This window comes from Carica papaya, chromosome 3, assembly GCF_054855325.1.
Source record: "Carica papaya isolate Zhongbai chromosome 3, ASM5485532v1, whole genome shotgun sequence".
Lineage (NCBI taxonomy): Eukaryota > Viridiplantae > Streptophyta > Magnoliopsida > Brassicales > Caricaceae > Carica > Carica papaya.
This window is the reverse complement of record NC_142311.1, coordinates 10,718,693-10,780,330: the sequence shown is the minus strand read 5'-3', so window position 1 is coordinate 10,780,330 and position 61,638 is coordinate 10,718,693. Positions and strand designations below refer to the sequence as shown.

Genomic DNA, 61,638 nt, shown 5'->3' with positions numbered 1-61,638 from the left:
ACTATACAAGATGGCTATATATACGTATATGTATATATATATATATATATATATATATATTCCATGAACTACAAGTTCTGTCATTTTTAATTAAATGAAGTTGTATATATAATACTAATATTAAGTAGGAAGAATATATTCTTGTGTTGAATATATATATATATATATATAATTAAAAACGTACATGCAAGAAACTTGGCTATCTTTATTAACTTCCATTTTAAAACAAAGTTTATTCAAGAAAATCAACGTGCTCCAATCTTTTTATTGCTCAATAATATTCTTTAGTAAAAAAATTACCCATCAACGCGACTTATTAGCAAATTAATGTGGGAAGTTCCTTTCAATTTCATATATATATATATATATATTATCTGTATGTAATATATAATAATGTAATGTAAGTTGATATTAATGGCGGTAATTCAAAGGAAATGGGGTTGAATGATGATTGCTTTCACTGTTTGCTTTTCCTTTTTGCAAGCTGAAATGCTTAGTGGGAAGATTCTTACTCAGAAAAGTTATGGGCATTATAGGGTTTTGATTTTTATTTTTTAGACGACCAATAATAATAATATAAACGAGGAATATACATATATGATAAACTATAAAATATATATACGTATAAAAATTATTCATCTATACGTGAAAAAAGCATAAAAAAAAAACACACACACACACACACACTATAACTCTTTCTCTTCTCACAATAATGTTGATGAAATTATATATAAATAACAATAGGAGGAGGAAAATATTTGATTGGTTAAATAAGACTCCAATGATTTGAGAGGACAGAGACAAGGAAGGAAGTCAAATTGAAGCTCGCACATCATTCCCCCTTTACAAAAAAAACTTGAATCATTTTACAAAATTTTACATCAAGGGCTCTATTTATTTGGTATTCTACATATACAATACATATGTTTACGCATAACATGTATTATAACTATATATATATATATATATATAGATTGGTCAATTGGGTACCTCTATCATCTCGCTATGTATGTATGTAATGCGTAGATATGTAAAAGACTATTTTTTATTTTTTCATGCCGAGATGTATATGTTAAAAAGTTAGATTTGATGGTTGTTGTTTACATGTACCCGGACATGGAAAAAAATTAGGGGTCATGTCAATAACCCGAATTTCATCTTTTTATTTTTAAAAATATATGAAGATTAATTTATTTATTTTTTGACTGGTGGTGATGTGAGGTTCGTGAATTGTGAAGTGAAGGTAAAGACGGGGCCCCATCACAGAAAACGACAACAACACACCCAAACAAAGTGGGACCCGTCTGATTTTACACTTGTAATTTTATTAAACTATTCTTTTTATATATATATTATATAACTTGCCAGTAATTTTATTTTTCATCACAACCGACGGCTCCGAAACCAACAGTTGGAGTCGAGTTCCGGCTATCCGGCTCGCGGCTCGGCTGCCGTCCCGGTGGGACCCACTGTAAGTAGCCTACGTTAGTTATACTTAGAGAGAGACGGAAGAGGAACGTGATTTGTCAGATCGAGCTGTCGCTGGGACCCACTTCACGACTCCCCATCATTCCCCCAACACCCAAATATTTGCGTTATAAAATTTGTTTTTGTTCTGTTCTTACCGCTGCGTAATTATTAATTTTTTAATGATAATATTATTTATAAAAATTTTTTTTTTTTTTTTAAAAAAAAAAAAGTCTTCCGAAACATATTTACAATTGTTAAAAAAGTCAACTACTTAATTTCTTTTACACACATAATTAAAATAAAATTAGATGTATGCTCAATTTAAGATTAAATGTTATGTAATAAAATTAGAGTTTAGGACTGCTTTTATGACCACCTAATTTAATGATTTAAAATGTTTTAGTGTGTTTTGTGTTTTTTTTTTTCTATAAATAAAATCTTAAACTTATTACGATTAATTGTTTCACGAAAGTTTATTGTAATTAAATTAAAATAGTAACTAATTTTAGAATATTTTGTTATAAACATGATGTTCATAATTGGAGAGTAGATGAGGTGTCTTCTCACCGTGCCATCTGTCTTCCAACAACCTCTAGTTTGGAGGCAACATGGAACCATTTCTATTCATTCCAAACGAATTCAAATTTACTTTTTACCTTCAAAAAAATTAGGCCTTCATTTATATTCCTGCAATCTTTTTCAATTCTAAAGACCGTATTTTTTCATCTATTTTGTCTCGAGTTTACAACGTGCCCTATGAATTAATGGGCTGTGTTTCATTTGATAATTTTATATTTAAATTCACTTCAAGTGTATTAATCAAGGGATGAGGCCTTACCCACAATGAGAATTTGGGATTTCACCCCCATGTTTTTTTCTAAGTTGATATTGGAATTCAAGAATGTTGAAATCGCATGGAATATGAGTGGAAACTTTATGTGTGTGTATGTATATAATATGAGTGGAAACTTTATGAATTGAAGAGGGGGGTTTTTTTTTTTTAGTCTAAAAACAAAATTAATTAAAATATGTAATGGTAAAGAAAAGGAAAATCTTCATTGGGTTATCCAACTTGAGAATGTAATAATTTAGGTCTAAAACTTTGTTCCTTGATATGGCCCATACAAGGAGTCACTTCTTATGTGTACTTTTGGGGATTTCACTATCTCCCATCTCATTATAAAAATTATTAGAAAAAGTGAAATAAAAAAAAAAAAAGCAAATAACTAATTAAATAAAAGATTAATAATAAAAAAAAAAAAACCCAATGAGATAAAAATGAAAGTGGGTTACAACAAAGGAAGATGGCCCTACAAAATTCAATTATTATGAATGAAGAAAAAGACAAATATTTTCTACTTCTTCTTCTTCTTCTTCTCCTCTTAACTTGCTCAACTTTCTTTGACCTTGAAACTTGGATGGTCAAGATGATAAAATCTAATCCAAGGGCCAGAATTTTAAGTGAAGTCTAATACAACCAAACACCTCAATTTTTGTTTTTGCTTTTCTGTTTCTGCTTCTGCTAGGGTAAATCTGGGGGGCCAACCCATCATCCTGTCTCTTTCCTTTTTCACTAGTTGATTGTGGCATAAAATGGCACTTCCCTTGACCCCTTCATCATTACTTGTTTGTTACTGCTTATCACATTTTGTTGTAACGAAGACAACTTTTTTTTTTTTTTTTTTTGCTATACCTAGTTTTATAAATTATGTAATTAAAAAATAAATTATAATATTCTTGAGTAAATTATAATCGCGGTTAATTTTATTTTAACTAAAAGTTAAAATTATAATTTACGTCTTAAACCATGACATAAATAATTGAAAAATTAAAGTACTAATTAAAGCTATTTCAATATACATTTGTTAATTTATTATTGATATACATTTGTTAATTTTTATAATTATTTTTTAATAACATTTTGATTTTTAAATAAATATTTATTATCTTAAATGCGAACCTTTTTATGTTCGTCTGTATATAAATATTATCTAAAAATTAATATTATATATTATAATACACAAATGTTGTTTTAAAACTATTTAGATTTATGATGTATTCTTATTTAATTTATATATTTTAATTATTTGATATGTAAAAATTATTAGTGATTTATATATTTAATCAACAATTTGGTCAATTTTATTTATGTTGTTACGAATTCATATTTTTCACTTAATTATTTAAAATATTTAACTTGGATTGAATATTGAATTAGCACGAGCTTGTAATATTTTTTATTTAAAATTTTAATTTTATTTATAACATATTCACTTTTATTATGTGAAATAAAACCTTAAACTGTAATATTATTAAGTAAAATAGTATTAATATATTGATACTTGTAAAATATAAATACAAAAAAAGTGAAATCAGTTTAATTAATGTAAAAAGTAAAAAGTTAAAATTAAAATTGAAAACATTAACATTAAGACTATGGTCCACTAATGAATGTTTTTTACTGATGGTTAGCTGTATTTTTTTTTTTTTTTATCAAAAATGTTTTGTTATTGCCCATAATTCCACTTCAGCTTGTTAGACAAACCATGATTATTATGGTTCTCAACCAACCAATTTGATTAATGCGAGTTAAACTTTGATTATTGTTAATCATGCTACTCTCTCCATCATTTGCATAGCTATATTCTTACCGAGACTAAAATGTATTTAAAAATTTTGCTTTGACATATAAAACCAACATGCATTATAATTAAAGCTCCAATATACAATAATTATTTTACAATTAAGATGTAGATTAGAAGCAAATCAATTTTAAAAAAGGATTACAACGAAGAGTACATGTATTTTAATGTTTTGGTCACGTGGGTTATCTCTGTCAACTGTGAAATTCAAAGCATTAAAAAAAAAAAAAAAAAAAAAAAAAAAAAGAGAATAAGAATAAAGAATTAATTATTGTGCCAAACTAATGATGGGTTTTGACATTGGTAATTAGTTTAGTGAAGCTTTAATTATTTTATCTTTTATTAATTATTTTATTTTTCATTTTTTCCAATATATGTATATGTATATGTATATATATTTTTTTTAATGTTGGTGGGAAAAGGTATACATACAGCCAGACACCTATTTCCAACATCATCAAAAATCTTCCAAAACATGACGCGTACGTTAACGGAATCTTAACCGTCCTGCGCATGTTAGCCACCACTCCTTGTCCCATGTTCCCTCTATGTTTATGTTTTTGCATTATCATTATTATTATTTAATTGAATAAGTAAGTATTATATATTACCATTATTGTTATACAGAATACATACAGGTATTATTTATTTCTCAACTTAATGTCTTTGTCAATGCGGCTTACTTTTCTCTTTTTCCTATTTATTTTTTTTTATCGGCTTTAATTATAATATGATAATATTTATTTTTAAGTATTAAAGTTGAATTATAGAAAAATTAAATTTATTATTGTTGAAGTTGCCTGGGTATAATTCAAATTATTATTATTATTATTTTTTATTTTTTTAAAATAATAATTTACTTATTGCATAATAAATATACTATCATTTTGAGTTTAGTTTTTTTTTTAAAAATGATAACACAATAAAATAAATTTACTTGAAAATGCAATAAATATAAAATTTTAGTTTACGTAGTAAAAAAAAATAACAGTAAAAATTTCAAATTAATTCAAAGAATGTGTCATGCAAACGGAGTTTCTCAAAATTTAATGTCTATTATATATATATTTTTTATTTTTAATAAAACATTAAAATAATTAAATAGCATTTAAATATATAAAAATAACCTTAACTAATTAATAAATTGATAGAGTATTAATTAGCTAAATTTATTAAGTGTCAAAATATAATTTAATCGTTTTAAATTTTATATGTTAAAAAATAGAAAAAAACTAAATTATAACAAAAAAAAAAACTAAAAATTAAATTTTAAAGATTAATTTAATAATTTATGATACAAAATTTATCATGATTTGACATAAGAAAGAAAATATAATTTTTAAATAATTACAGATTTCTAATTACATTCAAATATTAAGTATCCTATATAATTTACCCACCGTGTTTTAACTCAAATTTACCTTTATTAATTATTATATATCTCTGTTACTTCAGTCTGAATCCGTATATGAGCACAGCAGCAGAGCCGTTTCTTTAAACGCTGAATGGTGCCGTCTCTTTCAACGCTCTCTCTCTCTCTCTCTCTCTCTCTCTCTCCCCCTCAAAAAGCAAAAGAAGAGACCAAAGAAGTGAATATCAGCCAAAGAGAATTAAATGTATTAAAAAACAATTTAAAAAAAAAAAAATTGGTATTCACATCTCACATTTTTTATATTTACATATATTGTGTAGATTTTAGGGGAGGGAGGTGGATTCTGGGTCTTGGGTTTGTTTGCTTTTGCTTAAACGTTCCCCACCCAGATGATGAGATAATCATGCACCCAAGAACCTCAAATTTCAAATGCTGGACACCAAACCGTAGGGGGGGGTGAGAGAGAGAGAGAGAGAGAGAGAGAGAGAGAGAGAGAGACAGAGGGGTTAAAGGGAAAAGAAGTGACAAGCTTTTATTTATTTATTTTTATTTATTTTAAACTTTTTATCCTCAGTCTGATCATTGATTCCAGTTGGGTTATCAGGGAAACCAACTGGGTCTAATCCAAAATTTCTTGTTGATGGGTTTTTCTTTGAAAAAGTTCCATACTTGATGCTTCTTTCGGCTATGCAGACCTGAGGGAGGTAAGAGAGAACCGGATATAGAAAAAGTCCCAATCCTTTTCCTTATCTCATCAACGATTCCCTCACAGTTTAACAGCTGGTTTTGGCTTATCTTCTTGTTTTGCATGATTACTAAACTAGCTGCCGCTTCTTTTCTTCAAAACAGCTATACCGGTGATGGGATTTCTTCATTCCTAAGGGGAAAGCGGAAGGAATCTTGAGATTCAGTCAGAAAGTGGAAAATCAGAGGAGATAGAGATCACAGAGCTCCACCACCTTGTTTTCCCGGCACATGGAATAGAAAGTGAAACTGGGTCTACTTCAGTTTCCCCTTTTTGTATTCTCGGTGGTTCCTGACAAAGCAGGTTGATCTTTGATGAGTTTTATGAAGTGGGTTTGCTGAAGAATTTTCTCTGTGGTGGAGAATTTCCACTTTCAGCAAATTGCCATTCTGCGCTTCTCTCGGGAGCGTAATTTTGATGAGTTGCTCACCTGGAGCTGGGCTCTTCCTCAAATTCTCACGACTCTTTGTGAGGATACACAGGTGGGCTTTGGTTCACATGTCTCTGAATTGCAACTTCTCTGGCTCAAATGGCAGGTTGCCTGCAAATTTCAAAGTAAAGAGAGCCAAGGAATCCGTGCATGGGCCTAATGGTGTCAGAAAATGGAAGAGAAAGCTTCTTCTTCTATGGATTCTAGGTGTTGTTACTATAGGCACTATTTGGGCGCTCTTGATTTTTGGTGGTGATGTTTGGGACAGAAATGAGAAAAATCTAGATTGCTGTGAAGAACAAGCCAGAACGTTACTCCAGCATTACAATGTCAGCAGAAAACAACTTCATGCTTTGGCTTCTTTGTTCTCTGAATCAGATCAGGTACTATGTTTGTGACATATGAACTTGTCTTCCATAAATTTTGGCCTCCTTCTGCTTCTGCTTTATAGCTTCTTGTAGTATCTATTCGTTTTGCAAATAACATTTTGTTTATTTGGTGTCTTTTTATTTTTTACAAGGTTGAATTGAGTAGAAATAGTACCATATAGGAGGAAATTATAACCGACTCTTCTCAATTCTTAATGAAGCTTCATAGCTTAGCAAGATCTTTATGATTGTTATTGCTAATCGTGCTTTCAATAGCTGATCTTCTTTTACAGAACTTTCTACTTTTCCTACATGTATTTCATCAATATTACAACTAATTAAAAAGAAGTTCTAATCAGTGATGCTACTGAATTAGAATTGTTATTTTATTTCTTGATAAAACTTTCCTGGATGAGACTTGACATTATGGCAAAGGAATTGAAAGCTATGCAAGTAGAAAATGTTAAATGTGTACGGGTGGCTGCAAAAAAAATGTGCACTTAAATGCCCAGGAAGGAGGGTCAATGACGCTTGTCCCATGTAAATATTACATTAGTGTAGTTTTGTTGTTTTTACTTCTTGCAAGCCTACTTTTTTGTATTATATATTGGATTATCTTTCTTTCCCTGTGAGAGATTGTCTTGTGCAACTTTCTGAGACTTTCTTCTTCATGATATCACGAGGAGAAAGGAATTCATGGGCATAAAATGAATGACTTGAACTGTTTACATCGTGTCACTGTTCTGCATATACAGATAAGATCTCTCAACTGTAACAAGGAACCTGGACTTGAAATGCCACCAGGTGATGGCATTACCTGTGCTCTGAAGGTGCTTTGTTCAGAGATGCAGGAATTTGAAAAGCGGCATACCTGGGTTGATGAAAAAATAGAACATAATGACCAGTGTTCTGTACAAGAACCTAATGACCAATCTCCTGTACAAGATGAGAATATCTCCAGTAAGTTTGACCAATCAATCCAAGAGGACAATTCTGAATTATTTGGTTCACAATCTGCATTGTCGTCAATGCGACTTAAGTATGAGAATCATGAAAAGGTAAATCGTGTTGCTTAGAATAGTTAAACATGAAATCTTTGTGCTTTTAAGTTTCACGTTTAAAGTTGTCAGAAGTTATGCCTGGGATGTGCACAATTGGGTCAACTAGGGAGGATATAGCATGCTTGTGTATAGGGAGCAGGGGACGAATGCTCCTTGTGGACATGTGGCCTTTAGATTGAGAAGCAAGAAGAATCTTTGACTTATTTTTTGTTGTAGAACTGGCCAATTAAGTATTATAAGGCTCTTCAACCACATATATGCTCAAATTAAACCAATCCCATGTTGCTAGATTTTGGATCTTTTCATGATGGATCTGTATGTGCTTCAGTGTGAAACTATATTGGTATTTGAAGATAATAGTACAGTGAATGCAAGCATTTGCTTACCGTCCATATCATCTTGATTCTGTTTTTGAATTCCATATTCTACTTGCTATATAGTCTTATTCTATAGCCTTGGTGGAATCAAAGAAGTGTTTAGAATTGTATGCTTTATTTCAGTACCCTTGTTTTCCATAATGTACATGCTATCAAGAGCCTTAATATGCTGGCTTGGTGAACCCCCCAAATTAGAGCTTGTTTATAACTACATAGTTCATTTCAATATTCTAGTTGAGTTGTGGACATGTTAAGTATATTGCCGCGTCTGCAATGCATTTAGCCTTATTATGCTGGCTTGGTGAACCCCAAGTAAGAACTTGTTTATAGCTGCGTGGTTCATTTCAATATCCTAGTTTAGTCGTGATCATGTTAAGTATATTGTCAGCATCTGCATCTGTAATGCACTTAGTCATAATAACATCCATTTTTGTTGTGCCTTCATGCCTTCTTATGTATGACTTCAATTTCAACTCTCTGTTGAAGTGTAGAACAACCACGAAAGTACAAAACAAGCATGAAAAAGCAAAAAACTCGTACTCATGAGCCATATTATGAAATATATGTTGATAGGGTGTTTTGGTTTTGGTCAGGATATCTTACACACAAGGACATCAGTTGATCTTTCAAAAGATCCCTGTGAGAATTTTTGTCCTTTCTTGGTGAAAGGATGTTGGTGGCTCCTCATTGGAATGGTAGCAAGCTTTAAGATTTCTGGTTTGTGCTTGAAGTTTCAAAAAGACAGAAAACATAAGATTCCTCAGCTGCAGCCTGTAGCTCAGCAGCAGCTGCTGTTACTGCAGCAGAAGCAGCAAAATCAAGCTCAGAGCCCTCCTCGAGGTGCAGGAAAATGGAGGAGGACGCTTCTAAGAATATTTATCTTGCTAGGAATTATTGGGTCCGTCTGGCTATTTTGGCACCTAAATGAGAAAATTATTTTGAGAAGAGAAGAGACATTGGCCAATATGTGTGATGAGCGGGCTCGGATGTTGCAGGATCAGTTCAATGTGAGCATGAACCATGTTCATGCCTTGGCTATTCTTGTTTCTACCTTTCACCATGGAAAAAACCCATCTGCTATTGATCAGGTATTTTTTTCTGGTTTGCTTGCTTTTGTTAGCCAGATGCTTCTTGATAGGAATCTTTATTGGTGCTTCAGTAGTAAGTACACTATGAGAAACGAATTTTAACTGTATTTCATGTCACTTTACTCTTCTCTGAGGATGGTTTTGACCTTGTACTTAATTTTTCAACAGAAGACATTTGGTGAATATACTGAAAGAACAGCTTTTGAGAGACCACTTACTAGTGGTGTTGCTTATGCTCTGAAAGTTCTTCACTCAGAAAGAGAGCAATTTGAAAGGCAGCATGGATTTACAATAAAGAAAATGGAAACTGAGGACCAGACTCTTGTCCAGGATTGTATGCCAGACAATTTAGATCCTGCACCTGTTCAAGATGAATATGCACCAGTCATCTTTTCCCAAGAAACTGTCTCTCACATTGTCTCTATTGACATGATGTCTGGAAAGGTATTTGTTACTTGGTTTAAGGTGCCTTTTTGTTTCTCTTGTTTAGTTTTCTTTTACTGATTTCTTGAAGAATATAGTTGCAATTTTTAATTTTATACACCTTTGTTCACAAATGAAACTTAACCTAAGCAGTTAGTAATGAGTAAACTTCTTATTTTATCCCATCGATAGACAAAATGTTAGATTATGGATAACGGGACTATAAGTAAGGCTGATGATATTTTCCCTCTCAACTACTTTTCTAATCCAAGTTTCAGTATCATTTTCTACTTTCTATTATATAACCAGTTCTGGTTTTTCCGTTTAACAGATCTAACCTACCTGGTTATTGTCTTGAAAAAAAAAAAGTAGCTGATTTCAAAGAATGAGAGATAATGTGAGCCTGTGATTTATTTGGCATTATCAAGCGGCCATATATGTCTTATGCTGTTTGGACAGGTCTTGTCAGTGTTAAACTATAAGTAAGAAAAGTATACATGTCCAAATGGCTAATCAGATTACGTTAGTTTTTAATTCTCTTGCAGAGTAATGGTGATTGCCAAAACATGTCTACCTGCTGAGTTACCTTTCAAAACATACAATTAATGACACTTCAGAGTGGATCTAATAAATCTCCTTTGTCAAGCATATTGGGCTATTGTTGAATTTCTGCTGTCTTTACTGTTTGGCAGGAAGACCGTGAAAACATCTTGCGAGCAAGGGCAACTGGGAAGGGTGTATTGACATCTCCCTTTAAGCTTTTAAAATCCAATCACTTGGGTGTTGTGCTGACATTTGCTGTTTATAACACTGACCTTCCCCCAGATGCAACCCCAGAACAGCGTATTGAAGCTACTGTGGGGTATTGTCTTTCTTCAGAATGCTCTCTATTTCCTAGACATGGTCCAGGCTGTGCACCTGATACTGGGGGATTGGGGTTGTTTTCTTTTTGTCAAAAAGAGTCCATGCCTTCAACTGTAACTGTAACTAGTTTGGGCTTAAGGCAAAATTAAGTTATATTGGAAACTCTTAAAACAGAAAGGGAATTTTTTTTTTAATGTGTTTTTACACTTATGAAGTAATCTTCATTTTATAATTAGATTGACAACTCTTAGAAAGAGGAATTTTTTATGTGTTTTATATTGTGAAACAATCTTCATTGTAAATTAGACTGACTTCAGTTTTGAGCTTACTTCCATATACAGTTACCTGGGGGCATCTTATGATGTCCCATCGCTTGTGGAGAAGCTTTTGCATCAACTTGCCAGCAAGCAAACGATTGTTGTGAATGTCTATGATACAACTAATGCATCTGTCCCCATTAGCATGTATGGTACAGAGGTTGAGGATACTGGTCTGTTGCACATTAGCAATCTTGATTTTGGGGATCCATTAAGGAAGCATGAGATGCACTGCAGGTCTGTTCTCAAATGGATCCTCCATATTAACGATCATATATGGTGTCAAATTGTTTTTAACCAAATCTACATTATTGCCTTTAAATATAGGTTCAAGCACAAACCATCTGTACCTTGGACTGCAATCAATGCCTCAGTAGGAGTCTTGGTTATTACTTTGCTTCTTGGTCATATCTTCCATGCAGCAATAAGTCGCATTGCAGAAGTGGAGGATGACTGTCAAAAGATGATGGAGCTCAAGGCTCGTGCTGAAGCTGCAGATGTGGCAAAGTCTCAGGTACATTTTCTCATTGAAGTGGTGCATAGTTCTTTGCTTCCTTGCCATTAAAATCATTTCCATTGCTGCAACAAAATCATCTCCTTCCTCATTGAGATGTTTTTAGTTCGACTAGTTTGTTTCTTCCTAGCGATTGTGTGATACCTCAATCACACAAATATGTGATTTTATACTCTATTAAGTTTTCAAGTCACGTACTACCAATAATTTAAATTTGAACTTCTAAAAGCTAATGACTTGAGTTCGAAAATTATCGAACTAGTAATTCGTGGCCCTAGATATTAAAATGATATCAGAATATGTACTAGTTTAGTGACTCTAAGCTGGTGCAATCTTGTACTTTGTGTGACTCTTTGGATTGTGATTTGTGATTGTATTTGTCATTCATGAAGAAATTGTATTGAGAAGTAGAAATTATGATACCTTTATCCCACATTTGATAAATATGTGATTGTTGAATTTCATATAAGGGTTCATATTAGAAGCTAGTAATTACTTGAGCTTGAGTTTTTGAGAGGTAATGATTTTTGGATTAACAAAAGATTGGGTTAGTGCCTCTTGTGCTCGAGATGTTACAAATTTACTCTTTATCTTTTTCTAGTGTTATAATAATAAACATTCTGTCATGTTTTGGTCACTAAGAATTGTCTCTTTTGTAGTTCTTAGCAACAGTTTCCCACGAGATAAGGACTCCAATGAATGGTGTTTTAGGTAATCAGAAAATCTTTCAATTATGCACTTGCTTTTCAGCATTTCTGATGAACTAGTAGTTGACAGAATGTTCCTCATACCCACTTCTAGGCATGTTGCAATTGTTGATGGACACTGATCTTGATGCAAACCAAATGGACTGTGCCAAGACTGCTCATGCTAGTGGAAAAGATCTTATCTCGCTAATAAACGAGGTTCTTGACCAGGCAAAGATAGAATCAGGCAGGCTTGAACTTGAACGAGTGCCTTTTGACATACGAGCTGTTCTTGATAATGTCTTATCACTTTTCTCAAGAAAATCATTTGAAAAGGGAATTGAGGTGCAATACCAAGATATTTTCTATTTTTCCTCGGCTCTTATAATACCAAGATATTTTCTATTTTTCCTAGGCTCTTATTTTAAGTTTGTTATTTTGTTCTTTTTGTTATGGAAACAGATCCTAACATAAATTTTCTTGTTGTGTTCTTTTCGACGAGTAAAGTTGGCCATTTATGTTTCGGATCAAGTTCCTGAAGTTGTTGTTGGTGACCCTGGGCGGTTTCGGCAGATAATTACAAACCTAGTTGGAAATTCAATCAAGGTTGTTCCTTTGTTCTTTTTTTTTTTGTTTCTTTTCCAGTTCCATCTGTATGAGATTTATTATTTTAATACCTATCATTTAACAAAATCTGTGTGCAAGGTTGTTTTTGGTCTTTAAGAAGTGTATATAGGAATATTTTTTAGGGCATCAATGTGTTCATTGAATTTTTCTGGGCCTTCACAGTAGTAACCTCTCTTTCATTTTTCTAAAACTGCAGTTCACACATGACAAAGGGCATATATTTGTATCAGTCCATCTAGCAGACGAAGTCAGGGATCCATGTAACATTAGGGATCAAGTGCTGCGGCAAGGCTTGAATTTAGTTGAGGACACCTCAAACCAAAATACACTAAGTGGGTTTCCTGTGGTAAATAGATGGAAAAGCTGGGAAAATTTTAAAATGTCCAGTGGTCCAGAAACACAGGATTCTGAGAAAATTGAATTGCTTGTGACAGTTGAGGATACAGGGGTTGGTATTCCTCTAGATGCACAAGATCGCATTTTCACTCCTTTTATGCAGGCTGACAGTTCTACTTCTCGAACATATGGTGGAACTGGAATTGGATTGAGCATCAGCAAGCGGCTGGTAGAACTCATGGATGGGGAGATTGGGTTTGTGAGTAAATGTGGCGCTGGCAGTACCTTTTCTTTTACTGGAGCTTTCACAAAAGCAGATCTAAGTTCTATAGATATCAAAGGGCTGGAATATGATCCAGTAGTTTCTGATTTCCGTGGGTTGACGGCTTTGATTATTGATAACAGAAGTATTCGGGCTGCTGTCACAAGATATCATCTCCACAGATTGGGAATTTCTGTAAAAATAGCTTCTAGTATGGCATCCGCATGCTCTCATCTATCCAGTACTTGCAGCACAAGGTACTGTCAGTTCTGCTACCGAGGTTGTAAGCACTGTTGGTCTTTAATATGATATGCTTTACTAAACTATTAGTTTAAGAAAATATAAAGATTTTACACCTTTTTTATTTACTTTGATCCTTTATGTTAACAAAATCCTGCTACTGTTATATATTTAATTTGAAGGATACGCAATCATATTAAAGAAGGTGCAACTTATTTCATGTTGTGTTGTATGAAATTAAATTTTGAATGCATGCATATTGTTTGGGAGGAATATATACTTTTAAGGGCTTCGTAAAGAGTGGGTGAGCCACCTTGGTCCAGTGGCCGAAGGCTCTTCACCTCATGCTGGAGAGTCTGGTTTTGACCTACCGCAGGTATTTCCTGCTATAAAAATTACATGTCCGAAAAAATGCATAAGCATTCTGTGATTAGTTCATGTTTGAATTTTTTGTTTAATAAAGTGTGCTTATCTTGAGCATTTTCTCTCTAGGAATCTTTTTAGCAAGAGTTAGTTGAGCTGGAGCTTTTTCATGTTTTTCATTTGCTTGAGTTTGTACATCTAAGGTTGTTTCTTTACTGTAAAATCTCATCTGTGTGATTCTTGCATCAATTCAGTGGAATAGAAGTAACTAAGCATGTGCTGTTGGACTGAACTTTTTGTTGGCTTTCTTTTTGTTAATACTTAAAGGTGTTCTTTCCACAGTGTATTAGCACATTTGGCCATGGTTCTTATTGATGGAGATGTGTGGAATAAAGAAGATGGCATTGCATTTCATCGTTTGCTCAAAGAACACAAACAAAATGGAAGCCCAGAAACCTCGGGGAGCTTTCCAAAGATTTTTCTCATGGATACCTCTGTAACCTCTGTGGTATGCAATGAGCTCAAATCATCTGGTTTCATAGATAACATTCTGCCAAAACCTCTTCGGTTGAGTGCCTTGATTGCCTGCTTTCAAGAAGCCCTTGGGAGTGGTAAGAAGAGGCAAGTAAGTCCAAAGAAACAAACAAATCTCGGGGGTCTGCTGAGAGAAAGGCGAATTTTAGTGGTAGATGACAATTTAGTAAACCGGAGAGTTGCAGAAGGCGTACTTAAAAAATACGGAGCAATTGTTGCTTGCGTAGAGAGTGGCAGGGCTGCACTAGAAATGCTTAAGCCACCCCATAGCTTTGATGCCTGCTTTATGGATCTCCAGATGCCAGAAATGGATGGGTAATTTCATCTGCCTTTACTCAAAATCTCTTGATAATTTACATTTAGCTGCAGAACTAGCAAAATATCTTTGGCAATAAAAAGGATTAGGAACAAAGTTCTTGTAAAGTCTTTTAATTTTCTGTCTCTTGGTGGCAAATCGATGTCTTTGAAAGGCCTGTTCCTGAACTACATGGACCCAAAAAGAAAAGGTTAGCCAGTTGGGAAGAAACTGCAAACCTAGATTTCGTTCATTTTACAGCCCCTACAGTTTCTGCTCTCTGAATCAAGCCCTTCAGCCTACTTTGTATGCTGACTACTGGGCATAGTGAAAGATCCCATAGTGTTTTTCATTCCATATACTTGGTGGTGGGGAGGATTATCTCAATTTCTTCTTTTTCATGATTTAATGAAAATGGGGTGACTTAGTGGACAACAAATGTTTTAAACCTGATTCTGTTTGATTTGGCTTTATACATACTACATAAATTGTTTCTATCATTATTCTATCCACACAAGTTAAGTAGAGTCAACATATTTTGGCACAGTATTTTTCTTTCTTCTGCCCTGTAGTTTGGGACCAGACCATGTCTTTACTATTCAATTATTAAAATTTCATTTAAGACATTTTGATGTCTCAAAAGCTTTTAGACAATATAGTTCAAAAAAGACATACTGCAAGGCTATTTGCATTTGTCAAGACATTTTTTTCATGTTAAATATACAAAATACTTGAGTAATCAATTTTCGTAAAAAATTAAGCTAATAGGAAATGACCAATTTATTATATATGCATTAACATATTCCATTAAGCACAAGTTCACTAGGCTAAAAGGTGGATCAAGCAGATGCCCGCCATTTCTTGTGCAAAATTAAATTTTTAATAGATATGGAGTACTTAGTTTTGAAAGATTAGAACTCTGGCTCAGAAATGAGGCAGTAAGGATTCTCTTTAGCTAATTATTTATATACTAGCAGAATGGTAGCGTACTGCACTATTTTGATAATATCTATCTGTAATTATACAGATTTGAAGCAACTAGGCAAATTCGGGCTATGGAGAGAGAGGTTAATGAGAAAATTGCATCTGGAGAAGCATCGGCTAATATGTTCAGGAATGTGGCTAAGTGGCACATTCCGATATTAGCTATGACTGCAGATGTGATTCAAGCTACTAATGAGGAGTGCATGAAATGTGGAATGGATGATTATGTGTCGAAACCTTTTGAAGAAGGGCAGCTTTATGCAGCTGTGGCACGATTTTTTGAGTCAGGTTAATGAGCAAGTGAGTGACAATGTGGTTGTAGATTATCTGGCCAACCGGTTGATCTTATGGATTGTTCAGATTGACCCTCAACACTTCAGTTGTCACATTTGTGAGAAGTAGCACTGCTAGAAGGTGACAAATGAAGTAGTTCATGCCTCGTTTGCGTCATGTGGCCATCACTTAGAATGTGGTAAGTCTTCATCCTTCTTCAGAGCCACACGTGATAATAAAGCCTGATAAAAGATGCATTTTAGTGGAATTTTATACATGCCAAAAGGGAAAGACGAAATCTGCAGTATTCATTATTTCTCGATTTTTGGTTTCATACTGAGGAAGTTTTTTTTTCAGGAATGTTAAGCTCGTGACATGACTTCTATGTCCAAGTAAAGCATGAATGGCGGGGGAGAGTAACCAAATGCTGTTGTTGTTCGTTTGGCACCATATAATCACTTGCTCAAGAGAATTAAGGCAGATGGTGGCTTTTTCTGTATATACCTCATTGTTTGATTGTAATTAATAGTCCTCTATTCTTTTTGTTCCTTGATTTTTTTTTCCATGGGCGAGAAAATGATTCTAACACCATGTAATCCATGTTTCTAAGCTCTATCAGTGAAAGGTTCAGCTCCTCATCTTCTCAGGAGTAGCTTAAGAGGAACTGTATTGGCATCAAATATGGATTCTTTATAGCATCAAATCACTTTACCTTCAGGTTAGTCCATCGGAGAGAGAGAATATGAAACAAGAGTGTTGAAAATGGTTGTACAGAAAAGCTTTCCCTGACTTGGAGCTACTATATTCTCTTTCCCTTCGACATTTCTGGGAAAAGATTATGCATTCATCATCTGATTGCTCTGATGTAGAGTAGAACAAAAGTGAGGGTCTGTATGTAAGTTATGCTGCCCCATGGCAACGGTTGTGTGTGGAACCGTTGTCTCCATTGTTTTGATCTTTTCCTTTCTGAATCATTGTAAAGTGAGCCATGAGATCTGATTTTATCATAATGAACTGTGAGTAAAATTCATTTTTGGGTTGAAATTTGGAAACTATTTCCTTCATTCCCATCATAACAGTTTGTACACAAATAAATGCTAGGGAAGTTTTCTGCTTCCAATTAGCTGCGGAAACCCTAATTTGGCAGGAGTAAGCTGAGGCCTGGAGAAAATTAGATGGGTTAATTATGTAGTTTTGCCATTTGCATAATTGGAAAAGTTGCTAAGGTGGCCACCAGAAGCTAAGTTTATAAAAGTGCGTGATGGCAGAAGGGACTGGAATTGGAATATAATTTTTTACGAGATTAATTTTAAAATTTTTACAAATGAATTTTCATTTAAGAGATTCATCCTTAAATGAGAAGCTTTGTTGGTCATACTTACAGAACAAAAGAGTCTCTTTATAGAGTAATGGCATAAAGATGTTACATGCAACCCATTGGCTGTTTTTAGTGACACCCTCCCACGCGTTTACCATTTTATCATGGGGAACGCCCATGATATTCTAATTCTGATTTCTGTTTTTATCTTCTTTTCAACTATCTATATATATATGTATGTATGTATGTATGTATGTTTGTATGTATGTATAAAGCTCGCTCCTCCATTGTATGTGGCCATCAGACTTTTTCAGATAGATAGCTGATTTCTCTCTTTCCTCTTTGAAAAACGTCAGCTGCCATGCTCAGGATAATGCTTGCGCTGCTTATCCTCTCCAGGATCCCTCATGAATCAGGTAATGCCATTTACATATATGTCATTATATGTATAGCCATTTGGCTGTTTCTCTAGTATTATATTTGATTTTTGTAACGCGGGTTTGAGGGAATACCAGATGGGCAGTTTGAGCAATGGTGCATTGCTGATGAGCAGACGCTAGATGATGAGCTGCAAGCTGCTCTGGACTGGGCTTGTGGCAAAGGAGGTGCAGACTGTAGCAAAATTCAGCTGAACCAGCCTTGTTTCTTTCCCAACACTCTCAGGGACCACGCCTCTTATGCCTTCAATAACTACTACCAGAAATTCAAGCACAGAGGAGGGTCTTGTTCCTTCAGAGGAGCTGCAATGATTACAGAGCTTGACCCCAGTAAGGATTCAATTCACTAGTTTAAATTTTCTCTATTGTTTTATCCAAACGCATGTGGAGGTCCTAATCTTACCACCTTTGGACAAAGCTCAAGCAATTAATAATTAATTAATTAATTTTAATCTTTATCGTTGAAGAGGGTGTTAGTGAATCCCATGTGCCATGTGAGGATGTAAAGCCAGAGTCTAAGATAATTATATGATATAATTAAGGAATATGTGGACCTTAATGGCACAAAATTGCTGAGCTAGCAAACACTTGATCCTGCCAAAAGCCATCCCCACTAGGCCACGTGAGTGACAGATTTACTTTCAATTGTATACGCAAATTAGCTTTCTTATAGGTGGAAAGTAACTTAAATTCTCATCATTTTAGACTTTTTAATACTTTAGTATATGGTAGTTAATCCATCAATCCAAACAATAAAATCCCAATCATTTGTTTTAAATTTTATAGTCATTTAACATTATACATCCAAGTGTTATTCTCGAAAAATTATATTATAATTAATATACAAACACTATCTAGTTAATATAATATATTAATATTACTATTAAAAAAAAATTTATACATATTAATAAGTTATTACTTCACAAAATTACTGACTTACGGTGAAATATAAGATTACTTTAAAAGAAAATCATTTCATTCTATTATGTCCTAATGTTTGTTCAAAATCTTTATCTGCAGGCCATGACTCTTGCCACTATGAGTGTCTTCCCTGATTCAGAGGCCAACCATAATGATGAGCATCAGAGGGTTAATGATTTTTTCTTTGACAGTACAAAGGTAAAAAAGATAAAATCCCATATCGAATTTGAGTTATGTTTCCAATTTTGGAGTGTAGTCAGATTCAATATTTTCTTCTTGAATGCAAGTCTAAAGCCTACAAGAACTGAGGCTGAGATCATTTTTCTCTCTGTTCTCGTTAAAAAATTAGCGAAGATAGAACCATAAGCAACTGTGATTAAGCAGGATCGACAATAGTTAATTTCAATTTGACAGACCTCTTATCAAGTAAAAGTTACACAACCAACAATAACAGACCTTTCGGTTATAGCTTTCATTTACGAGCAATCACAGATCATGATACTCTGAGCTCTAGTTATCACAAACAAAAAGGATGAGTATTTGTCGTTCCAAATATCACAAGCAAAGAAACTAACACGATAGTCATCACAATTAGCAATGATATATATTCATTAAAATCAGCAAATGAAATTATTTAGATATCTAGCTTCTAAGTATCTTTTGGGGATAGTTTCATTACGTATACACCACTGATAAAGGTGATTGAATCAGGAAAAGAAAAACATACACTGACCAACTTTACGTAGATAACTAACTGAGATTTGTTTTAAAGGATCATGGCAAGATTCAATGTAACGATCCCGGAAATCCAAAAAGAAATATATAATAATTTAAATGCAGAAGCGAAATAAAAGGTTAAGGTTTACATCCTTTACACAATAACTTAAAAGTACTAAACAAACATTACGGAATGAATTCTCTGAAAGAAACACGAGAAATGAGAAAAGTAAAAGAAAATATAAAGTATCTACCATCTACTCGCAATCTTCTTGCGGATCGGACTTGGGAACCAAGTCCTCTTGACATGAAATTGTTAAATAAGGGGTGAGCTACACTAACCCAGTAAAGACATCACACTATATCACCAGCACAGAAGTAAAGGTTGGTAGAAAATCAAAATAACTAATGGAGCACTAAATTTAGCAAATTCGTTTATCAATCGTAAAATCATTTACAGTTCACTTACCATTGTAGAATTTATGAGAACAACCTATAAAAACAATAACATCATACAGATCATAACTTCATGCACAATTAGTAACATCGAACATATCATAAATTCATATTCATTAACAATAACTAAATCATAACCGTTTCTCGTTTCACCAGCCCACTAGTATCCATGAGGATTCATAGGGGTGTCTCCGCTATACGTGAACCCTTTACCTTAATAATCTTAATTACAGAGCTGTCCCATACCCCATCCGGTATGAGCACCAAGACATTAAACCTCAATACCCTGTCCGGTATGAGGGTAAAGCGGGTCGTCCCCATACCTTGTCCGGTATGAGCGCCAAATGACCAAGTCTCCATACCCCGTCCAGTATGAGATAACATTCATGGTAGGATTCCCTATAAATCCAATATGTCTACCATCTTTCAGGATATCTAGTGAGACTGTCGTCTTATCTGTTTTATTTGATCACACCTCTTTCCTGGTTTTCCTTAGTCCCCATTACCAAATCAAACATAATCACATAAACAAATGAACATGCATCCGCTAATTCAATCATATCTTAAATCCCAAAATCAAATAGTGATTAAGTAAGACAGTAATATATACATTTAAACCATAAAGCAGATAAATCAAATACTATCATACTTTTAGATTGAAAAATAAATCAATAGTAATCAACAAAGAACAATATTCGGTTCACGCTCCATTAGCAATCCGTAATTAATTATACACATCTATTTAATTTGTACAAAATACTGTATTATTATTTATTCAAATTTCAATTCTATGATAACAAATAGGGTGAGAGATCCTTACTTGATTTGACGCAGAAAAGCTAAATGGTTTACTGTGCCTACAGGCGGTCCTTAAGTTCCCAGAATTTTTCTTCGGGAACTGAAACGCGCTTACGGTACCTACAAATGTCTCAAATAAGCTAAAAAATCAGTCCCAGGGCCTACTCAGCCGATTTCAAAAATTCAGCACAACAATCTGCCTCGAGTTGGCTGTTTTCGGCCGAATTCAGCCAAATTTATGTCAGTTCCTGTGAGAAAACACACTTAGGGTCCTCGGTTGGTCGAAAAAACATTAAAAATCGAAACTCACAGCGGCGGAGCTCTCCAGTGCGGCGGCTCCTCCGGCTCATGTTACAGTTGGGCGTTTTTCTTTGGTCAACATATAGAGAAGAAAATAGTGATTAGAACGGTGGAAAAATCACATCGAACGCGAATCGAAAATGGTCTCATTGGAGGCATTTTTTGAAATACCATGCGACAGCGCCGTCGGGCTTTGTTAGCGTTTTTCGACCAATCGGCCTGTCCTTTTGCTCTAATTTGGTTATGAGTGTGTTTAAAATTAAATTCTGAGCAAAGAATGAATTTTTTATCTCGTTTGGCGGTTGAAAATTGCTCCGGTGCAGCGGCGGTTGGCTACTCGACGGCTGGACTGTCTTCTCCGGCAAGGAGTTATGGCGCTTAAAGTTAGGGTTAGGGTGCAGATGAAGTTATTTATACCCATCCGCTTTTGATCTAGACCATCCATCGCTTTTGATTTGAATCGTCCGATAACGATTAAATAAAGGGTGAATCTGGACCATTCATTACGATTCAACCTGAGCCATCCGTGTGTGATTCAATCTGGGTCGTCCGTGCGCGATTCAATTTGGGCTGTCCGTGTGCGATTTCAATCTGGGCCGTCTGTACGCGATTTCAATCTGGGCTGTCCGTGCACGTGAGAACTGACCTCAGCCGTTCGATCGCGTGCATGCAGATTGCTCACGTGGCTCGTCCGTTCTCACGTGCATGCGGATCGCCCACGTGGCTCCCCCCCCACCCGCGTGGCCTCTCCGTCACGCCCTCTGCCACTTGGCGCGTTCTGGTTTGTCGGAGTTACTGACTAGACATCTGACGTTGCGTAATTTTTCTAAATTGTATTTTGATGTCCGATTTCTGATTTTTCTTTCAAAAATACCCTAAGAACCCAAATTTTCACCCATTTTTTCCAAAATTATTTTCAATTTAATCATTAACAAATTTTTACCCATTTTTTCATTAAAATAAAATAAAAATAAAGAAAATTATTGGGTGTTACAACTCTCCCCCCTTAAAAGAAATTTGATTCCTCAAATTTATCTTTCACTCTCAATCGAATCAGTACTAGTCTATAGGCGGCAGTATCAATTCTTTCTAAGACTTCAAATGGTCTAATAAATCGGAGGTTCAGTTTCCCCCTCATGTCGAACCTATTGATTCCCTTGAAAGAAGTGACCTTAAGGAACACCTGGTCGCCTTCCTCAAATTTTAAATCTCTCCTCTGGGTATCCGCATAACTCTTTTGTCTGCTCTGAGCTGTCTGAATGTTCTTCATAATCTTAACTATTTTGGATGTAGTCTCCTCTACCAGCTCTGGGCTGAACAGTTTTCTATCACCCACTTCTTCCCAACAAATCGACGATCTGCATGGGCGCCCATATAACGCCTCATACGTAACCATGCCAATACTCGTTTAGTAATTATTATTATAGGTGAACTCTATCAGGGGTAGATGGTCGTCCCAATGACCCATGGAGTCAAGGATACAAGCTCGGAGTATATTCTCAAGTGTATGGATTGTCCTTTCTTACTGTCCATCAGTCTAAGGGTCGAATGCAGTACTGAGGGACAGCTTCCTTCTCATGACTTGCTGAAAGCTACTTCAAAACCGAGAAGTGAACCTGGGGTCCCTGTTGGACACCACTGTCACTGGAACTCCATGCAATCTGACTATTTTCTAAATATACATTCTTGCTAATTTGTCCAAGGGATCAGTCATCTTGATGGCCAAGAAGTGGGAAGACTTGGTAAGCCGGTCGAAAATTACCCAGATTGCATCATGTCCTGAGCATGCCTTAGGTAATCTTGTCACGAAATCCATGGTGATATGTTCTCACTTCTATTTTGATATCGGTAATGGCTGAAGTAGCCCGCCTGGGCGCTGATGCTCTGTCTTAACCTGTTGACATACAAAACATTTAGAAACAAAGTCAGTTATATCTCTTTTCATTCCGTTCCACCAAAATCGGGATCGCATACTTTGGTACATTTTAGTATTTTCGGGATGCATGGCAAACTTTGAGCTATGGGCCTCTGTCATGATGTCTCTCTTTAACTTACTGTCATATGGAATACACACCCTGTCCTGAAATCGGAGCAATCCATCGGTGGAGACTCGGAATTCTGAGCTAACTCCCTATTCTACATCTTTCTTGAGGGCTACTAGGGCAGGATCGACTAACTGAGTTTTTCTTATTCTCTGGATTAACTCAGGCTGAACGGTCAGATGACCCAAACATGTGACTCTCCTCAAGTCCTGAAGCCGAACCTGTTGTGTGGCATCAATCTACCTGCATTCTGAAACCATCAAATAGGCTAATATACCTGCACTTTTTCTGCTGAGTGCATCGGCTACCATATTGCCCTTACCCGGATGATACAAGATGTCACAATCATAATCCTTAAGAAGTTCTATCCACTTTTTCTGACGCATTTTGAGTGAATATGTGTTTCAAATTCTTGTGATCGGTATAGATCTGAAAGGTCTCTCCATATAAATAATGGCATCAAGCCTTCAAGGCATGTATGATTGCGGCAAGCTCTAAGTCATGAGTGAGATAATTTTTCTCATGACTTTTTAATTGTCTAGACCCATAAGCTATGACATTCCAACGCTGGATTAAAACACAACCCAGGCCTAAGTAGGAGGCATCACTGTAAACTGTATATTCTCTCAATCCACTCGGTAAGGCTAGCACAGGTGCAGTAGTTAGCCACTTCTTTAGTTCTGAAAAACTTTTTTCACAGTTCTCATTCAACTCAAACTTGACATTCTTCTTTGTGAGCCAGGTTAGGGGAGCAGCTAGATTAGAAAATCCTTCAACAAACTTGCGGTAATAGCCCGCCATTCCTAGAAAGCTACAAATATCTTTAATTGATATCAATTTTTCCCAGCCGAGTACTGCTTCAACCTTTTCAGGGTTCACTGATACTCCATCATTTGATATGATGTGTCCCAGAAAGGTGGTCTGCTCAAACCAAAATCTACACTTACTCAACTTTGCATATAACTTCTTTCTTTTGAGAACCTGCAAAACTTGAGCTAGATGGTGAGCATGTTCCTCTCTACTTTTTGAATAAACCAGGATGTCATCGATAAACATGATAACAAATTGATCTAAGAATTGTCTAAAGACCATGTTCATCATATTCATGAAGATGGCTGGGGCACAGGATTAGCCCAAATGGCATGACTAGGAACTCATAGTGTCCGTACCTGCTTCGAAAAGTTGTTTTAGGGATGTCTTCTGTCCTAATTTTTACTTGATGGTAACCTGAACGCAGGTCTATTTTGGAGAAGACCTGCGCACCCTACAACTGATCGAAGAGGTCATCAATCCTGGGAAAGGGATACTTATTTTTTATTGTGACTCTGTTCAATCCTCTGTAATCAATACATAGCGTCAACATTCCATCTCATTTTCTGTCAAAAGTGACTCCGGCACCCCAATAGGACACACTATATCTGATAAAACTACTGTCCTGCAATTCAGTGATTTGTTTCCTCAGTTACTCCATCTCAACGCGGCTTATGTGGTATGCAGCAACCGAAATAAGCTGGGTGTCTGACTGTAGGCCTATGGTGAATTCGACTTCTCTGTCCACTGGCAGTCTGGTTAGTTCATCCGGAAACACATCTGGAAAGTCTCGGACTACTGGAATCTTTTGAATATAATTCTCTTTCTTGAGTTTGCCTAGTTAGAGAAAACAGTAGGGTTAAAGTATTCGACAAATAAGAAAACTTGTTATCAAGAAATAAGTAGTAAATGATTTTATTAATTCGTAAATGACTCCTCATTAGGAGGATTGAATACAACCTTCTTACTAAAACAATCTACGGTGGCGTGATACGCCACTAGCCAATTCATTCCTAAAATTACATCAAAATTCCTCGTGTCTAATTCTATTATGTCCACACTCAATTTTCTATCTGCTATCTCTACGACACAAGCCCTGTAGATAACTTCTTCCAATAGTGTCATACTCCCAGCAATAGACACAAACAACATAAAATCAAGTTTATCAGGTAGTACATTAAAATTTAATGCAAAAATATGTGAAATAAATGAATGCGATGCACCAATGTCAATCAAAACATGAGCAAGATAGTTACAGATAGTGTACATACTCTGTACCACGTCCGAGTTGGCTTCAGCATCCTACTGGGTGAGATTATAAACTTTGCCCTAGATAGGAGGTCTGCCCTGATTCTGGTTCCTTGGGCACTCTCTCGCATAATGTTGGGAACTATCACATATGCAACAGGTGTTGTTGAGGCAGTAGCATAGCCGGTCCCTATGATCCCTGCCGCAATGCTGACAGATCTTAGTACGTCTTGCCACTAGAGCTTGAGGGGGAGCCTAGATCACCGGTCTGGACCTTTTATTCTATTGGACAGACGCAGTAGGTGCTGGCATGTGGGGTGGAGCTGAGGATCTGAGGTTCCTTACTGTCTGAGGGAGGGTGTGGAAGCTCCTCTCCACCAGCTGTGCCTTGGCCACAACGACCGAATAAGTCCTGAGCTCCAGCACGAACAAATGCTGTCTGATCTCTGGGTGGAGGCCTCAATGGAATCTCATAGCTTTCCTGCCCTCATCCAACAACATTTCAGGGGAGTATCGGCCCAACTCCAAAAATTTACTAGCATATTCTGACACAGTCATATTCCCCTGGACCAACTGGACAAACTCTATCTCCTTCAAATATCGGAGATGCTTTGGGAGGTACTCTGCATGAAAGGCTACTAGGAACTGTTCCTAAGTAACTGGAACAGACAGGGTGGTCTGTTTGAGTTCCCACCAGCGGTCTGTTTCTCCCGCTAGCATGTAGGTAGCAAAGGTGACCTTCTGCTCAGAAGTCACTCCTAGGGTCTTGAAGGCCTTCTTTGTCTCTGCTAAACAGTACTCGACATCTTCAAAAGAGGATTCCCCTACAAGAGTAGATGGGTTTAGTCTCTTGTACCTCTCTATGTAGCTTAGGTCAATCGTGGGAGGAACTAGGTCCCATGGAAGAGGGACTGGGTCAGGCTGGGGATAGACTGGGGGGCCCTGTGATGGTACTTGCTGATACGGTGGGGGACACCGGATTGTACTGTGGCGGTGCTGGGCGGTACTGTGGCTGGAGCACCGGATCATACTACGGTGGTGCCGGATGGTACTGTGAAGGAGTAGGGTCATACTGGGGTGGCTCGGGATCCTCTCGCTGCAGTGGTGGCTCAACCTGTGGCAGCGGGGGAGGGTCAGGTAGCTCCCTCCTCTCCTCTCAGCCCTGCTGGGCAGTAATGAGTCTCTTCAGCATCTCAAATATCCTATCAACATCTTCCCTAAGCGAATCATCTCGGGCTACTTGGTTTAATGAGGGTCTTCCTCTCCTCATATCTCTGTGCCTGTATTTCACAAATAAGGGTTGAGTGATAATTTTTTGGTTTGGTGTTTCTCTAAATATTATTGTGTAAGGGACGAGTCCAAGGAACGCGGCTCTGATACCAACTATAACGATCTCGAAAATCCAAAAGGAAATATATAATAATTTAAGTGCAAAAGCAAAATAAAAGGTTAAGGTTTACATCCCTTGCACAATAACTTAAAAGTACTAAACAAATATCACGGAATGAATTCTCTGAAAAAAAACACGAAAAATAAAAAAAGTAAATGAAAATATAAAGTATCTAGCATGTACTCGCAATCTTCTTGCGGATCGGGCTCGGGAACTAGACTTTCTTGATCTGAAATGGTTAAATAAGGGGTGAGCTACACTAGCCCAGTAAGGATATCACACTATATCACCGGCACAGAAGTAAAGGTTGGTAGAAAATCAAAACAACTAATTGAGCACTAAATTTAGCAAATTCGTTTATCAATCGTAAAATCATTTATAGTTCACTTACCATTGTAGAATTTATGAGAACAACCTAAGACAATAATATCATACAGATCATAACTTCATACACAATCAATAACATCGAACATATCATAAATTCATATTCATTAACAATAACTAAATCATAACCGTTTCTCGTTTTACCAGCCCACTAGTATCCATGGGGATCCATAGGGGTGTCTCCGCTATACCTGAACTATTTACCTTAACAATCTTAATTACAGAGCCGTCCCCATACTCGGTCCGGTATGAGTGCCAAGACATTAAACCTCAATACCACATCCGGTATGAGGATGAAGCGGGCCGTCCCCATACCTTGTCCAGTATGAGCGTCAAATGACCAAGTCTCCATACCCCGTCCAATATAAGACAAAATTCACGATAGGGTTCCATATGAACTCGGTCCGTCCACCATCTCCCAGGATATCTAGTAAGGCTGTCGTCTTATTTGTTTTATTTGATCACACCCCTTTCCTGAATCACATAAATAAATGAACATGCATCCGTTAATACAATCATATCTTAAATCCTAAAATCAAACAGTGATCAAGTAAAACAGTAATACATGCATTTAAACCATAGAGCAGATAAACCAGATACTGTCATGTTTTTAAACTGTAAAATAAATCAACAGAAATCAACGAATAACAATGTCCAGTTCAGGCTCCATTAGCAATCCGTAATTAATTATGCACATTTATTTAATTTATATAAAATACCGTATTATTATTTATTCAAACTTCAATTCTATGATAGAAAATAAGGTGAGGGATCATTACTTGATTTGACGCTGAAAAGCTAAATGGTTTACTGCGCCTACGGACGGTCCCTAGGTTCCCTAAATTTTTCTTTGGGAACTGAAATACGCTCACAGTACCTACAAAAATCTCAAATAACCCAAAAAATCAGTCTCAGGGCCTACTCGGCCAATTTCAGAAATCTGGCACGGCAGCTCCGTCGTGCAAGCGGCGGCGGTCCGCCTCGGATTGGCTGTTTTCGGCCGAATTCATCCAAATTTGCATCAGTTCTTGCGAGAAAACACACTTAAGACCATCGGTTAGCCCAAAAAACGTAGAAAATCGAAACTCACCGGCGGCAGAGCTCTCTGGTGCGGCAGCTCCTCCGACTCACGTTGCGGTTGGGTGTTTTGCTCCGATCAACTTGTAGAGAAGGAAACGGTGATCACAACGGTGAAAAAATCACATCGAATGAGAATCGAGAAGAGTCTCATTGGAGGCGCTTTTCAAAATATCCCGCGGCGGTACCGCCGGACTTTACCAACGTTTTTCGAGCAATTGGTCTGTCCTTTTCCTTCGATTTGGTCATGGGTGTTTTTAAAATTGAATTCTGAGCAAAGGGTGAAATTTTTACCTCGTTTGGCGATCGAAAATTGCTCCGGTGCGGCGGTCGATGACGACGGTCGGCTTCCCGATGGCTGGGCTATCTTCTTCGGTGAGGGATTCTAGCGACTAGGGTTAGGGTTTGGGTGTGGATGAGATTATTTATACCCATCCGCTTTTGATTTGAGCCGTCCATCGCTTTTGATCTGTACTGTCCGATCGCGATTAAATAGAAAGTGAATTTGGACCGTTCATCGTAATTCAATCTGAGCTATCCGTACGCGATTCAATCTGGGCCATCCATGCTCATGGGAACAGACCTCAGCCATTCGATCACGTGCACGCGGATCGCCCGCGTTAGCGCCTCTGCTACCTGGCACATCCTGGTTGGTGAGAGCTGCTGATCGGGCATCTGACGTGGCACAATTTTTCTAAATTACATTTCGACCTTCTGATTTCCGATTTTTCTTTCAAAAATATCCCCAAAACTTAAATTTTCACCCATTTTTTCTAAAATTATTTTTAATTTAATTCTTAACAAATCTTTACCACTTTTTTTATTAAATTAGAATAAAATAAATTAAAATAAAAATAAAGAAAATTATTGGGTGTTACATTCAAGACCATAAATTTCTCGTGTGAATGTACAAGTTCAGAAGAATACACAAATTACAGTGCAAGAGGTGCCATTAACCACCTTCAAATCCTCAGAAAAGCAAACTTCCCCATGCAGCCACAAATGCAAAGCCTCCCAGTGGAGCTAAGGTTGAATACTTTCTGTCTTCAAGTAATGCTGCAACATAGCACCTGCAGAATCCAACAATTTCCCGGACTGAATTGTCCTCTCCAGCATAACAAACCCAAAACGAACAAATCTAGAAGATGGCATCGTTAAAAAAGATAATAAAGTACAGTTTCACCATGCGGTTTGATCTAATTGCAGTTCAAAACCTGTAGTTTATTAAAAATAGCATCATAATAACAAGTCCTGTGCAGTAAATTGTCACAGAAAAAAAAAATCATGAAATTTGACTATAACGAGGTTAAATTAGTGGAACTGTAATTTGGTCTTAAAACCTGAAAAGATTGTTTGAAACAGGAAATAGGACAGGTACTTTTACACATTGGAACAAAATAATTTCATCAAAAAAAATCTGCAGTTCATTTAATTTCTATGCTTAGAGTTGCTCTAAACTATGAAAGCCATTTTGAGATGAATTCCATATGGAATGGAGCAAGTGGGTTCTAAAATGAAATTGAGAGTGTGGAGGAAAGAGGCTTATTGCAAGTGTTTTGTGCATTGTATTTCAAAAGAAGTGATTCAATTGAATTTCACAAAATGCTTTAAAATATCGTGATTTATTACAAATTCATTTGCAAACAAATTCCTTGTTCAATTCATTTATAAATGATTAATAGAATGAAATTCCATTGTTCATTTGTTTCAGACAAAGCCTTAGAAGTAGTAAGAAGTACTAAATCTTTTTAGCATAATGCAAATTACCAATGACAAACATCAAAAGCCAAATAAAAACCCACTAACTAAAGGAAGTATTCATGTATACAAAGTATATTCAGTATGCAAATGTGAGAGGGAAAGACACTTACGACCCAGAGAAGGCTATAATCCCAGAAGTCAATAGACCTCCAAACTACACAGAGAGAAACATACCCATTTAAGCATATAACCAACTAAATCGGGTAGTAAGGAGTAATGAGATAATTAAGACGTCGTTTGGATAACTGGACATACCAAAGTGATCAAAAAGAGAAAACTGACAAAGTTAAAAGGATAGAAGTGGAAAATAAAAAGAAAAACTCACAATGTTGGGGCGTTTGGTAACGGGGGCAGCAACTAGAGCTGCAGTGTGCACTAATTGGTACAGAGACGCTATTTGCCACACCTTGATTCCATTATTTGCAAGCAAGAAAACAAAAGCAACAAAATTGAAGTCAGCAAAGAAAGATAGAAAGACGAGGGGTAAATTCTCGTGAAGTAGAAATAGGAAGTGACCTCTTTGTAAATTGGGTTTTGGGGCTTGAAGACATGGAAACCGTATGTACCCAATCCAAGACCAGCTATTCCTGTTTCGAGAATACAAATTTTACAGCCAGCGATTCTCAGATAACCAATCACCATTTTTTGTTGTACAAAAACTTACATACACCCAAACATGCCAAAGAAAGAAAGGTTAATAAGGATCTATTGAACAAGAAAGAGAGATGGTAATACCAGAGATCGCAGCGACCTTGTGCCAGATGTGAGGGTCCATTGACTTTCGCCGTCTTCAGTTCAGTCCTTCTCGGCGTCGGGGGATGACTGGACGAGCTTCAAGTTTTGGTCGTAGCGTGCGAATGGTCGTCGTTTTGTTGTTGTCAAACTGAGCAATCAGAGCTATGGGCCTTTCGACATGGGCTCGGGACTGTGTATTAATCGGTTCATGATTTATGGAGAATCAAATTTAATTTAATTCAACTAATCCAAAAAATCTATGGTGACAAATTTAAACAATATATTGTCTTAATTTCATATGAAATTTTCATAAAATTTTAATTTTTATTATTTTTAATGAAGTTTTTATTTTTGATAATTAAAATAAATATAAATTTATAAACAACTAACTTAAAATTCTAATTTTTACATAATTCATTAGAAACTTTTGTTATGCAAAAGGCGTATCTCTTATTAGAATTTTAAAAATCTTAACTAGTGCGTCAAAGTAGCCTGTAATTTGAGAAAAGCAGCTAGATTACAAATCAATAGAAAAGAAATTTGTGTGGGATATTGGGGAACTTTGTGTATAAATTTTAAGTTATTCATTCTCGTTACAAGTGAATAAAGCACGTCGTCGAAAATGTTTAATTAGTGTAAAAATTATAAAAATTAAACATTAAAATCTTAGTTAAAAATAAAAAAGAAAAGATTTATTATCGCATAATTCATGATATTGAATTTCTTAAAATTGATAAATTTTTATGTTAAGTTTTTTTGTAAATATTACATGAAATATAGAGTAAAGTAGGACAGATACCAAATTATTATTATGTTAGGAAAAAACACAAATAGAGAAATATATATATATTGTTTCTAATTTTAGTCGATGTCTTATTTTATAATAAAAAATAATAATAATAAAAAATGGGTCCACTTGATTTGAAAGAAATTGGACTAAAAAAATTTGGTACAGACTAGACCAAAAACTAGACGGTACCAACTCAAACCTCCTACAGTGTGTGGTCTTGGGTGGGAGAATTAGGAATATTTTGATCCTGATCTGGTTTGGTCTTAGACCGAAGAGACGCCTATTTCCAAACGTGATTCAAGGAGATGGGGGAAGATCTTCCGTACACCAATCCACGTCCACATGGATCTTCTTCTTTAAGTGTATATATATATATATATATACACACACACACAAACACTAGGAGTTCCGCTGGAACCCAGCCCAACCATGAGAAGATGTAGCATCTACCACGCGGCTAATTATTAATAGAATGGAGGAGGGAAGCGTGAGAAAAGAACCAGATGAGATGAGACGCAAAATGAAAAGACTAATCTGGACCAAAATGGATTTCAGATGAAGACAAAACATTCAGATGGAGCAAGTGGAAAATTTTTAGAAAAGTTTCCCCCCAAATCCCCAAACATGGTCGGTGTGAGCACAGTGAAGTTTGCATACAAAAGTCAAGCTTTCATCATACCTCCGCGTTGTCTTCTTCTTGCCCCAACCCCAACATTCTTACCCTACAAACCACCCTTTTCTTCTTTTTCATTTTTAATGTTAACGATTGAAATATTTTCATATCAAATTTTCTGAATTGTTTTAAAGATTGATAAAAAGGGTATAAGTAGGCGATGGCATGCGGGCATTAATTAATAATCTAATGCGGGAACATTAGAACGTAGGTCAAATGTGTTTATAGTTTTTGGGTTTTGGAATTTGGAGACAGCTGAGTCTTCTTCACAACTTTCTTGTTTGTTCTCGTAAAATGGTAAATGTGTGTGTGTGGGTTCATCTTCATCTTCATCTTCATTTTGTTTTGTGTTCTGACATTCATCTCAGATTTTGCTTCCTCTTTTCTATTCTATTCATTATGTCTGCACGAACATCTTCTTTGGTTTCCACAGAAATCTTACGTAAAATTCTATATTATATGAATTGTATTTTTAAAAAATTTGCTATTGTGTGCGAACTTAAAATGCATTCTAAAAAAATTTCCTATAATATAGTGTTAGTCAAAAGAGATTTGAATAGGAAATTAAAAATATATAGGTGAACTCTTAATTATGTTTCTCGGTATAAAATTAATTAAATAATTGTAGAGACTCATTTAATTTTCAACAAATCACAAATTAAATATTTGACCGATGCACGCATTAACTTAATAATAAAATAACAAAAAGCTATAATTATAAAATGCTCTAAACGCACACTGAACATCTTCGGCAACATGATCCATACTTTTTTTTTTTTTTTTTTTTTTTTATATTTTTTTTCGAAATCTTTATCTGATTTGATCTCCATAAAAGAGGATACCCACCAACCCATTTTGCATGAAATCGAGCATACATATAGATTACATGTATATATATATATATATACACACACACACGCGCGCACATATTATTTGAACATGAAAAACATAAATAATAAGTAGGATGTGATTTGTAAGATATATTTTTATTCTAATTGAAGATTATAATTTTAAAATTTGTCACTTTAAGATTCATTTAAACTTAATAAAATTATCTATATTTTACATATATTATTCGTTCACACTAATTAATTTATAATATTTAATTAATTTTTTTTTATTAATATGACTGTAATTATTAAATTTAAATAAATTTTAATAATTTTATTAAATTTTTTTAAAAAAAAAAATAAAATGAATGTTTTACGATAATTAATATTTTTAATTAAAATAATTATAATATATTAAATACTAAATTAATTTAAAAAAAAAAAAAAAGTAGCATGTAAATTTGTTTGATAGTAAGTAATTAGTAACTTTCTCCCCCCTAATCAACAAAATCAAAGTACACCTCAAATTTTAGATACACATGGGGACTCACTTCATCAATTATACTTAACTTTAAAGCGATAACAATTATTGGATGAACACCCAAAGAAGATTAAGAAAACGAACATCATGATTGTTAGTGTTGTGACATGGAACGATGCATATACGATCAACTCCATGCCAAATCATAACCCCACATCCCAAACCCAATTACTAAAACCAATCATTGTAGAGGATTTTACTTTGTGACATGTCACTTTAACTTGAACTTAAAGTTAAATTAACATGAAATTATAATACTCTTTTTGGCTTTTCCAAATCTCTCTATTGCCATCAACTAATAATACCCTTTTCTTTATAAAATTTTTATCTTACATAATAATTAATTAATTTTTAAAAATTGTAATAAAGAATTTTATTTAAATTATATTTGAAAGACAAATAAAAAAGTTTTATGATTAAAAAATTAATCTACTTCTTTACCAAAATGGAACTTTAAAAAGGGGATAGAGGAAGATAAAAGCAACAAAAATCTTAAAAGGAAATAGAAGAAGATAAGGAGATGTGGGCAGCAAGGCACAATCACTTTTACATGCGACAAAACATCAAACAAAGATTCCCATTTTTTTCTTAATTTCTAAATATTTTTTGTTTTGTACATTTGATTCCCACAAAAAACTTATTATTAAACAACCAAAATAAATAAATAATAATTATAAAAGTGGTAATGGTGATGATAGACATAAGATGTGACTAATTTGTAATTTATATATTATCTTGAGTTAAACAAAACTATCGTTCTCATTCATGAACTTGCAAATAAGAATATGCCGTAGCTTTAGCATAATATTTTATATTAGATTATATGTCAATTTACTGATTGAGGTGTGTAAGATCGTGGATTAAAAGCAAACTATGAACTCGTGGGTCACACTCACACGCACACATACAACACGTACCTATTTTGAAGTTAATAATATATAAAATTCAATAACTAATATGGTTATTGTTAATTGTGGAACTGTAATTATTTAATTATATAAAAATTTTGCTGATAACGGAAGGGCCACTAAAATATTAATACACACAGGGAGGAGGAGAAAGTAACGACAAATAAAAAAAATGTAATCTCTCGAGTGGAAGGCAACACGTTACCACGTCATTTACGATTACCTTTTTAGCGTAAGGTTCACTTTTACTTCTTTTATCTTAATGCTTTTACTATTTTACCCCTAGATTCTCCTCTTATTTACCTTAATGCCATCCACACCGTCCGCCCCATAAATCAATCAGGACGGTTTATTTGTCGCTGTCTTAATAAATTTTTTTAAAAAAATTTGTAATTACGAAAATAACCTTCATTGTTTGACCGTTTGACCTGGGTCTTTCTTTGCCAACTTCGTCAAGGCTTGGGTTTTGATGCGTCTCATTCACCCACCACCCACAAATAATTTCCTCAAAATCGAAAAAAATGTCATTAATTTAGAAAAAAGACACAATAATTGGTGTGCCATTGACAAATTTGCTGCCAACTGAGTGGTAAATTACCAAAATTACCCTGTTAAAAAATACAATGGTGCGTCCGTACACGACAGCTTAATCAAGAGAAGGGTATGTTGGTCGTTTCCACCAACAATGTTCTCGTAACTTGATTAATGTTGGCACTGAGTGGTACTACTGTAGTTTCACAGTAACTACTGGGCTTTTTTTTTTACTTCAACCATTTTATAACACATTCCCCCATGTGTGGCTCCTGAACGCACGCTCTCTCTCTCTCTCTCGCCCATACAAGGACTCTGCTCTTTGGACTGAATTTTACCGAACTGCGAGATTTATTGTAGGTGGGTATGTCAAATTTCTTGATTTGGTACCAAAAATGGAATTGTAACCGAAATTCATTTCCTTCTTTTCCTTTACTGGTTTGTTACTCTTTCAAATCCCATGTTTTGCTTTGTAATCTACGGTGTGTGAATTCGTTGCTTTGATTGGCTATAATAAGAAACTTTACTTTGATGTGGATAAATCAATTTTTCTGGAAAAGGGTTGGGCTTGGATTGTGAAGATTTATGACATCTCTGTTTCCTCTTTTGAAATTCTTGGTGTTGTGGGTCATGATCCGGAAATGAAAGGGTTGGTCTTTTTTTTTTTTTAAATGGTTCTCATTGAGAGTGTCGGTGTTTATGTTCTCTCCATATGAGCATGCAGTTGGTATCCGATATTTCAATTTGGGAATTTAGAAAGGATTTAGGATTTTGTTTCTCTGTTAAATTGTTCGGCTTTCACATTTTGGAAGTGGGATCTGTCTGCTTCTTGGAGTGTTGCTGAATACCAAAAGATCGCCAAGTTTATAGGCCAGTCAGTGGTTAAATTTCAAGTCCTGGTGATCGAAGAGAGGAGCATTGATGTGGGTTTTTGATGTAGAGATACCTCTTAATTTAGTAAATCAGTGCTCTTTGGGTGTGTTTTTTGGTTAAGTGAGAATTTTATGTTTTACCGGTAGTAGAATTTTAATAGGCAAAAAAGTCTCCTTCCTAAAAAGGTGATTTATGGTGGTTTTATCTTTTATATAATAGGAGTCTTTTTCTTGGCGAGGCCCCCACGCATGAATGTCTCCTATAAATAAAAAGAACGCTAGAGTTAGAGTTAGTAGGACTGGTCTTGAAAGTTGTTTATACATTTGATTCTGAAAGATTTCATGCTTAAAGGGGATGGTGAGAAGTTAAGAGAATATAAAATCTTTTCTAGGGTTTCCAATCACACATTAGATTTCCGCTCACCCATCTGATTGAAATTTGTGATTAACCATGGCAGCCTTCATTCCTTATTGATATAATATACATCTTGATAGTTGTTTACTTGAGTATTTTTCATAGCTCATTTTGTTTAGGTCTTTGGTATTTTTGATGATGTTTTCAAGATTCAACTCTCAGCCTAAAATGGAAGGAGAATATTACCTGAGGCAGATAAATTTTTGTCGAACGATTCAAAGGCTGTCAATGAAATCTGTATTTCGATTTTTTTTCATATATAATGATATATCCTCCCTTCCAATTATCATGATTATAAGCGATGAAGAATCTTGAGATATTAATTATGTTAATGCAGTTGTTTCCTTCAGTTCGTTTTCTCAACCGAAATGTATAACTGTACTGATCTTTTCACTTTTCCTAACAGATTGTGGAGTGGGATCACCCTGAAAGTTGAGAGAAAGGATCACAAGGATGCTGATCCCAGTATAATATAGATCCTTTGTCAGAAAGAAGGCTTCCTGAGTTGCTGCTACAGAAAGCAAAATGCATCAATAGCCTGGCAGATCTGAGGCAACTAAGTATTTGATAAAGCTGGGCAGACTGGTGAAGCAGATTGTCTTTTGATGCAAGCATCGCAGCACAGAGTTTCAGGCATGTCGAGTGGATCTTACTACCAGCCATTGCAAGAAGCTGAGGCCTATTGCTTTCCTCAATTCCAAACTTTAGATCACCGGCTATGCTACAGTGAGAACAACAGTCAAGGAGTCTATATGTCAGTTAAGAATTCTCATGAACAGTATTGCACCCTGGAATCATCTTCAGCCAATGGCAATTATTCTGTCTATAATTGCTCATCAACTGCTAGTTTTTCACCCAGTGGAAGCCCAACATCACAGCAGGAATCTCAGTCATATCCACCGGACCTGCATCGTTCTCCCGATAATACCTATGGTTCTCCTTTAAGTGGCTCCTGCGTAACTGATGATATGAATGACTTTAGGCACAAGCTGAGAGAACTGGAAACTGTGATGTTTGGACCAGATCCTGACATAATTGGTGGGATTGATAGTGGTCTCCTTAACAGAAACAGTGGAGGGTCACAAGAGATGAACATCTGGACATTAATAACTGAGGCAGTCTCAAGAGGAGACTTAAAACAGGTTCTCATTGCCTGTGCAAAAGCAGTCTCAGATAATGATCTCCTGATGGCACACTGGTTAATGGATCAGTTGCGCCAACTAGTGTCTGTCTCTGGTGAGCCCATCCAACGATTAGCAGCATATATGTTGGAAGGGCTTGTAGCGCGGTTGGCCTCCTCAGGGAGTTCAATTTATAAAGCTCTCAGGTGCAGGGAACCAGCCAGTTCTGAGCTCCTGTCTTACATGCACATTCTTTATGAAGTTTGCCCCTACTTCAAGTTTGGATACATGTCAGCAAATGGAGCAATTGCGGAAGCTATGAAGGATGAGAATAGAGTCCACATCATTGACTTTCAAATTGCTCAGGGGAGTCAGTGGATCACCCTTATCCAAGCTTTCGCCGCCAGACCTGGTGGACCACCCCACATCCGAATAACAGGCATCGATGATTCCACATCAGCATATGCCCGTGGAGGAGGTTTGGGAATTGTTGGAAAGAGGCTATCTAAGCTTGCCAAACAATTTAATGTGCCGTTTGAGTTCCATGGTGCTGAGATGTCTGGTTGCGAGGTTCAACTAAAAGATCTTGGTGTTCGGCCTGGGGAAGCTCTGGCTGTCAATTTTGCATTCATGCTGCACCACATGCCGGATGAGAGTGTGAGCACTGAAAATCATAGGGACCGGCTGCTGAGGCTGGTCAAGAGCCTATTTCCTAAGGTGGTGACCCTTGTTGAGCAGGAATCTAATACGAACACAGCTGCATTCTTTTTAAGGTTTCTTGAGACATTGAACTATTATACAGCCATGTTTGAATCAATTGATGTGACTCTTCCAAGGGAGCATAAGGAGCGGATCAATGTTGAGCAGCACTGCTTAGCAAGAGATGTTGTTAACATTATTGCATGCGAAGGGGCTGAGAGGGTTGAACGACATGAACTCCTTGGTAAGTGGAGGTCCCGGTTCACTATGGCAGGGTTTACTCAATATCCTTTAAGCACACTCGTCAATGCCACCATTAAAAAACTGCTTCAGAGCTACAGCGAGAAGTATAGGCTTGAAGAGCGAGATGGGGCATTGTATCTTGGCTGGATGAACAGAGATTTGGTTGCATCTTGTGCATGGAAATGAAGTGGATGCAAAAATTGGTCCAAGCTGAGGTTGCAACTAATGTAGGCTTCTCTGTTCTTCTGTTACCCACTTTTTTGGGACGTATTCTCAGCTAAGTACTTGTAAATCAAAGTTTGGCCATTTCATTTGAGAACGTTAATCGATTTGGTGATTTACCAGAATGCTTTGGTGCAAAATTTATTTTGATTCAAGTAACTGGGTCAGTTCGTGTTCCCCAAAAGATTTTTGTTATTGACTTCAAACTTCAAAAAAAGGGGCTAAAAGTGAATTTGGACAACGCATAATTTACCTTGTTATGTTTTGGTGCTGCAAATATTAACTTTGGCAAACAGATTCTGCCAAGCTCCAGCAAACACACGCACACAGATTTAGAAAAAACCAATAGCAACCGAGATAAGGACCGGTTATTTTAGGGACTGTGACTTATTTGATGATCCCATTTTCTTCTCTCAAAATTTGTTGAAGAAATTTTTTCAAAAACATTTAAACTTGAAAAAAAAAAAATTCACTAATTTATTGTTTATATTCTAATAGTTTCGCTCTTTAAGTACAAGCTTATCGTTTATACAGTGGTAGTTATTCTACATCAAAAATAGAGTTGAACCAAAAGGTCATAGGAAAATTAATCAGTAATTTTTTAACCCTTTGCTCCATAAGGAACAGGGTTAAGCAGGATCTATAACGAACCAACGAACACTCACCAGATTTCAGATTTAACAAGTAAACGAATAAGGTTTTTATCTAACAGGGATTGGAGGTCTAATCTTTCTTAAATAGAGCTCAATTTACAAGCCTCCCAAAAAGGGTTTATCCTAGTTTTACATGCCTCGCATTATATCTTGTCTCAGACACTGAAATGGCTTGACAACCAATTAGCATTAAGCAAATCACACAGCTACTGGCAAGACATTGAATTCAGAATATTTCTATAAATAACTAACTTAGATAGTTGCCATGTATTGGCTATTTCCAAGGAAACGAGGAAAAATCAATTACGGTCTACTCCTGTACCTTATTACACTCGTATGAGATTTTCACCTGCTACGAGGTTTTCATCCAACCCAATGTCAACTACTCAGAGCAGCTATACACTCTGCGATCATTTGCCTGTACTGATCTACATTACCTGTCACCATCGTTTATTAACCATAAATGACAATGAGCTTAGCTTTGGATAGGCTCGGCATTTGGTGTTTGATGTTGCTCGTCAAATTTTTCGGGATGGGGAGTTATGCGACAACCAGTGCCACTATCTTTTGATTTATTTCCTGATTCAACAGAGGAGCCTGACTCTTTGTTGCTAGGTATTTTATGAACGTCTGAACCTGCTGTATTGTGAGTGACAGTACGAGCTGGAGGCTTATCATGGTCATGGTGTCCCTCGTAAGTGGTTGTAAGTAATTTTGGATCATGAGATGTCCTCTCAACATGCTTCTTAACTCGACATCCAGGACTTGAGCACCTGTAATAACTCCTATATGACACAATATTGGAGCATCAGTCAGCATAAACTTGATTATTTTGCAATAGAGGACGAAAGCATAACTCAATCATGGAACTCTGTAATTACTCATACATGAGAGTGCATGCGTTTGCCTATGGGTGTGTATATGCAGGTCAAGACATCTCAATGATTTTAACAAGAGTAGCTCTTTGCTTAGAGTGCCCTGCCAAACATAATGCAACACTAAGTATGAAAATTGGCATATATACCTTGGATGTGGATTCCCTTTAACTAATTTCTGCCCGTACTTGCGCCAACGGTACCCATCATTGACAATATCAACCTCACTCCGAGTCTGAACAACAATGCGTGGTTCACTGCTTTGCTTTTCCACCGAAATTATTTCCATATTGTAATTATCCTTCTTCCTGTTTTACATTTGCAAGGCATTAAGCAAATATTGGTTCACAGTATCAAAATCTACAAGAAATTCAAATAGGTAATTAAAACTAACCGTCTTTTTAGGCCAGGATCATCACTAGTATCAGGCTCATCTCCCACCCTATTTGATCCTAATAAAACATCTTTCACATCATCTTTTGATGCAACCGCCGGAACTTGAAGATTACCTACCGGCCCCGTCTGATGAGGTGTGTCACCATGCGCATCGGATGATTTCTCTTCAAATAGCAGATCAGGAAATAAATCAAGCAATATATTAAATACTATTATAGATATCATGCTGAAGTTTTTTTCTTACCTTTGGCAACACTTGAAGCTATGTTTTGTCTCTCTTCAATTATGGAGACAACAAAGCCAACAGCTACAGGGGTACTATTAGGTTTTGGATGATCATGTTGACCAAAGTATACAGTATCGGTGATCCGCCCGTCATGTGAACGCTCCAATTGCTTTTTCACGAGGCACTTTGGATGTGTACATTTGTAATAGCTCCTAATAAATTCATTTCCCCTAACAAGTTTCTGTCCATATTTACGCCAATTATACCCATCCTCAGAGCCCTTCTCACGAATGACCGGACTGATTCCTTCCGTATCAGATTGTACAGCGTGAGCTGTCCTATCAGGAGTTTTTGGTTCTTTCTTAGACTTAGAAGGAGGAACATGTCCTTCTGAATGTACTGCCTCTTGGTCAGGTTCTACTGATGCCTTCTCAGGTGTTATAGAGGGAATGTTTCCTTCCTGGTGATTCTCTGACACTGATATACTACCAGAGATCGGTTGCAATTCACGAGTTCCACCAACAGAGCTCACTCCATCTGGCAATTTATCAGAAGTCGCTTCATCTGTTGCAGCCTGCCCGGAAGAAGCCATTTGACCTATGATTTTCTATCAGTAGCAGAAGAATTCAGATGCACTCAGGGAATAACCAGTAAACTGAATAAATTCCCATGTACCTAGAAAGCCATAAAACATCGAAATAAAATAAGAAAGCAATAACAGAGAAAAAAGGCCACCAGACCACAAAAATTTTGTTCATTACATGACACTTAATTGTGATAAGATTAAATTTTTGGTAAAATTCATTTAACTGAGAGTGAAAGTGAGGCTCCAAGACAAAATAAAGATCCATTTAATGCTCAACTTTCTCTAGATCATTCATAGGATAAATAAGATCGATTCGGATCAAATTCTTTCCAAGCTTGGTTTTAGTAACAGCTTTCCATAAGCCAAGCTGCCCCAGTTTAAGGTATGGTTAAAGAAGTCAACCTGCTAGCTGGTCGATCTACTACACTTGAAAGACGATGAGCATCATTTTAAGTAATTCTAGAATAAACGAACATGTCTCCGGTTTCTTGAAATTTTGGCATCAAGATCCGCAGACCCATTGGTAATAATTAGAAAAGAACACAGCAGTAAGGACTATGTACTTCAATGGTACTTCTTCTCGCCTTTTCTCTTCGTTCGGGAGAGGCAAAAATTCGGGTTTCAAAGCGAGCAAATCCCAATTAATGCCATCCAAAACATGCCTGATCCCTTTGGTGGCAGTAAGGATGGTAGAAGGTTATCCATGCCATAAATAAACAAATTTTAACCTTTTAAAAAAAATTAACTCCCCGAAAATTTTAAATATTAATATAAACGAGAGGGGTGAGAGAAGTTAATACGATTTCAAATGATAAAGAAAAAATAAGCAAGCTATCCCCCAGGCCCCCGGATTTGTCTTAATTTTTTTAGAAAAGGAAAAAAGAAAACAGAAATACAGCTGAAATGAATAGCCAATTCCATTTCTGCCCAAGACAAACAGTACTACTAGATTCAAGTACAATTAGGGATTTACAAAACTAAGCTCTGAATTCCAAATTGCATCGTTTTCTTACAGTTTCCAGGGAAACAAACAAGGCAAGGCCAATAGGAGCATCGATTTCCACAAAATCACAACTTAAAAAAAGCAAAAGTACAATTGAAGGAACACGTAAGCTAAAACTATTTGCTCAAAAAAACTAATAAAGAATTACCTTTCACGAGTACTGATGCAACCACCAAACCAGCAAGCCTACAAATTCCAAGCTCCGGGCAGAAAAAGAAAACCTCAAGATAATCATAATAAGGTGCTCCGTCCCTCTCGTGAAGCCGTAAAGCTTCTAGCAGCTCGGGACCCTAGATCGCCCCAATCTCGGGACTTAAGCCGGCGAGCAGTAGCCGTATGGTCGGACTAGGTATGGTTAGAGTGGTGAGAGGAAAGAGGCTTCCGGTTGCGAAGTCTAATCCATAATCAGACGGGAGAAAGGAGAGGAGGAGGCGAGGCTGGCTATGGTTGTGTATAATCAGATGCAGAGAAGTATCTGTGTTCTCTCTCTCGCTCTGTAATAAGTTGAGTTTCTGGCGCGTAGGCTGTGAACCGATCTTTTAGTGGGAAAGTGGGTCCCGCAGAAGATGTCTTTTATTACTTTCTTTTCCTTCTGCAGACCAAAAAATCAAACAGGAAGACATCATTCCCCTGTCAGCAGTAGATTGATGTTTTTCTTTAAAAAAGAAATTATTATTATTTTATATATTTATTTATTATTAACTGTTCTTTTTCTAATTCATTATTAACTGGTTACGAATGCACAGAACGATTTGTAAATTGGTAATTGGCAAAACAGCGTCAATTGCCCCTCTTCGTTCTCGAATCTCCATGGCAACTCACTGTATTAATTGAAAAACGGTGTCGTTTGAGACCAGAGTAGGAACCATCGGAAACCATGGTGGCCCAAATGGAACGAAATGGACTGGGCTTTAAGGTTGGATTTTAAATGTATGACTCCAGATAATGGGCTGTCAATTTGGACTACGTTTATGTTAAATATGAATAAGTTTTTATTTATTGGGCTGATCTTAAATTAATTTAATATTAGTTTTACATTTTTTATACATAATAAAAATAAAAATCACTGAAACTATTGTTGCTAGAACTTGCACAATTCGATTTAATAATGGAAGTATCCGAAACTTATAAATGAATCTCAATTAATCATTAATTATGGTAAAATTTTGAAAAAAAAAAATTATTAATAAATTGTACAATTTGATTTTTTTTTTAATTTACTTAAAGATAAATATAGTCAAATAGTTAAATTTTTAATTAATTATAAAATAAATATTTTTACTTCGAAAATAAATATTTAAAAAATATATTTTATGTCTAAATTGTTTTTTAAGAAAATGAGTTGTTAAAGAAATTAATTAAAATTAAAATATTTAAGGCCTAATGATATTAATATTGGTAAGTAATAAGTGAAATCTCCTAGTAATGGTCGGTTAATCAGACGCGCCTACGCTAATTGAAAATCTATTTAAAGGCCAAAACAGGCAAACGACCCGACTCGACATTCACCCAAAACCGCGTGCACCACGAAAAGAACCCCAATTCGACAAACCCTAGCCACTGCTTGAAGATGCTTCTCTCGCCGGGCCATTCTCCGCGGCATGTTTCTTCGCCATCCCCGTCTCCATCTCCTTATTCTGATTTCGCCCTCCAAAATCATACTGATGGCTCTTCCATCACCCCTGAAAACCCTAGGAAGAAGGCCAAAGTTCTTGACGAGGACTCCTACGTCGCGGCGATCGAAAAGATCATCGAGCGCGATTATTTCCCCGATATAGCGAAGCTCAAGGACAGGCTCGATTGGTTGGAGGCAGTCAAGACAGGAGATCCGGTTCAAATCCGAGATGTCCAATTGAAGATTATCGAGCGGCGTGGCAGAAAGGTAAATACTGCTAGCTCTGAGCGCAAATCGCAAACCCCTGGTTCTACTTTTGCTAGAAATTTTACTCCTTTCGATGAATTTGATAGTAAAACCTCAAGAACCCCTGGTGTTGTTCCCATTATGGAATTATCTGGTAGTGGAGAAAGTAGGAAGGATGATGATGAGGTAGATGCTTCCCTGTCGTTAGATGAGTTCTTCAGGAGGTATACTAGCGAGGATAATGATAGTTTTTCAAGGATTTTGGAGAAGGTGAACAAGAAGAGGAAGGAGAGGTATGGGTATTTGCTGGAATGTGAGAAGGACGAGGTTAAGTCAATTGAAGATGCTAAGAGAGATAGAATAACAGACGGGTATGGTACGTCTGATCAGCCTCCAAGTACCTTGGAAGGATGGAAATATACTGCCAAGAACTTGTTGATGTATCACCCCTCTGACAATGGTGAGGCACCATTGACTGAAGGGGAACGAGCAGTGAGATTGAAGGGGTTGACCAAGGAGATTAACATATCAAACACAAGGTTTCATGGTAAAATGATGGATTCTAGGCCCAGAGACGATGGGACAGTAGAGGTACTTTATACCCCTGTTGTTGGCGGAACTCCACTGCCGGTGTCAGATAGATTTGGAGATAAGTCAAAGAAGTATGATTTGGAGGATTTGAGGAAGACACCAAATCCTTTTTATGTGGAGTCAGGGAAGAAAGCTGAGAATGGGTATAGCTTTGTCAAGACTCCATCTCCAGCACCAGGTGCTGATGAATCCCCATTTATCACATGGGGTGAAATTGAAGGGACTCCACTGAGATTGGACCCAGAGGACCCGTCAATTGATATCAGCGGCAGTGCTGAAGGTCCACATTACAGGATTCCATGTGCTCCTGCAAGAGATGTGAAGGCTCACTCATTATCGAGAGAGGCTGCACGTAAATTGAGAGAGCGATATAGTATGTTTCAGAAACCACCATTGCCATCTCCACATCGAGGGGGAAGTGCTAGTCCAAGTGTGCGGACACTCTCACCTGCAGCCCAGAAGTTCTTCAGGAAAGCAATAGCCAAGTCTTCATCTTCAGTGGATGAAACACTGCGTGCCACTTACCGAGGTGGAAGCCCTGGATTTGGCACTCCTAAAGGTGCAAGAAGTGTGTCAAGATTTGGAAGAGATGCTAGCTTGAGTACCAGATCTCCCTCAATAAGGGAAGGTTCCAGCCCTCGCTGGTAGTATTTTTTTTTTTTTCCCTTGTATTTCATTAGCCTGTAATGTTGTTTGTATGTCCCAAAACTCTAATGCACATGAAAATGCTAACTCAAGCTCCTTGTTGGTTAAATCATAAATAAGTAAAGAAAAGCATTTTTTTTTAGTTGCTAAGTTGCAAGTCCTAAATATACGTTGCTTAATGGAACTCCTTTTCTGCTATCATATTTTACCATTACTGAATGATTTCAATGCTCTACTTTTATCTTTAATCATGCGAATCTATAGAGACCTTCCAGAGACGCCATCAGGGAATGTTTAAGAGAGCAACTTGTATTCTTCATTTTTTAGGTGAAGTCCTCAGTTTGGCTTCTTGTTAACGTCCAAAATTAACAGTAATCATTGATTTTCTTTGAATTTAGTTTTAATCTTGATTGTCAATTAATTCTCCCAGACCCTATCTTTCTCCACCAATTAATTAAATTAACAATGATCAAGACCATGTATACCTACCAACTCATGCTTGGTGTGTTGGTTACCCTGCTTTTATACCAAGAGAGAGTGAGGTTTCAGTTCTTGCTAGGCAAGGCCTCCTTTCTTACTGGGCTGGCTCTCGTTTTTCACCGAGAGAGGGAGATTTCAATGCTTGCTAGGCTTGCCCTCCATTATAAATTGACCAGCAACTCCTTTTTTACCAAGAGAGTGAGATTTCAATTCTTACTAGGGTAGCCATTTAAAGGCCAAATAGAAAGAAAAAAAAAAAAAAAAAGGCCATGTATAGCTTGAGCTCATGTTTTAACTTTCATTTATAGAATCATGTTTTAATTTAATTTAAATGAAATTAGTTTAATTATTAATCAAATATATAAAATATAAATATAACTACATTTTATATATTTTATAATTAAAATTTTTTCAAAAATTAGACTTGGAACTATAATGGAATTTTTTGGAAATAAAAATTGAATTCTTTCTTACAACTCATTGTTAAAGTTTGTCTTGAGTTTAATAATCAAAATATTCAGTTTAAACTTTTGAATATTCCTCTTTCTTTACCTAATTGAAAAACCAATTATGCCCACCAAACAAATTACAAACTTACGGACAACATAGCTAGCTTACCCAATCACCAAATGAAACATACGATCTTTATATATGCGTATATATATATATATATGTATGTATGTATAATTACTGTTCTATTTTTGGGTAGACTTATTATCATGTTATATGATATTAAATTATGAAGGTACTTACTATTTACTAATTTCTACCCATTCTATACAAAGTTCTTATATAAATAAATTTGTGTATTTATGTGTAGTAGAATTTTGTTAAAGGAAAGAGAGAGCGAGAGAGAGAGAGGTGATTATGGGGATTGAGATTAACTGCTGGGAGAAAGCAAAGCAAAAACCTCACCATCCAACGCACCCGTCTTTTCAGAAGCCGTGCCGTTTTGGGTGTTTTTTTGGCATATGCTCAAAACCTTACTCCCTACTTCATCTCATTCTCCCCTTTTCAATTTTTATATTTACTTTTTCTATTCATATTTTCAATTGCTTTCCTTCATCCCTCCAATTTTGTAATTCCCAAACACGCCCTTCCCGGTTCTCTATGAACAAACCCTTCATCGACAAGCAATGTTCTGTCATCAATTTGCTACAACCTGAAAGATATACATGCATACCTATATATTTATATATTAAAATCTTCATCAGCGGGTATATGATTCTCTGTTGAATAAATAGAATAAGATGAGGTAAGCCATTAATGGCAAACCCAAAGCTACATGGGTTGTCACAATCACAATTCAGAAATCACTCGAAGCAAAAGACTTACATGAACAACTGCGGTCTTTGAGGAACTCCCCATATATTCTATTGGCAAGAGGCCTAGTAGTGGCACAATAATTCAAATTCTCAGCAATCTAGGAACGTTTTTGAAGCCTTAAAATTTGGATTTGAGCTGCACTCGTGTGTGTTTGACTTTGACTGTACATATAATACAACTGTTTGATAAAGTGGATACCAATAACAATTTCTCCGTGTGCGTGGAAAATCTGATCAACCCACCTTTTCATAATTCTGGTTTTCTGGATCGTAGAAGCTCTTCTAATCCTCCGGTTCTTGATTTTCTCAAGCATTAATGGCCGCCTAAAGAGAGAGATTAAAAGAAAAGCTTGGGGTTGTACTCACCAGTTACCAGTGAAATTGACTGTGAATGCCTTTCAGAGTTTCACTTTCAGTAACTTCTTTGTTTTGAAAAGCTGTCTTTCCATGGAAGTTGCTAGCTCCAAAGATAGTTCAGTTTCTTCAAGTCCATTCTCATCGCCTAATATCAGTGCCCTGCTAAAGATCAAGGTTCTCTCATGGTAAGACATGAACAGGGTTCCTCTGTGTGTGTGCGTGCGTGTGTTTCCTTCTGTTCAAGCTGCATTGTTAAACTGTAATTCTGAGGAGAAACTGATATTGGTTCAATCCTATCTCAGGAGCCAGGAGACTGGTTTACCTGTTTCTATACAGGTTCGGGTTTGTGGCAGAACGTTCAATCTACACAAGGTAAGATCAATATGGTATCTAAGAAAACTCCAAGAGGATCCAATCCTTAACTTCACTTCTGTTAATAATATTTTGCAGTACCCTCTGTTTTCAAGGAGTGGATACTTCAACAAGAGAATGAATGAGTCGACAGTAATTGATTTGCCAGAAGATTTTCCCGGAGGACCAGAAACCTTTGAAATGATTGCATTGTTCATCTATGGTTCCTCCACTTTGATCGATCCTTTCAATATAGCTGCCCTGCGATGTGCAGCAGAGTTTCTTGAAATGACAGAAGAATACAGTACCGGTAACCTCTGTGAAAGGTTTGATCTTTATTTAAACCAGGTAGTCCTCCAAAGCTGGGATGATACGCTGATTGTTCTTCAGAGGTGCCAAATTTTGCTACCCTGGTCTGAAGAGTTGCTCATCATTAGCCGGTGCATAGAGTCCCTAGCCTTCATGTGTTGTATGGAGATTCTTGACCCTGAGAGAAGGCGGGAGAAACCAGTTGTGACTTTGGAGGCATTAGCAGGTCAAGCATGGAGTTGTGAGGATGCAAAAGCACTTGTGAGCAACGACTTGTGGATTAAAGACCTCATGGCTCAGCCCTTTGGATTCTTCAAAAGGGTAATAGGATCCTTGAGAAGACAAGGAATGAAAGAGAAGTATGTGAGTCCTATTATGGTCTTCTATGCCAACAAATGGGTGCTATCAAAGAAGACACGCCAATATTGGGAGAGTTCAGGTGAGAAAATTGGAGAGAGTGGTGCAAAACAGAAAGTGTCTGGTATTTTACAAGGTATTCTTGATCTGTTGCCCATGGGAGAAAAGGCAAGTGGAGCTATTCCTGTTGGGTTTTACTTTGCTTTGCTTGCCAGATCCCTTGAACTTGGCATGACAAGTCACAGCAGGGTGAAGTTGCAAGATCAGATTGCATCTATGTTACACTTCGCCCAGGTGGGAGATTTTCTCTTCCCTCAAATTAAGATTGAGTCTGTTTCTTCCAGCAAGGAGTTGGCTATAATGGAGACTATATTTTCCAAGTATGTATTGTCTAACATGGACTCCAATCACACTCCAGCAAGAAACTCAATCATTGCAGAATCATGGGACATTTATCTGTCCCACATTGCTGCAGATCCAAAAATGGAGCCTAAAAGATTCATGGAACTGATTGAAAAGGTTCCAATTGCCTTCAGACAAACCCACGATCAACTCTATAGAGCACTGAACACATATCTCCAGGTAAGTTTCTGGTGTGCATTCAAAGATCCAAAAGATTTTCAAGTTAGCTCAACTTAATAAGTCACCCCGAGTAATTTTCTTGCTACCTGTTTATATATTTCCTATTCAGGCACATATAGATCTACCTCAAGAAGAGAAGGGATCAGTCTGCAAGTACCTCAACTGCCAAAAGCTATCACAAGAGGCATGTATTGAAGCGGTTCAAAATGAGTTGATGCCATTGCGTTTAATTGTCCAAGCTCTATTCATTCAACAGCGTAACACCCACCAAGCTTTCAAAGAATGCTCAAACTCGTTTAGGCACGCACAGTTTGGAGACTTCTCTGGAAGCCTTCCGAGCTCAAGATGCCCAAACTCCAACAGTCTAAATCCAGGAGACAGCCCCTATAGAGATAGAGCAGAGCCAGAGAGCAGGACATTAAACATCCTTCTTGCAAATGACTCAGCACTGCAGGGGTGTGAATTTTCCAGAAAGGAGTATGAGTCGACAAGCTTCAGAATTCAGAACCTTGAACATGAGCTTATGTCCTTGAAAAGAAGCCTTCAACAGCAGAAGATTCCAAACAAAAGAGGCTCAATCAAAGTGCAGAAAATAAAAACATATGGTTTGGAAAATAGATCAATGAGCAAGAAAAATAATGCACATGGGCAAGCAACAGGCTGTATTGGGTCTGTGAGTTTTACTTCACAGAGGAAATATGCTACTAGGCTGCTAAACATCATTCGTCGTCTTACCTTGTTTCGTGGTAGAAAGTCAAAGAGAAGGACAAGTGCCAATACCTTATAAGCTAAGCAATCTACCATATTAGTGTAAGCATAAGATGTATGAAAATCCAAACATGTAAAATCGATTTATTTGTGAATAAAGACTAAAAAGCCAACCCAAAAAAAGCCTGTGAAATAACAGTATAGATATCAAGTGATATCCAATTTTCTTCCTACCTCCCTTAAGGAGCCTCAAAAGTAAAACAGGCACCCAGCAAGCATCTGCTAAAATCCAGCTTATGTAATTGTGGGAAGATGTTCAAAAAACGTTATCGAAGTGCCTATGCACATTACACTGATACAGAACAAGCTTTCAATGAGCACCTTCCTGTTTACCAAATTCTTGATTTGAAGACAGGTTTTCACCATGATTAAAATTTCCAGAATGCATCTGAGTTTTCTGCCTTACAATTTCTAGTTACGGTTATTAATCAGTACAATGATTAAAAGGTTTGACATTTTGCTGTCAACTTTAAGTTGTAATCTTTTCTCCTCAGTCTGGGGTTTAGTACAGCATTTCTGTAAGCATGTATTTAAGGTTTCAAATGAAAATTCAGATTAGTTTTGCCCCAGTTTTCTCTTCTTGTTCATTCCACCAAAAATAACCAATTGAGCATCAGAGTGTTTATAAGATCCAGCTCAAATATAAATTCTAAAATTCAGCTACTTAGAAGCAAATTCAAGCAGAACCTAAGCTGACAGTACGTAGTACCTGTTAGCGTCCTGTAAACCAAACCAAGATTCCCTGAAATCATTACCAGCATTCACTCAGGGAAAAATTCAGTCGCCATATGATAACTCATGGTGTCAAAGCAAAGAGAAGTCTGGAAATCGGTGTGTAACTCAGGTTATTGTCAACAGCTGTGGTCCTGAGACTTGAATGCTAGTAACGAGAGCTAGGGGGAGGATGTGATTTAAAAAGGTAAGAGATAGAGGAGGAAGAGAGACAGAGAGAATTCGAGATATATAATTGAATCTGGAATTTGAATTTTTCTGAGCAGAACTTCCCACCAACTAGCTATATATATCCTACTTAGGGGGGGCGCACTTAATTACAATGGAAAAGATAATCAGCAATAAGCATTTGAATTAGCCCATACTACTTTTCTCGTTTCACCCTTATGCATAATTCCCCAATTTACCCTTTTTCCTTTGTTTACACTTTCAGTGGTTTCTTGACAGTTGTGGTTAGTTATAAATGCATAAAAATTGTCACTAAGAAATAATATATATGTAGTAAGAAATGTAACCAAAAACTGCATCGTCAGCAAAAGTGAAACTCCACCCAATTAAGGGTTGCAGCAAACCATGTTCTATAATGTCACTAAATTCTATGAACAAGTCATTAAAACTGCCATAGCTTACTGCATTCCTAATATTGTAGAAAAACTGCAACTCTGATTCAAGTACACCGGATATATTCATGGAATTCACATTAAGAATAAAGCCTATTTTAGCAAAACATCAAATAAATAGCCTGTCAACTAAGTATCTCTAGAACATTACTCCTCCATCTCCGCTTAAATTATGTTTTAATTTTGTGTCGGTGAAAACTAAATTAATAAGCTGCAGAAGACTCAAGACTGCATTTACACGATAAAATTTTCCTTCAAGAGGTCCACCTCTCTCTGCAGATTCAATCTCAGGTAACCTGCATAACAAAACAGAAATTATAATTCACACGTTCCAGAAGGAAATGCATGAAAAAACACCATAAATTAGTGGAACAAAAGCCACCTCTATAAAGATGCATGATAGTGTTTTTTATACCAAGACTGCTTTATCACCCTGCTGTGCAAAATCCTCGCTAGTTTCAAGGGATGACTGTGGAACAACCTCCAGTGCCTGCTTGGCTGTTTGCGGATTACTTTCGTTAATGACATGAGCCAGTTGTGAACCACTGACCTTGTCAGCTCCATCAAGATTCTTTTTTTCATTGACTCCCTTCACTGCATGATGAATTTGCGAGCCGTTTACTTCATCAGGTGTCTGATTAATTTGTGAGTCATTGACCTCATTGGTAGCATTCTGAACCTCTGAGTTATTGACCACATCAGTGAGATCACGAACTTGTGGGTCATTGACCACATCAGCAGTGTTATGAACTTGTGAGTCATTAACCTCATTATCAGAATTATGAATTAGTAAGATATTGACCTCAGCAGCTGCATCATGATTTTGTGCCTCGTTGACCCTGGCATCTGTATCATAAATTTGTGACTCATTGATCTCGGCAACTGTAGTTACTGTAGCATGAATTTGTGAATCACCGATTTCCTTTTTGGGTTCATGCTCAGGTGACTTTGGGGAAACCTCGACAGTGGGCTTCGCTATCTGGTAATCATCCTCGACAACAACATGATTTTTCTGTAAGCCATTAACCTCATCAGCTTTATCATGGAACTCTTCAACTACATTAGTCACATCATGCTGGGACTGATCAACCACATCAGTATTATTTGCATCATGTAATTTTGAGCCATCAACTTCATTAGTTTTAGTAGCATCAAAAATCTGTGTGTGATCAGTATCGTTAGTGGCATCACAAAGCTGCATGTCCTCAACCTTGTTATCTGCACAAAACTGTGCCCCATCAACCTCATCACATGCATGACACATCTGTAGATCGTCAATTTCACCGTCTGTTTGATGTAACTGTAGTTGATCAACGTCAACAATTGGCCCAAACTGAGATTCATCCTCACTAACTGCCTGATCCTCGAGGGGATCATTACTCCTCCTCCGCTTGCCAGTACCCTTCCTTCTTACCCTTTCTTTGCCCCTACTCCTTTTCCCAAGTTCAGTTGGTGGACTTTCTGATACTACAACTTGAACTCCAACTTGATCTCTCAAGCATTCTTGTGCTATACACCTGATCCTGGAAACTGACTCAAATTGTTGAGGGTCCAGTCCTTTTGCTGAGAATGTGTCCGCTAAATATGCAATTTCCCTTAAACCAGATATCTGTGACATCAAAGAAAAAACAATGTCCCTCAAACTAGAAGTCTTGAACAACAGTCAAAGAAATAGATATATATTACATTTAACAGCAAGTAAAGGTCAATTAACTTGTTGAGTATAGGTTACCGTTCTCTGAAACTCCGTTGAGAGAGAGATAGGCCTCCCTACAACTCTACGAGTAATGTTTAAGTACCAGTGCATGTACTCGCTTTCATCAACACCATCATCACCATCCACAATATGAAGCCCACGGTCGGACCATTCATTAAGCTCCACTTCCATTTTTCCAGCCAAGTCCACCCCACCATCAACTCCACGACTTTTTCTTACCCATCGCATCACATCTTCTGGGATTGGTTGAAGCATTCCATATTGCCTTAGACAACGATCAGGAAGATGTCTCTCCGCCTTGTCAAAACATATTAACATTGTTTTTGATCTACCCAAAATTAAGGTGCTTTTAATATCCTCTGGTATTACTGTACTATCCATATATTTGTAAGGAAGCCACTCCACCTATTTGTCAATATCATATAAATTATCTTCTTTTCTGTGTATTTTCAAGAAAATGAATATGAACCAAACAGCAACAGAAAAAAACTTACATCAGAGGGTTTCAACGAATCCAGTGCCTTCCGGTAAAAGACTACATCTCTGTTTGTTGTAGGGCCACTTTGTTTCCCCTTCCATCTAAGAACAAATGGGAAGTGATCATGGATTGGATCCCGATTCAGCTTTGGACGACCGATATTCAGATGATAGTAACTCCAACACTGCAAGAATGATGATTAATGAACATCAGCAATTTAACTTTTTTAGTTGAAGCCAGTATTTGCCAGAAGTATTGCAAGAGATGCAGAAAGAAAGAAAAAGGTTATAGCACATAACCTGTAACAGTGTCAGACAACCACAAATTGTGCTTTGAGATTTGACGGAAGCATTTCCAAGTGCCCTGTACAAGAATGCCAATGCTGCTGCACCCCATGCAAACTTCCCAGCTTCCTCAAAATTTTCAAATAGAGGCAGGTACATAACAGGAACTTTATTCCCAGTGGTAGTAGAAAAAATTGTACTTCCTACTAAATACAAAAGGTAAGCACGTGTGCGGCATTCAACATCATCCATGGGTGCATCTTCAGGACAGTCTGAAAAGAACTCTTTCAACCAACTAAGCTTGACCATCCCGCCACTTGCATAAGTAGAGTCCGGTGCTTTCCCTAGGTACCTTTCACAAACTGTGCTACATGTTGTATATGTTATTCCAATCACCGGTTTCCCATCAATTCTGAGTCCAAGGAGAAGGGCAACATCTTGAAGGGTCACAGTCATTTCTCCAACAGTCAAGTGAAATGTATTAGTTTCTCTCCTCCACCTTTCCACCAGTGCAGAAATAAGTGGGTTGTCTAGGCTAATGGCAGGAATCTTTCTCAAGTAGCCAAATCCAGCTTTCTCCACCAACTCAATCTGTTTGGGAGTAAGCTTCCATTCTCCCAGCTTTGAGGTGTGTTCATGGCATCTCAATGCACCACGCTCCTACCATACGTCAAGAACAACAATTACACTACAATGAGACATTGGAAAGTCTTACCCCGACCGGAAATCACAAAAAGATAGATTTACATGTATATATATATATATATATGTTGCATTTTTGAATCTTAGTATCTTAGAGTAAAAATTGTGCATATGCATATACCAGTATATGTTATACATTACACATATACCAGCATGTTTATGGATATCTATGATTATGAATCGAACCTGGCCATCCCAAACCGCAGAGGAGACATGTTTCTCTTGATCATAGAGAATAGAAGGATCGACTGGTCCAGGATTTGTCGCAGATGGGTCCATTCCTTACACTACTGATTCAAACCGTAAAAGAGAATGATGAAAGAATGCATCAAACGGGAGACAATAAATGGAAATATCAGTTGTGTAAAGTATCTTAAAAGACCAAACATCTACTGGTAGTCAGAGAACATATGTTCTGCAGTTATCGAAACACTGCAGTTAGAAGGTTCACGATTGCCACAAAGTTACACAACACCAAAACCTAAAATCCATCCCAAACGACATTTTACAATAAATTTTAGGAAGAATAACGATGAATATCACGTTTTTTATTTAGACATTTTTAAATTGCATCAAAATTTGTAAATAAATTGATAAATTGTGTAAAGAATCCAATTCCGAATTCGACAAGCCGCGGAAACCCTAAGATCTTCAAGACTCAAGAATCTAGCGAATAAACCACACATTAAAACTCCTTTCGGTTGCCGAGAAGAGGAGGGAAAGAAACAGACATGAACAGGAGCTTTCCAGTCTTACGGACTTCGATATTGTTTCTCTCTTCTAATCCACTCAAGAAAAGTATTAGCAAAAAAAAAAATTAAAATTAAAAGATCCAAACCAACAGAAGCGAAACGACGACGGAGAAGCTCTAAGGAAGAAGGCAGAGTGGGGGAGAGTCAAGAGTAATAACAAACCTGAATAGATTAGATTTAACAAAACGACGACGGAGAAGCGCCTCGAATCGACCCAAGGGTGAAGGAAGGAACAAGCAGAACCCTGGGGAAAAAAACCCGTCAAAACGACGGATAAGGCGTCGTAGGGATATTAAATTTTGACGGTTTATGTGCTGCAATCAATTGCCTCAAGGGAAAAAAAACCTAATCCTTTTTCTTCGGTGTAACGTCCCGGACACGTGGCAAGCAACGAGGGTTTTGAGCCTGGGCCCTGATCTGGGCCTAGTTTAAGGAAAAAAAAAAATCAGATTTGGATTCAATTTGCATTTTTCATTGGAGATGAAGTTCATGGTGTTATAAGTAAAAAATCATAAAATTAGCTTATCAGAAATATTAAAAATTATATGAAATATGTAATGAAATTCATAAAGTAATCTTTAATAATTCATTAGAAAATAAAATAAACTGGGACTATATCCTATCACATTATATATATATATATATGAAATAAATGTTTGCACATTAAATTTCCGTGCACAAAGATGCGTCTGATATGTATAATATTTATAGCTCTTTTATACTGAATAAAAAGAACTAAAGAATCACGTACTGAATGGAGAAATTGCTAATAAAATATAAGAAAATTAAAATAATAAACATATTTGTAACTAAGATTTGTTGGTTTCAATTATTACGATACAGCTTCTAGTTTTTTTGGTTGTTTTCTTCTTCCATTTTGTAGCAGAAAATAAAAATATAAAACGTCTCTTACCATTAAACAAGTTCTTATTTCATTAAAAAATAAATAAACAACTAGATTTTAGCAGTTTTTTTCTAAAAAAAATTGAAATAGACTTTAAACAGTCAACTCTTCGATTAAAATATCATATAATTTTAATTAAACATTGTCTTAGTAAAGTATGATAAAAGTTGAATATAAGACTTTATTAAAAAAAAAAAAAAAAACTATAAGATTAGATTCATTAGAGATGATAATGGACCCACCATATAGAAGTGAATTACAGAAATTTGGTGCAATAGATTTATATGCTTATATGTAATACCCAAAATTATTTTTATGTAATTTAAATTAATTTTTTAATTTTTTTTATTTTAATTTAGTGTAAAAATGAAAAAAATTTGATGGAAAATGAAATTGAAAATAATTTTAAAAAACATGGGTAAAATTTTAAGTTTTGGAAATATTTAAAAAAAAAAATCAGAAACTAAGGGATCAAAATATAATTTAGAAAAGTTATGTCACGTAGGATATTAAATCAGTAGTTTCGACAAACCAGAACATGCCGCGTGATAACAGACACTGACGCGGTGCCACATTGGAGGCCACGCGGATGATTTGCGTGTCTGCGATCAAACGGTCCAGATTTGCTCCCGCGCGTACGGATAGTCCAGTTGCGTTCCCTCCTCAAACGCGATCAGATAGTCAGATTTAAACGCGATTAACGGTCCATATTCACTTCCTATTTAAACACGATCGGACAGTCTAGATTATATGGCGATTAACGGTCTAGATTCACTCCCTATTTAATTGTGATCGAACGGTCCAAATCAAATGCGATGGACGGTCCAGATTAAATAGAAATAAATATAAATAACTCTATTCACACCAAACTCTAACCTTAACCACCAGACTCCCCCTGATAGAGAAGAAAACTCAGCCACCGAAAAGGAAGTCGCTGCCACCCACCGCTGTGCCGGAGCCACTTCCGACCGCCAAAAGAGGTAAAAAAAATTTTGTTTATTTGAAATTCAATTTTAAACACCCTCATGGCCAAATTGAAGCAAAATGACTAGCCGATTGACTAAAATCTATGGGCAAAGCCCAACGGCGCTACTGCAAAAAACTACAAAAATCGCCTCCGATGAAGCCCTTCTCGATTATCGTTATGTGAAAATTTTTCACTGTTTTAATCACTGTTTCTTTCTCTACATGTTGATCGAAGCAAAACACCAAACTGTAAGAGTGAGCAGGCGAAGCCGCCGCACCGGAGAGCCCAGCCGCCCGTGAGTTTCGTTTTTTTATTTTTTTTGCCAACCGAGATTTTTTAACGTATTTTCTCGCATGAATTGATGCAAACTGACCAAAAATAGTCAATTTGAGGCGGACCACCACCGTGCCAGAATTTCAGAATTGGCCAAAAAAAGGTCCTAACACTGTTTTTGGATTTTTGGGATATTTGTAGGTACTTATAGCGCGTTTTAATCCCTGAAAATAAATTTAAAAAATCCGGAGACCGCCAGTAGACACAGTTAACAAGTATAGCTTTTCAGACATCGAATTGAATAAGAATCCCCCACCCTATTCCCTATTATGAAATTGAAGTTAAATTAATAATAATACGTTATTTTATACAATTTAAAAAATATTCATAATTAATTATGGGTTACTAATGGAGAGAGAACCGAAAATTATCTACTGTTATTTCTGTTGATTGTTTTTACAGTTTGGATGCATAATAGTATCTGATTAATCGATTTTATAGCTTTGAATGTATGTGTTATTTATTTTATGTATTTAAGATTGAATTTAAAAAATAGAGATTAAAGGGAAACGAAAAATTGCATGATTAAGTGAATGGATGAAACGACAATTTTACTGGATATCTTGGAAGATATTAGACGGACCATATATATAGGGAACCCTACCGTAAACATTACCTCATACCGGACAGAATATCGAGATTTGATAATTTGGCGCTCATACCGGACGGAGTATGGAGACGGCCCGTTTCACCCTCATACCGGACAAAAAATTAAAATTTAATAGTTTGGCGTTCATACTGGACGAGGTATAGAGACGACTCATTAGTTAAAAATGTTAAAAAAAAAGAGTTCACACGTTATAAGAACATCCCTATAAATCCCCATAAATATCAATAAACTGATAAAGGATAAAATTATTATTCAAATCGATTACATATAAAATCATAATCTGTGTTATACTATTGTCTATATAAATTGTTTTGCAAATCTCATTATGGTAAGTAAATGATAAAAAATTTTATTTATAATAAACGAATTTATTTAATTAAAAACTCCATTAATTATTTTGATTTTTCTACCAAACTTCATTTATATATCAATAAATAATGTGATATTCTTACTAAGCTAATATATTTCATTCCTTATTTAATTAGTTCATATCAACAAGATCAAAATCCAAAATTCAATTCACAAAAAAATTACAATTAAAATATCAATTTTATTTATTTTTTGTTTATTTTCTTAATTTTTTTGTATTTCATTCAAAAGAATAATTTTCGTAATACTATTTAGTATTTTAAATTATTGTGTAAAAAATATATAATCTAACTAATTATTTCACTTTTACACTTAATTTATAATTTATTTTTAAAAAAATTTTAGATAATTTTAATGTTTTTTTAAAAACTGTATATACATAATGAGGATGCAGCGAGACTGTAAATATATGTGGTGGACTAGAAACTGAGACAAGAATCAGACGACTGATGGAAAGAGCAGAGGCATTTAAAAGAGAAGTGAAGCAGGTTGAAGATTGAATTGGCGAGGTTCTGGGACATTCTTTGCAGCTTCAACGACTACTTGACCGTTGACGTAGTGCTGCCGACAAACAGGCATGTATACATCAGCTCCGCCGATCAGCTCTGTCTGGGTATCCTGTGTCTTCCTCAGCGTGAAATATGCCCTTTTCCCACAAATCTCACACCGAGCGCTCAACTTTATTACAGAATCGGCCAGGGGTACCACATCAAGCACTGACCCAAACCTCCTTCTGCAACCATCACAAATCAATATATACACACGCATACAAACAAAATGGGGAAGGAAAAGGGAAAAGTCTTTTGATACCCACCTCAGATAATCACCATCCAGTCCTGCAACAATCACAATTTTTCTATCCTCATCAGCAGCCTTGTAGCAGAAATCATAAAGATCTTCAAAAAACTGAGCCTCGTCGATACCAATCACATCCACCTGCCAGTACATGATTCACATAAAAAGATAAAGAGCCTGTCATCATAATTCATGCTCTTGAAACCATAGTCACAAAGATTCCAAGTAAAGCCTTTGATGGTTCAATGAGTTTTGCAGTAATGAATTTACAGCAGCATTTTGAACGGACCACATTCACTGTACCTCCAATATATTAAAGTAATCAACTTAAAGAAAACTAAAAATTAAAATTAAATTAAAGTAATGAACTTGAGGAACGACCAATCATAGTATTTGACTCGGGAACTAAATTATATTTGTGGCTATCTTAAAAAACTCACCTTGTCATAAGCGTTCTCTCCGTATCTTTGTCGAAACGACATCAGATCTGGCAAAACCATGCAGGGAAACTTGACCCCATCATGTGTCACAACTGAATCTTTCGCGTATCGTGTGTCTTTGCTTGATTTTATCATCACTACGTTTCTATAAATAACCAATAAAATTAGCTTCTTTGCAAATTTTTTTTTAAAAAAGACCATCATTCTGTTTTTGATTAAATTAGCATCATTTCAATTACCATTAATATTCCAAATGAAACGCGTGATGGTAAATCAGAGACAGCCATGAACTATAAGACCCAAATGGTAATCAAATTCAAACCAAAAAACACCCAATCTTTCATTTATTTTAACACATAAACATAAAATTAACCGAGTACCTGCCGCTGTTGCCCTCAGATCTGATTCGACGGAGGAGAGCCGTGGTTTTCCCAGCAAACATGGGACCCATAATGACATGTACCTCACCGAAAGCACGGTGAGCGAACCCCTTTCGATCACCGCCGACAGCATCGCCCTCGACGGAGGCCAGAGAAACTGACGACTTAAAGGAAGTCATCACGGGCTGCTCTGTTGCGAGCAAACTAGAATTAACTGAGAGGAATCTGGGATTTACGAAAGCTGACGCTTTGAAAGAGGGAGTGGCTCCTCTGTCAATTGTGGATGTGGAGATGAAAGAGAGATGGGGCGAGAGTGTACTCATATCGGAATAAATAGTATTGCGGGGTTTCAATTTTCAATTCTATAATCTCGGTGGTGGATCTTGAAAGATAATATTTGAAAATTTTGAGGGAGGGAACGTGGGATTTCTGTGTTTTTCTTCCTCTGCTTTTTGTGTTTTGGAGGGAAAAGAGAAAATCGAAAGGGAAGCTTGTAAGGAAAGCTGGGGTTTGTGGACGAGACTATGAATCTTTGGTGTAGTCTTTCATGAAACAGTGCGCGTGGAGCAATAACATCTTGCCACGTGGTCAAATCATTTTTGATAGATAGATTGTGATTATATATTTTATTTCATTTTATTTTATTTTCCTTATATAATTACGTATTGAATTTGTCAACGACAAAAACTTCTTTTTTAACATACACGGAAGTATTTTTTCTTTCGTTATTAAATCTTGATCAAATTTTTATTATAAAAAATTAAATATGAAATTTATCTTTAAAATTACTTAAATATATAAGTAGCAATTATAAATATTAAAAATTACGTAAAAGCTAAATAATATATTAAATACTCAAATTATATAATATGCATTAATAATTAAATTTTAATAGTTGATAGATGTCAGTTTTAGAAATTAATATTAAAGTTACTTACTAGTATCATGCCCTGATTGGTTAAAATTAAGAATTCATTTTTATTTTATGTAAAATAAATAATTTATTTAAAGCATCAACGCATGTTTTTGTTTATTATTTAAATTATTAGATAATTGAAGCTTTTATTTAATTTTTTTAAAAAAAATTGGAAACTAATTTGTCTAATTAGAATAAGATTTTACTTTAATTCGTTTTGTTTTTTTTTTTTTAAATAATTATAATTAAAAACGGTGTTAGTTAAATAACTATATGAAATAAACCAACTGACCTATAATTCAGAAAATTATGTGTCATTTTTAAGTAGTTATGCATTCGTTGAAAATACAGAATTATTTCAGAAAATTATAACAATATTTTAAGTAGTCAACAATGTTGATAATTTTTAAAATAAATTAAATACATACATAATGTTGAGAAAAGATGGCTTAAAGTCAAATCATAGTTGACTTTTGCATAGAGACAAAATATATCAAAATAATTTACATAAATGTTTGAGTTATAATTTAATGCTCTTAAGATAATTTGTTGGAAATTTTGTTGCAATTAACAAGAATGACGTTAAAATAAATAATTTTTATTAGGATATACAAATCTTTTATTTCGTTTTACACATATCTGAACATTAAAAAATCGATAAATAATATAATTAGCATAAATTATATGCTATTGGTATTTTCATGCCATATTCAAGTTGGAACCGGAAGGCTATTTTTTAATTCAAGTTATCTTAATTAAAATAA

General features: G+C 36.0%; 9 protein-coding genes across 21 annotated transcripts; 5 read left to right on the top strand and 4 right to left on the bottom strand.

Moving 5' to 3' along the window:
* The first annotated feature begins 5,803 nt into the window (after window positions 1-5,803).
* HK2 (histidine kinase 2) lies at window positions 5,804-17,315 on the top strand. The gene is made up of 14 exons (XM_088215701.1): window positions 5,804-7,042; window positions 7,783-8,085; window positions 9,059-9,553; window positions 9,722-9,997; window positions 10,669-10,838; window positions 11,182-11,394; window positions 11,485-11,671; window positions 12,331-12,382; window positions 12,473-12,702; window positions 12,865-12,963; window positions 13,181-13,839; window positions 14,528-15,034; window positions 16,042-16,470; window positions 16,629-17,315. Exons 1-13 carry the CDS (start codon window positions 6,647-6,649, stop codon window positions 16,289-16,291), a joined length of 3,837 nt encoding a protein of 1,278 aa, XP_088071827.1. The 5' UTR covers window positions 5,804-6,646; the 3' UTR covers window positions 16,292-16,470; window positions 16,629-17,315.
* A 124-nt stretch (window positions 17,316-17,439) lies between these two features.
* LOC110808732 (Carbohydrate-binding X8 domain superfamily protein) lies at window positions 17,440-19,337 on the top strand. Its single transcript, XM_022034319.2, has 3 exons — window positions 17,440-18,005; window positions 18,105-18,356; window positions 19,047-19,337. Exons 1-3 carry the CDS (start codon window positions 17,951-17,953, stop codon window positions 19,079-19,081), a joined length of 342 nt encoding a protein of 113 aa, XP_021890011.1. The 5' UTR covers window positions 17,440-17,950; the 3' UTR covers window positions 19,082-19,337.
* Window positions 19,338-27,153: 7,816 nt separating this feature from the next.
* LOC110808713 (uncharacterized) lies at window positions 27,154-30,824 on the bottom strand. Of its 3 annotated transcripts, XM_088215700.1 has the most exons (6): window positions 30,666-30,824; window positions 30,447-30,517; window positions 30,256-30,336; window positions 30,041-30,084; window positions 29,130-29,239; window positions 27,154-27,566 (listed from the first exon to the last, which is right to left on the bottom strand). In XM_088215700.1, exons 1-5 carry the CDS (start codon window positions 30,703-30,705, stop codon window positions 29,140-29,142), a joined length of 336 nt encoding a protein of 111 aa, XP_088071826.1. In that variant the 5' UTR covers window positions 30,706-30,824; the 3' UTR covers window positions 27,154-27,566; window positions 29,130-29,139. The 3 variants fall into 3 exon arrangements, with proteins under 3 accessions (XP_088071826.1, XP_088071824.1, XP_021889981.1); XM_088215698.1 differs by lacking the exon at window positions 27,154-27,566 and having other exon boundaries at window positions 29,025-29,307; XM_022034289.2 differs by lacking the exon at window positions 27,154-27,566 and having other exon boundaries at window positions 29,025-29,239.
* Window positions 30,825-35,142: 4,318 nt separating this feature from the next.
* LOC110808727 (scarecrow-like transcription factor PAT1) lies at window positions 35,143-38,635 on the top strand. Of its 6 annotated transcripts, none has more exons than XM_022034310.2 (2): window positions 35,143-35,298; window positions 36,632-38,635. In XM_022034310.2, the coding sequence occupies exon 2, from the start codon at window positions 36,831-36,833 to the stop codon at window positions 38,472-38,474; it is 1,644 nt and encodes a 547-aa protein (XP_021890002.1). In that variant the 5' UTR covers window positions 35,143-35,298; window positions 36,632-36,830; the 3' UTR covers window positions 38,475-38,635. The 6 variants fall into 6 exon arrangements, with proteins under 6 accessions (XP_021890002.1, XP_021890003.1, XP_088071819.1 ...); XM_022034311.2 differs by having other exon boundaries at window positions 35,196-35,302; XM_088215693.1 differs by lacking the exon at window positions 35,143-35,298 and adding an exon at window positions 35,323-35,376.
* A 590-nt stretch (window positions 38,636-39,225) lies between these two features.
* On the bottom strand, window positions 39,226-42,769 carry ZAP1 (zinc-dependent activator protein-1). 3 transcript variants are annotated; one of them, XM_088215696.1, is made up of 5 exons: window positions 42,398-42,769; window positions 40,679-41,267; window positions 40,433-40,598; window positions 40,188-40,346; window positions 39,226-39,948 (listed from the first exon to the last, which is right to left on the bottom strand). In XM_088215696.1, exons 2-5 carry the CDS (start codon window positions 41,250-41,252, stop codon window positions 39,639-39,641), a joined length of 1,209 nt encoding a protein of 402 aa, XP_088071822.1. In that variant the 5' UTR covers window positions 41,253-41,267; window positions 42,398-42,769; the 3' UTR covers window positions 39,226-39,638. The 3 variants fall into 3 exon arrangements, with proteins under 3 accessions (XP_088071822.1, XP_088071823.1, XP_088071821.1); XM_088215697.1 differs by having other exon boundaries at window positions 40,679-41,257; XM_088215695.1 differs by having other exon boundaries at window positions 40,679-41,335; window positions 42,398-42,768.
* A 963-nt stretch (window positions 42,770-43,732) lies between these two features.
* On the top strand, window positions 43,733-45,488 carry LOC110808705 (DGCR14-like protein). The gene has a single exon (XM_022034282.2). It carries the CDS (start codon window positions 43,820-43,822, stop codon window positions 45,347-45,349), a length of 1,530 nt encoding a protein of 509 aa, XP_021889974.2. The 5' UTR covers window positions 43,733-43,819; the 3' UTR covers window positions 45,350-45,488.
* Window positions 45,489-47,385: 1,897 nt separating this feature from the next.
* Window positions 47,386-50,202, top strand: LOC110808704 (Phototropic-responsive NPH3 family protein). The gene is made up of 4 exons (XM_022034280.2): window positions 47,386-47,693; window positions 47,811-47,880; window positions 47,959-49,107; window positions 49,217-50,202. The coding sequence occupies exons 1-4, from the start codon at window positions 47,599-47,601 to the stop codon at window positions 49,892-49,894; spliced, it is 1,992 nt and encodes a 663-aa protein (XP_021889972.2). The 5' UTR covers window positions 47,386-47,598; the 3' UTR covers window positions 49,895-50,202.
* A 1,015-nt stretch (window positions 50,203-51,217) lies between these two features.
* Window positions 51,218-55,483, bottom strand: LOC110808707 (Aminotransferase-like, plant mobile domain family protein). Of its 4 annotated transcripts, none has more exons than XM_088215690.1 (7): window positions 55,323-55,483; window positions 54,595-54,695; window positions 53,722-54,366; window positions 53,439-53,606; window positions 52,942-53,349; window positions 51,610-52,836; window positions 51,218-51,523 (listed from the first exon to the last, which is right to left on the bottom strand). In XM_088215690.1, exons 2-6 carry the CDS (start codon window positions 54,685-54,687, stop codon window positions 51,637-51,639), a joined length of 2,514 nt encoding a protein of 837 aa, XP_088071816.1. In that variant the 5' UTR covers window positions 54,688-54,695; window positions 55,323-55,483; the 3' UTR covers window positions 51,218-51,523; window positions 51,610-51,636. The 4 variants fall into 4 exon arrangements, with proteins under 4 accessions (XP_088071816.1, XP_088071814.1, XP_088071817.1 ...); XM_088215688.1 differs by having other exon boundaries at window positions 51,643-52,836; XM_088215691.1 differs by having other exon boundaries at window positions 51,643-52,836; window positions 52,960-53,349; window positions 55,323-55,482.
* A 3,155-nt stretch (window positions 55,484-58,638) lies between these two features.
* On the bottom strand, window positions 58,639-60,445 carry TK1A (Thymidine kinase). The gene is made up of 4 exons (XM_088215687.1): window positions 59,959-60,445; window positions 59,579-59,723; window positions 59,158-59,279; window positions 58,639-59,076 (listed from the first exon to the last, which is right to left on the bottom strand). Exons 1-4 carry the CDS (start codon window positions 60,279-60,281, stop codon window positions 58,812-58,814), a joined length of 855 nt encoding a protein of 284 aa, XP_088071813.1. The 5' UTR covers window positions 60,282-60,445; the 3' UTR covers window positions 58,639-58,811.
* Between the last annotated feature and the right edge of the window lie 1,193 nt (window positions 60,446-61,638).

Coding starts and splice junctions, on each gene's coding strand:
- HK2 (XM_088215701.1), top strand. CDS start 6,647: ATGAGTTGCTCACCTGGAGCTGGGCTCTTCCTCAAATTCTCACGACTC. Junction 9,998..10,668: donor TTGACATGATGTCTGGAAAG/GTATTTGTTACT, acceptor ACTGTTTGGCAG/GAAGACCGTGAAAACATCTT. Junction 12,964..13,180: donor TAGTTGGAAATTCAATCAAG/GTTGTTCCTTTG, acceptor CTAAAACTGCAG/TTCACACATGACAAAGGGCA.
- LOC110808732 (XM_022034319.2), top strand. CDS start 17,951: ATGCTCAGGATAATGCTTGCGCTGCTTATCCTCTCCAGGATCCCTCAT. Junction 18,006..18,104: donor CAGGATCCCTCATGAATCAG/GTAATGCCATTT, acceptor AGGGAATACCAG/ATGGGCAGTTTGAGCAATGG. Junction 18,357..19,046: donor GATTACAGAGCTTGACCCCA/GTAAGGATTCAA, acceptor CTTTATCTGCAG/GCCATGACTCTTGCCACTAT.
- LOC110808713 (XM_088215698.1), bottom strand. CDS start 30,705: ATGGACCCTCACATCTGGCACAAGGTCGCTGCGATCTCTG. Junction 30,518..30,665: donor CAAGGTCGCTGCGATCTCTG/GTATTACCATCT, acceptor TTCTCGAAACAG/GAATAGCTGGTCTTGGATTG. Junction 30,085..30,255: donor TTACCAAACGCCCCAACATT/GTGAGTTTTTCT, acceptor CTCTCTGTGTAG/TTTGGAGGTCTATTGACTTC.
- LOC110808727 (XM_022034310.2), top strand. CDS start 36,831: ATGCAAGCATCGCAGCACAGAGTTTCAGGCATGTCGAGTGGATCTTAC.
- ZAP1 (XM_088215696.1), bottom strand. CDS start 41,252: ATGGCTTCTTCCGGGCAGGCTGCAACAGATGAAGCGACTTCTGATAAA. Junction 40,599..40,678: donor AGCTTCAAGTGTTGCCAAAG/GTAAGAAAAAAA, acceptor TGCTATTTGAAG/AGAAATCATCCGATGCGCAT. Junction 39,949..40,187: donor AAAGGGAATCCACATCCAAG/GTATATATGCCA, acceptor TGTGTCATATAG/GAGTTATTACAGGTGCTCAA.
- LOC110808705 (XM_022034282.2), top strand. CDS start 43,820: ATGCTTCTCTCGCCGGGCCATTCTCCGCGGCATGTTTCTTCGCCATCC.
- LOC110808704 (XM_022034280.2), top strand. CDS start 47,599: ATGGAAGTTGCTAGCTCCAAAGATAGTTCAGTTTCTTCAAGTCCATTC. Junction 47,881..47,958: donor GAACGTTCAATCTACACAAG/GTAAGATCAATA, acceptor AATATTTTGCAG/TACCCTCTGTTTTCAAGGAG. Junction 49,108..49,216: donor CACTGAACACATATCTCCAG/GTAAGTTTCTGG, acceptor TTTCCTATTCAG/GCACATATAGATCTACCTCA.
- LOC110808707 (XM_088215688.1), bottom strand. CDS start 54,687: ATGGACCCATCTGCGACAAATCCTGGACCAGTCGATCCTTCTATTCTC. Junction 54,367..54,594: donor CTGCGGTTTGGGATGGCCAG/GTTCGATTCATA, acceptor GACGTATGGTAG/GAGCGTGGTGCATTGAGATG. Junction 52,837..52,941: donor CGGTAACCTATACTCAACAA/GTTAATTGACCT, acceptor TTGATGTCACAG/ATATCTGGTTTAAGGGAAAT.
- TK1A (XM_088215687.1), bottom strand. CDS start 60,281: ATGAGTACACTCTCGCCCCATCTCTCTTTCATCTCCACATCCACAATT. Junction 59,280..59,578: donor GAGAGAACGCTTATGACAAG/GTGAGTTTTTTA, acceptor ATGTACTGGCAG/GTGGATGTGATTGGTATCGA. Junction 59,077..59,157: donor CTGGATGGTGATTATCTGAG/GTGGGTATCAAA, acceptor TGATGGTTGCAG/AAGGAGGTTTGGGTCAGTGC.